General features: G+C 41.0%; 1 protein-coding gene and 1 long non-coding RNA gene across 5 annotated transcripts; one reads left to right on the top strand and one right to left on the bottom strand.

Moving 5' to 3' along the window:
• Positions 1-35,664: 35,664 nt before the first annotated feature.
• Positions 35,665-71,727, bottom strand: PPM1A (protein phosphatase, Mg2+/Mn2+ dependent 1A). Of its 4 annotated transcripts, XM_030038501.2 has the most exons (6): positions 71,366-71,726; positions 55,832-56,683; positions 53,897-54,014; positions 48,718-48,826; positions 46,005-46,062; positions 35,665-43,606 (listed from the first exon to the last, which is right to left on the bottom strand). In XM_030038501.2, exons 2-6 carry the CDS (start codon positions 56,663-56,665, stop codon positions 43,577-43,579), a joined length of 1,149 nt encoding a protein of 382 aa, XP_029894361.1. In that variant the 5' UTR covers positions 56,666-56,683; positions 71,366-71,726; the 3' UTR covers positions 35,665-43,576. The 4 variants fall into 4 exon arrangements, with proteins under 4 accessions (XP_029894361.1, XP_029894370.1, XP_029894342.1 ...); XM_030038510.2 differs by lacking the exon at positions 48,718-48,826 and having other exon boundaries at positions 71,366-71,727; XM_030038482.2 differs by having other exon boundaries at positions 43,543-46,062; positions 55,832-56,684; positions 71,365-71,436.
• Positions 53,300-69,134, top strand: LOC115351613. The gene is made up of 3 exons (XR_003926855.1): positions 53,300-53,405; positions 54,517-54,522; positions 69,124-69,134. It is a non-coding gene; the product is annotated as an uncharacterized LOC115351613 (long non-coding RNA).
• Positions 71,728-72,089: the final 362 nt, after the last annotated feature.

Raw genomic sequence — 72,089 nt, 5'->3', positions numbered from 1 at the left:
GGGAGAAGGGCTGCAGGAGGGGGTAAAACCGGGTGCTGCCCAGTCCCCAGCTTGTGAGGCTGGTTGTAAGTGGGTGGAAGAGAAGAGGGACTGGAGACTGCAGTGAAGACGCAGCGAGGGTTTTCATCACTCCAACACGCTTGAGCCTTGAAAATGAGTTAAAGTAAGACACTGAACCAACAACTCTTCAAATGACTGATAACTGGGGCAAAGAGACGAGTTCTTAACCTATTTCCAACTGGGTTTTTTTCTTCAACAAAATAAAACAGCGGACTCTTTCACAGCTGCCAGAGCTGGAGCCTCAGTAAGAGATTATGAGAGATGCAGCCAGGGACTAAGTTCGGATACAAAAGCATTTCTGATTGGTTTCCCGCAAGATGAAATTCTGTTATAAAACCTGCTACTCATTTTCCATTGAAAGAGTAATTTGGGAAACTGTCTCTCTTTGTGCTCTAACTAGGCAGCAGATGGCTCCAGATAAGTTTTACTTGGTCCTATTGATTTCACTGCAGGGATTTAATTTTATTTCTCAGCAGAGCAGATTAAAATACAGGAGATGCTTTTTAGGCTTCTGAAATGGCAGAAACCTGCCCCAAAGAAGCCACGGCATCAGTCCATCACCAAGAACACCTCTTTCTCTTGTGTTAGCTCAGAGACATCCGCTTCCTCACCACAGTCTCCTGTAGCATCATTCAGGTCCAGGGAATGGTGTTGGCAGAGCCAGTGCAAAACATGGACAACAAGCAGACAAAGGAGAAATGAGTGACTCTGAGCAAAAGACGTGCAATGTGATTTTTTTTTTTAAAGCCCGTTCCCAATGTGTGCTTAATAAATAATTAATTGCTGTTATTTCCAAGCTCAGATCCATTTTCACACAAATGCACTTTCAACTCCAGTGATAAAAAAAAGGGATGCTTTTTTGTTGATTCTTCTTCAGTGCAGCCCTGAAGCGATAAACCAAATTGACTGCTAAATTTAGACAAGAATACAGTCTGGCCGAGTCATCTCGGAGTCCATAAATTTATTAATAAGGGAGATCAAGACGAGTCAGGAAAGAATCCCTGAGATGCAGAGCTGCTTCTCCTTTTAGCGGGTCAAGGATAGTTTGGGGTAAGAAATACATATTGTATTTACCGATTTACATGTCTAAGTCTAGGTTTACTCTCCTAACTATGAAAAAAATTGCACTGAGGAAGAGCAACTGGCTGGCCAGCCCTGAGCAAGACTTCCCCATGCTGAGGGGCTGCTTGTTCCAGCCCGGTGACTCCACACTTCTTCCTCTACTCTTGGGATTCCTCTCTTTTTCAGCAGTGGGTGGGTAACATGCTCTTTTATAAGTAGTATTTCCTATGTGCTACCTAGCAAAGGAGTCCCTGGGAGTCTGTTTGAAGCCCTAGCTGGTGCCTGCATGTTTTTTTTGCAAAGCAGGTGTGATGACTGATCCTCAGTTGTATTCCTCACACAGTACCTAACCTTTTATCTCAGACTTTGTATGGAGGCGGCTGGGTATTTCACAATTTTTTCCAGTAAGAAAACAAATCCATAGCAAGAGAAAGCGATCTGCCTCCAGTGCTGCACAAATGAGGATACAGCCAAGTAGAAGATCCATTGCATGGCAAGGTAGGAAAAGAAAGAGGTGGGATATGAATCGGGAATTGGTTCCCTTCACTGGAGGAAGGGACTGAATCTCATCTTTCCCAGGGGGGCGAGCAGGAAAGCAGGTGTCACCTCAGAGTAGTTAATGGCATAGTCTGTCTTACTGCCCTTCTTCATGTCCTTGTACTTCACAGGCATGGCATGGCGTGGCAAGAACTTCTCTCCTGAAGAAGCCTGGAAGCTTCTTCAGGCACTAGGCACTAGACCTGGCCTTGGGAGACACGTCTCCCATTTCTCTCATGATCTTCCTGCCCCGTACAATGCACTACTCCTTCAAGGGCAACACAGGTACAGCCAGTAGGGTCATAGATTTTATCATAGTTTTATGTGTAACACTTGGGAAAACAGCCCATATGGGGTAGACCTTGTGTCCAGACACTGGTCAGTGTTGGATGAGGGACCAAGGCATTTGCTTAGAGGTACCTCTGTCAATCAGCTTCTCCTGTCCAAGCTGTCTCCTTCTCTCCCACCATCTCCTTTCATCTTCCCTTCTCTTCTCCCATTCATGCTTGGGGATCAGTGTCTGCAAAGGGCTCATTCAGCTTTGCAGTGGCAGATTCTAGCAACAGCTGCATCTGCAACAAGGAGTATATTAAAAACTGAAAAAGCTAAGAGGGAGCTTGGAAGCCAAGGGTGTGGGGAAGGGAAGGTGTCAGATAAGAATGGAGGTGATCTGTGCTACCTTTTTTTTGCTGGAGAGCCCTTTTTCCTGCGGTAATACACTTCTGCAGGAGTTGGTGAAGGCAAACATGAATGGGTTGTGTGATGTTGCAGTTGCTTTCTCTGGGGTTAGAGCTTGCACTCAGGAAAAGTACAGCCTTTTAGTTACTTAGCAGGAAGATCCCACTTTTGTTTACTTTGCCATAATACCTGTGTGTCCATCACCCTTACGAGTCAGGGAGAGAAAGATGAAAACTTGCTTCTCTCCCCTCAAGGCTGGGGAACTGCCATGAACTTGACCCTGTCACTAATAGCATATAATTTAATCATCAAGTTTTCAATATCAATCAATGATTATGAAGATTACAACTCAGACTAACTAATGCAACCACTTGAATTCATAGCCAGTCTCCCAAGTAGTAGCATGAACCCAACGCACCTTCTCCAGGTGGCTTCAAAGAGACTATTTATCTGAGTAAAGGGAGCAGAACTTGATCCACAACATCACACAAAAGGATCGGTGTTTGCTCTACTTGGCCAAAATTCATTGCAAAATGTGTCAGCACAAATGTGGGTGACATATCACTGTGAAGAAATTGGGACACGCTGAACATCACTCTAACAAAACGATGTTACCACAATGCACTGTACATGACAGCCTACCATGTATCCCACCCCAGCCTGCCCCAGATTTGTACGCCTGTCCCAGCACACCTGAACCTTGTACAAAGGCTGAAGAGCAAACTCTGGTCTCAGAGCAGCCAGAAGAGCATAAGGCAAAACTGCTTTATTCAACACTGGTGCTGGCTTCCTTGTGCACAAAAAAGGGATGAAATTGCTGCAGTTCAATTCCAGACTTCTGCCTTAAGTGGTAAGGTCTTTATCTCCTTTTTCTGGCTCCCAAGAAGCTGATAAGAATGAAACAAAATTTGTACCTTATTTGGCTTGGAAAGCCTCAGCTGAACAGGTTGATCAGTTATGGGTGCTCGGTGCTTCTTGATCAGCCCCTGCTGGTTTTCTCATACCCCATACTTCAGGGCATATTTCACAGCCCCATGCTGGTGTCTTCTCCCTGCTTGCCCTCTCCTGGCCCTCCCTATTACTGCGTGTGCTGCTCCTCCAAACACTAAATTTTTCCTCTCCTCCTCCAGTGTGAAGCTGGGTTTCCCCAGGCAGGATTTTGCCCTTGGCTAAAGGGAAGGAGAAACACGACCACGGTTATGGGTGAAAGTCCCTCCGCTCACGTTCCCAGTGCTACAAACTTGAAGTCAGAGATCAGGGACATTAATAAGATAGTGCTGTTATGCTACCTGCTCCTGGTGACTGAACCTGCCCTCAGTGGACCTGTTTCACAGAAGCTGATAGAGAGTGATATAATTTACATCTTCTGGTGTCAGTAAAGCCTTTTGCACTGGTGGGGAAAGAGTTCCTGCTTAGAAACAGCTACTAACAGTCTGTTTTGGTTTGGGTTTGGTTTTTTTTTTTTTTTTTTTCCCCCTTTAAATGACCCAAGTTCAGCACTCTACTGAGCAAACAAGGGACAGTCCCCTAGAAGCAATGACTGCCACCTATTTTCACCAGCAGCACTTCTTACATCTACTTGGCTATTCTTCTTAAATTGCTGTCTAATTTTCAGTATAAAGAGTGTCTAAGGTACATGTTTTCCATGACTGCAGCTATATTACAAACCTGCAAGAAAAAATAAGAGCTTTCATTGTTGTTTTAATTCCTTTGAACTTCTGAATTCAACGTCCCCAAAACACGTGCACATACAATGCAGAAAAGAGCTCACTATTTTAAAGCGTGCCCAGAATAAAGGTTGGCATGTATTTTCTTGTCATTTTCTAATAAAAACCCAAGCAAATTATCACATTCCCGCAATTAGGACATTTACTAAATACCATGTATATTGGATCCGCTGTTGGAATAAAAACTAACATTAAAATAAATACATTTCCAGAGCGACTGATGGGTATAAGCCAGGGATGCAATTGTTGAAAGCAGATCCATCGTCGGAACAGCACAGAGCTTCACAAATGGTTGATCTGCACATGAAAAATAAGAATAAAAATAAGCAGGGTAAATACCGTTGTTTAATTGACTTCTGCCACTACAAATCTAGGCCAGATGCAGCCCTGGATTTCCAGTCATTGAAGAAAGAGCCTCATACAAAGAAAATCTATTTTGCAAAATACACAAGTGAAAGAGCTTGGAAGGTCACCAAACCTAAACAGTTAAAAGCAATCGCGTTTCAATTAAGTTGAACTGAAACAAACAGGCTTTAGAAAGAACGGTAAACACAGAAATGTTTCACTGAGCATTAAGATGAACAAAGAGCATATATCTTCTGAAATGCCTTTTAAGAGCCATCTCATCCCAGCGCAGACATGAGACATCGCGCTGCGTAAAACTCCCAACTTCTCCCCGCCAAGCGAAGCACAAAAATTAAATAGTTTTTCCTCTCCGTTCGAGATTAAAAAATGGCAAGACAGCCATCTGAAGCAAAAGGGAAAGAAATGGCTGCACGGTATTAAGAGAGTTAATTATAGATGCAGATTAAAAGGCAAGACCGAGTGGTGGAAGAAAAGGGAAGAGTAACCTCCGGCGCAGAGATACTGACATGCAGCAGTTGTCAGTCACCTAGCAACAAGTTTCCTATCCCTGCTGTGCTCTTTAATTCAGCAAATCTGCTCAGGATGTTGGGCTGTTCTCCTGACAAAACGCATTATGTAGTAGACTAAAGGATACAAAAATCCACTGTACACAACACTCTGCTCCCTATTGACCACTGATCCTTTCTCTCAACCCACAAAAGAGGCTTGCATAATGCTCTGAAAAGAGAAAAGTCTCAACAGAGAAAACATTTGCTTGTAATTGAGATTGACTACATAATGAAAATGATGTTCTTTTTTAAATTCAGCTTGTTGAGGCCATGCTTTTTGTCTCCTGGCTCTCAAAACCCATCCCTGCTGGGAAAAGGGGCAAACATTGTACAAACTCAAACCTGTGGGTTTTTTTCCCTTCTTTTCACTGGAAGCACACACACACACGCACACATGCACGCACATGCATTTTGTGGCTAAATGGGCAAGACCGGCTCCTAAAGACTTAAACAAGTTTGAAAAAAGAGAAGACAAATAAGAAAATTGTGGTGTGCTTCTGCGTTGGAGAGAAGCTGTCTTCCTTCTGAAGGGAAGCCCGGGTGCGGAGGGCAGAATACTTTTTATAATTGTTCTGCCTAACTAAGAAGTACCAGTGTCTGAGAAGAGGAGTCCTTTTATTACTGAATCCATGCAAAAGTTATAAGCAAACCCACGTATGACCTGTGCATCCACAGACACCCGCATCCCTACCTCTGCGTTGAAGTCAGGACTGTGCTTTGAGATAATGATTATCTAAATATGAAGAATAAACAAGGGGCTGAGTTTAAAAGACCTAAGTCTTGACACAGTGAGCTCTACTGTGGTCCATGGCAGAAGTTGGGGTGAGTGCTCCTCACAGAGCAGCGTCACTGCTGCCATCACCAGGACAGCTGAGGGTGCTGGACCAGGAGAGCTGGGTGTCTTCCAAAGACTTATCGGTAGGTCTCGTCTTGAGTCCAGAAGCTAGTAGAAGGAGAGAAGAAGGTAATGGGAGAGAAACTACAGCCCCATCCAGCTCACGTGGATGCTCGCAGCAAACTCAGCAGAAGAAAAGAAGCCCTCTGAAGAGGGGTTTGAGCTCAGTTGACACACTCAGCTCTTTGGGATGGAAGTGGGGTTTTTTTGTCCTGTTTGTAGAGCACCTAATGCACTGGAGGATCAGATAACGACAATAACACATGACAAGCTTTCCCGTTGACACCGATCAGTTGACTCTGCAACTATGCAACTCCAGATAAACCAGTGGCAATGCCCCAAATTATCTGGTGTTCCTTGTAGAGTAAGACTAATCAGGCACATCAGTGTGGAGCACATCGTTACGTCCAAAACTGAGACTGCAGAGGAGAGGGGATGGATCCCAATGAGTCCCAGAGTGCAGCACAGGTAGGGAACTTCATGAAAACCCAGCTTCCTTGGATAACAAAACAGGCTCCCAGCTGCACTGGCAGAAGGCCCATCACTTCACTCTCTAAAGCACTGGTGGTGCAGGTAGAACAGCATTTTCCTCCCTGGACATCAGAACTGCCTTCTCTTCATGCTCCACAGCATTAAAAAAAACCAGTCATGTGCCTGTGCACAAGGAAATGCAGCAGTGAGATTTCTCCCCCCAAAAAGCTACACAAAAGACTAAAAAAACACCTTGGTGCCCCAGCTAGAAGATGGGAAAGGTGACAGTATAATTTGTAATCTGATGGTCACAGAATGGCATCACTCAGAGGCTGTAACAGGCCAGTATGAGGCTGACGGGTACAATACTTCATCCCATCACAACAGACCCACTTGGATTTTGCTCAAGCTCAGCTGTTTCCACCCTCTGCTCTCCTAAAGAGGGAGGGGATGAAAGGCAAGGGCCACCGTTTAGCCAGTGGGTATTTCCAGAGGTGAAAAAACACATTCCCCACTTGTATCTATAACCCCCAGATGCCCATTCCTGCCCAAATGCCCCCTCCCCTGTGTGGGGCTGAGCACCAGAAGGCACTCGCTGGGCCTGTTGCCACCACTGTTGCTTGCGAAAGGGGAGAGATTTGGTCACAGCTCGCCTGGTCCTCAACTTTGCTCTGCCCAACCGACCATCCGTTCCCCTCCTGACTTCATCCATAGAGCCCAGCTTGTCACACGGGGCTGCTCCGAGCCGTGTAGCAAGCTGGGGGGGGGGGAATTGCCAATGGGCATATCTCAGCTGATAACTTACACCTAGATCTTGTTTTTTCTGTGCTCAGTGCAGCAGAGCCGGGGCAATTGGTGTGGGCTTTCCTTTGGGATCATCTCACAGAATAAGGATACCAGTGGAATAATGCTTTGCTAGTAAGAGATGGGTAATGCTGAGCTCATTCTCTGGCTTATTGAAACATGTTTAATAATTTTTCTGCCATATCAACGCCTTTGCCAGTCTTTTGCACTGTTTTGTATATTGAATAACAAGTTGGGTTCTTTGTTTCCTTTATTTTAATAGCCATAGCTCTGAAGATAAGGAGAGTTAATGTAAGCAGTGTTCACTTCAATGTGAATATAACACAGCCTGTTCAAAAAATAAAGGATTGGGAAAGGCTGCCACGTGTTGTGCACCCACAACCAAGAAAAAGTAGGCTTTATTTTTAAAGGTTTCTCTCCTAAAAAGGATTGTTCCTTTGAAAACAATCAATTTGTTTTCAAAGTTTTTCTCCCCCTTTTTAAACAAAACCAAAAATTATTTTCAATCAAAAAATAAAAATTGCGAAGATTATTTCAACCGATAAATATGAACTTAAGCTCACGGGAATGATTGGAAGGTAATGCGCAACAGTAGAAAAGTGGGTTATGTGAACCCCCCAAAGAGATGGTAAAAACTTGAAAGAGTAGAAGGTTTAGAGGAATGCAGTGGGGGAAAAAAAAGCAGAACGTGTATAATTGTGGTGCTGGTGAAATACATCTTGCTATCTCCAGAAATAGTGTAGTGTTGTTTACTATAGAATTTGAGACCCTCTGTCACTCAAAGAGTGCCAACAGATTTCATAGGAGTTAGTTACAAAGAAAATTGCCTGGGAAGGAGTTGGATTGATCATAGAATATGCAAGAGTCCAAATTGCTGAAAAAAAAGAAAAAAAAAAAAAAGCCAAGTGGTAACTCCTAGTACTATGGAATGAAAAGAACACATAAAAGTATTTACACCCATTTCTGGAGCTTTGGGGATATTTGTTGAAATCTACCTACAATAACCACCTGTGTAAATCCTGCCCTGGCTTAACTCTGTGTAGCTCCTCTCCTGCTGAGCCAGTGCACACCAGCTGCGGAAGGGACCTTGTCTTCTAAAAACAGAATTTCTGCTAAGCAGGATATTAATTTTCAGGTATAGTTTTTAGAAAAGTTTTATCACAGAAAAGATAAAATTAAAGTGGACACTGGGGTCAACGCGGAATAGTTGGATCACGTCCCACCAAAAATAGGAATCGCGAGGGATTCTCCTGTTGATATTTTAAACTTTTGTTCATGGAAGCTTTAATCAATTAAAATGCATTATCTACCCTCTTAACTTTCTCAGAGAGGATTATCTGACATTTACTATTCACCAGTTTTGCTGAAAAGGTTAATAGTTCACAGGCTGAAGTTAGAAGTAAACAGAATTGATCATTCCTAATGCTTTGGCTGAAATGGAGGGGCTTTGTGTTGACAGGCTAGGAGATGTAATGAGCCTCTAGTACATTCTTAAGGCTTGTTTCATTTGCTCTGTGAATGGGGAAAGTAAAATTATAGTCTATAGGTGTTTTCCATGGTTCTTTCATAAGCAGGCCTCCTGACACCAATTAAAGAGATTATGTCATCAACTGAAAAGAAAGCTATAACCTTGTATGTTAATGCTGTGATTACTTAAGACAGGGTCACTGGACCCCATAGAACAGTGAATGACCTTGGTGAAATTAACTTCGGAGCTCAATTCCTAATTAACTGTTTTCAATGAAAGAATGTGTGATTTCAAGCTATTGGTCAAAATATTCACTTTTTTCTGTACAAGGACTTTGCCACCAGAAGTTAGTCTCCAGCAGCATAAAAAAACGGGAATAAGATTAGGAAATGGCAAACAGCATGTCCAGAACTTTATGAAAGCAGATATTGTGCCTTGGATATTTTGCCTGAAAAACCTTATTCTTTTGAGGCTTCTTTGCCCACAGTGCGAAAATTACAATCCTCAGGAGGAAACAACACATTTGAACACACATCCAGGACACATGAAATTGAAAAAAAAAATCGCACCAAAATACTAACACGTAGCTATGTACAAAATATAAGCATATATTTATAAAAATTATAAATTGACCATTTTTTTTTTAAATGGAATTGAAGCATATACAAAAACCTGGTCGGGGAAGCTGTGTTTTGTAACAGCGGAGGAATGCGCGAAGAAGACAGGGAAGCGTTTTTAAGCAGCTGTCTCCGTTCTCTCTCACAGGTAAGGGTAGTGATGCTCCAAAAGGAGGGTAGACTGCCAGAGTACCCCTTGCCTTCATCTGCCCCGTGTCAGGGACTGATCTCTCTTAGAGATGCACACACTCCGTCCTAGAGCTATAATACTGGTAGGGGCGGTGTAGTCCCCTTGACGCTGTTGCTCGGCACTGAACCTTTCTTGGATCGCTGATCAGCTACGCTAAAGTCACACTCGTACATGCTTCACTTTACCAGGGAGAAATACGCATCGGAAAACACTTTCAACACTAATAACCATCTGATCTGGCTGTAAAAGAAGTCAGTTTAACCTGTCAGTCTTTTTCTACTTTCTTAAATAACTCTTTTTAGGTGTGGTCCAAGTCATATTCGGACTGGGAGTGCAAGTCCTGAGGATGTTGCTAATCCAATACTCCAGCAAATAGCAGATTCCCCTTCAAAACTGTTACAAAGGTAATGGCAACTCGCTTTACGTGTGGAAAGGCTTCGGACCTCAGCTACCCGTATGAACAGGTTCCACTTCCACGGGGCTGAATTTACAGGGTCAGATGTTACGCCCGTGCCAGCTCTGCGTGTGGCAGAGGTTTCTCCCTCTGAAGGCCATGAGCAAGGCAAGCACGGCGGCTACCCGAGGTGTCACACCGTCCCCAACCCGGGACGAGCTGCGGGGCTCTGGGTCTGCTTCTGCTACCGAATCGTGAGATGGAGCCGACTCCTCTCTGTGGCCGCTGCGCTGGGATGAACACCGAAGTAGGTCAAGAAGGGGAAGCGGGAACGTCTCCCATCTGCTCACATCTAATTCGAGAAGAAGAAGCGATGAGATAAAACGTCCCAGAGAAAGCCCAGGGTACCTGGTGCTCAGAGACAGCGGAGGTATCTATGTGCCACGGGCAAAACCCCAAAGGGAGCCTGTAGCAAAGCCAAGGCGTGAGCCAGCTTCCTGAAACTCCATCTCTGTTCCCAAACCACAGCTGTGCCAACCATACAGCCCTTGCTGGTTGACCACCAGGCCAGCTGCTCCTCTCCTCACGTAGAACGAAAATCTGCCTGGGCTTGGACACAGACATTCACTGTTCATGGGAACACTCTGAAATATCAGAGCGCAAAAAAGTCTTTTCCCACGGTCACCAGGTTATAAAGCAGCGTGCTTAAATGGGGATCCAGCTCTAGGGGACAGCTAAAGAGACTGAAGGAGATGCACTGGAAATTAAACTGGTGTGATCTGGATATCGTTGCTGATACCTGCCTGGAGATATGGCATGTGGATGGGAAGGCATTAATTAAACATAAAGACCCGTGAAAGCTGTAATACAGATGACACAAAACATGCAATTCACTTCAAATCTGATGAAATGTGGGTGGCTGTCGTCTCCAAGAACCAAGAAAAAGAAATCTCATGTAGCTTTCTGGCCTTATTTTTATTGCAGGTCAAAAATATACCTCATAGACTGGGCATGAATGTGACCGAGCAAGGCCCGGGGTTGGATATCTCCAACCTCACAGCGAGTTCAGCTTCCCAGAGCACACTTCAGATAACCACCTTTCACACTCCGGCCCCTGGCTAATAAATGGCAGAGGAGCAGTTAGTAAATTTGCTGAAAGGTGCAATTAAAAGCAATAGGGACATTCTGCCAGCTGAAAGCAATGTATTCTTTACTGCTTGTTTGTGGAGGAGGGAAAAGAAAAGGAAAGGAAAAGATTTCTCCCTTCACTGTGGACCACCCATGAAACTTTTTGTCTCCTAATTCTGACACCAGAAAGAAAAGAGATACTTCTTGTTTACAGCGATGCCTTGAACTCTCACATGCATTTCTCCCCATACAGTATGGCTTTGGGAAGCTAATTGCATTAACGTGTTGTCCGAGTGAAAACAGGTGTTGAAACACCTGCATTTTCTGAAGCTGAATTTCATTAAGAATCTGCATTTTCGGAGGGTCAGAGCATGTGGTTTATACAGAGATGATATTTAAGGGGCTGGGGCTGCACAGAACCACTAAATTGGAAAGGTTAATAACTTGTGCTATGAAACCCTGCAAATTATTGACTACGAGAGCTAAACCCTGGACAGTGCCGAGCTCTCTGCAGGAATTCGGCGTGGCAGTGATTTTCAGAGAGTGGCAGCGGAGTCAGTTTGTGCGATTAACCTTTTGGCCCGCGCTTGAGCCTTTACGTGGACCCGATGACAGTGGACAGCCCTTTACAGGATGCAGCTCCTTAGATAAGGCCTCTGAGTCTTTTGCCACCATTTTCATTCAAAAGCCAGGTCAGGCTTTTAGTGAATAAATATTAGGGTTGCAACGAACATGACAGCAGCAACACTAAGGCTGGAAAGCCTGCTGGCATTGGGGATTTTCTAGGAACAGGGAGCAGCTTATGGGCTACAAGGGCTGAAGTGGAAGATCTGCTTACTCACATGAGTAAAGGCTACTAGCAGTAGGAAGGAAGATTAAGCTCTTAAGGAATGAAGTGCTAACGGGTCTGATGGTGAAGTGGCTCTGCAGTTGCTTATACAGTTGAGGATACAGCCTGTGACATAACACACTCAGCCATGCAAGCTTCATGTGCACATGTCCATGTCATAATACCAGCAACTTGCTAAGTGCACATAATCCCTCCCATCAGAGACACGAGAGTTACCTCCTTGTAAAAAGCATGTTAAAATCCTGAGAAGATACACTGCCTTGTGCTAACACTCATTTGTACTTTGAATCATATAAGGGGGGGATACAGCTGGGGTGAGATACCCTTACCTCAGCAAGAGCCCTCTCCACCACTTGTCCGTATTTGCTAGCGTACTAAAGGGTCAGAGCAGCAGGAAGAATTTTGAGAAACTCTATTTAATGCAGAAAGATGATTCCTGCTGTGGAGGCAGCAGAAGGGGGCAGAGCATCCACCTTCCAGGGACAAGTTCTGGTGCTGAGGGTGTGCAGAATAGAGACCTTAATGAGGCAAACCACTGAACAGAGCTGGGTGATAACTAAGATAACTTAGAGAGCTCATTCAAGCACAAGTGGAAATGGGCCTTTCCTCCTCACACAACCAGTCCAGGGTTGAGAACATTCAGAAAGTATTTAAGAACAACATTGCTACGAATGCACTGTGAGCTTTGTGAGGTCCAGCTATGAGTCCTTTTGAGTACTGTGACTATATTTCATGCAGTGCTTCAAATTAATAATTAATACCTAAACCTATTAGGTATTATTATTATTAGCCTCATTACTCACATCCAGCCTGATCATACTCTCATGGTCTATACATGAAGTGCTGCATGGTTTCATTCCAGCTCACTATAGCTTTCAAGCCCTATCAAACCTTTTGCTGAAACTTGCCAGCTGCTAGCAACTGGGCTTTTTTTTTTTTTTCCCCATCCCTCCTGGGTGCATTGAGTTGCCTATCTGGAATGCCACAGGATGCCTCTTGCCCTGGACACACAGGCTAGAAACTCATCACAAGGGAAATAATTTAATTACTAGTACCAAGCAAATTGTTTAGTTCAAATGCTTTATAGCACAGAAAAAGCAGTGGCAGGCTCTAAACGTCTTCCCCAGAAAGCAGATTTGCCTTGTAATGGTTTTGGAATAAAATCTTCCAAAGCGGAAACGAGAGATGAGCGGCAGAAATGACTGACAGCCGTTTCCTTCCTTCTGTTGTGGGCTATTTTCAGATATGACTGACAATGTCTTTCCTACTTCCTTCCTCTGAAGTCCACTTCTTTTCTAGCAAATACGCAGTTCCTTCCTCCTTTATCACTATTAGCAAGCGCACGGATGCTGGAGAGCAGCTACTTTCTGTGCGTACAAAGACGGCAGTGCGTTTGCACAACTATTTTTCACCAGAGCAACCTTCCCAAAGCAGCCTGAGCAAAAGGACCGGCTGCGCACCGCCCCGGAGACTCTGCTGGGGCAGAGCAGGCTCCAGCACGGTCAACTCTTCCCAGAAGATGCTCCAGCAGCAATTTCCACGTGTGCTAACGACAGTAAAACGTTGCTCTTACATAGCATTCTTCTCACCAGCAGATCTCAAAGCACTTTACAACGGCAGCACCTCTCTCTCCTTTTCAGAGGCACAAATGATCAGTCCCCGTGTCATTTAGGGGGTCATCATACAACCAAGAAGAGAGGAAAAGGCACTTGAGCTCCCCAGCCATGGCTCCGGCCCCTAGGCCACACTACTCCTTCTCCCCAGCAAGAACTAGGGAAGGTGGTAAAGCTACTTTTATGCTGTTTGCCGGTGGGAAGTCAAGCCTATATCATAGCAACCTTGCTATTCACATTGAGGATGCCTCTGATTTAAGTCCTTGTTTGACAGGTCTTCTCCTTCACCTTGCAAAGCCCAACCTAGAAAGGCAAGGCCTCGTGAAACCCTCGCAGGGTTTGCAGCTGCGGCACGGCTTGAGGAAAACCTTGCTGCAGCCCAGCTTGTTGAGACAACCTGCCCTCAGATCAGATGGGACGCTACGTCTTCCTGAGGCGACAGCCTGGTGCCAAGGAGCCTCAAATCCACCAGCTCTGGCTCAGAGCTGGCGTCTGGCGGGGCGATGAAGATGGGGCCACGCTGCAGATGGCAAGAGCTGGAGCAGTCGGGTGGAACTTCTCTTGGCCTTTCCCTAATCTGTCGGTGTTTGAGCACAAAGTCTCAGGCTTTCGTTCCTTTTTACAGATACATTCACGCTGTGATTATTCCAGGGTTTTTTTCTGCTTCCATCCCCTGGGGACTGGCGATTCAGGCACGGACAAGCCATCTTCTGCCAGCAGTTACCTGCTGCTCTTTGTCACCTTGCTCCAACACTACACCATGAGCGACCTGCTCCTCTCAGCCTCGCTCTGTGCTCTTTCCATCAGCTGTGAGTTTTTTCCTGACAAAAGGAACTGGAGCCCTCTTGTGTTGAGTTTTGAAGCTTGCAACAATCCTTTTAGAAATCCCTTTAGGTTAAGAGACCCAGCTTCACCGGGATGCTGCTGCGGACGAGCTGCTATTAATAGGAACCCGTCTGCTCTGCTCGGCTTTGCTTTAGTAGCAACATTACACACAGTGACACTCCAAAAGAGATTTCAGCTTCAAAAGCCACAGACTTAATTATAAAAAGATAAATGAAAAAAAAATCTTATGATGTAAAACCAGCCTGCTCTAATCTCAGCCACTGAAAAAGGTGGCTTTTTTAATCACTGGAGTTTAATTAGTAGGGTACAGTATATGCCAACTATGTTAGGAGGCGTATATTAGAAAGAGCAATGATGACTATAGGATTTGCAATTGCATTTGACTTTCAAAGCTGCATGGAATAAGTCAATCTCTGTTCACATCTACTACAGAGCTGTGCAAAATGACTGATTTCCACTGAGGGGAAACTTGGAGTGAGTTTCCCTAAACTTGAGATCTTTCAGTATGTGGCTATGGTAGAACAACACACACACTTTGGAAGAGGCAGCATCTTAATTGCTAAGAATTCCTGGGATTATTTGAAACTGATGTAGATTTGATGTTATTTTTCATTAATTTTATTCATAAATTATGCTTTTCTGACTCTTTTAGTGATATCAGCTTGACAGTGAAAGCTGATGTTGAAACCACCTTCAATACAAGTATCAGTATTTTATTTTGAGAAACTATTATTTATGCAACCACAATCATGATACTTTTTCAAAGTTGGGGAAAACCTAAGATTACATTTGCCTTGGGGTTTTGTGTGCGGAGATATTTTTATTTGTTGTAATACCCTTCTGATAAAAGTTGCTATAAAACAAGCTATTCAAAGCTATTTAAAATTGTTTCTATTGCAGACTCATTTAAGACATCCTAAAAAAATTGTTACCTGTGCTCCTAAGTCCTGTATACAGGATTCCAACAGTCTCTAGACAGGGGTCTTAATTCTATATTGTGCATTTTAAGGCCATTTTATTAGAAGCTATTAGTCCTATTTTATTATTATTTTTATTCTTGTTGTTCTTCTTGTTTCTGTTGTTATTTGCTGCAAATTGCAATGGTATTGTAGAGACTTGCGAGATGACAAGGTCCTTGCCCTGTAACTCTCAAGCCCAGTGACACGTGCTCTATGGAATAACTTCACATATTACATGGCCTTGTAGAGACACACTCCCTATGAAAGTCAGCCTTAAAAGGTCCCACGAAGGAAGCAGTTTCTAAAAGGGGTTTTGAAGGCGGGGAAGAAGAGAGCTCACGTTATTAGCATGAGCTGAGCCCCCTCTGCCACCAGTGCAACACTTGGAAGACTGAGACCCAAGACTTTCCCAGAGGATATACTCACTAGCAAAGAAGTAGATGCAGATGTTGTGCCTTTCACTGCTTTCGTTGCACGCTGCCATCTCCCCTGTCTCCAAATCCAATCCAAGACCATGTGTTTCCCTGTGTGAAAGAGAGAACCCGAGCCGTGGACCAAGATTCTGTGCAGCGACTAGAGCTTTCCAAGCACCTAGCTTGTAAGATAGTACAGGGACGTGGCTTTTTATGAACTGCCGAGACATTCTCTCAAAATTCAGGCCTTTTAAAGAAGCTTCCAGTTGTTCTCTTGAAAAAAAAAAAAAAAAGTATTAATAAAAATGCCCCAAAGCATTAATCACTTTAAAAATCTCTCTACATCTGGTTGGCAATGTAGATATATTCAGTACAGATGAAGGTCATGCTTGATCTTTCTCCATTTTGCTTCCTGGTTCTCACCATATGTCAAAGATCACGATTATAACCTGACACAGAAGTCTCTTCAGCAAGTGATGCATTTCCTCTGCTTGTGGTTAAACACAACACCTACAGACAGAATGATATTTTGTGGTTCAAAACTACAGTAACAATAACTGGAAGAGATAATTTAGAGGTGTTTCAGCTTTTACTGTCTGGATTGCAGAATGCATCACGGATTGAACAACAGCATGCAGTTGCTGACTTTCACCACAGGACAGCTGAAATGGAAATAATTGATGCCGATAGTACCTTTCACTGAGAGAGAGTTCCTAATACCTCATGCAAACAGCAGCTGTGTGTCTGAGAGACACAGCGGTCTAACGAAGCAAAGAAGGAAGACTCTGACAGAAGACATTATGGTAATGTACTGTAATGGGGCTTGCTGATTTGAATAAAGTAGCATGTTAAACACTCCACAGTCTCTTTACTGTGTTCCATGGCCCTATTTACAACTCTATATTTAAGATGTTTGCACTCAATACAATTTGAGACAAGCTAACACGCCCAGATTACAGTATTTTTCCATTTATTTTATTTTTAAAAATTTAAAAAGGATACATAGAAACTTTGTCCCTTGGTGGAAACCTGACAGCTACGAACAAGCTTTGCAGCGGCATTCCCACCATTTGCCTCTTGGATGCATCTTTTGAAATGAAACCTTTGTCCCACGTCCAAGGTCAGCACAAAGTCACCTGTCACTTGTAGAAACACTACTGGTCTCGGAAAATAGCTAACACTTGTTTTTGTAGTCATTAGAGCAATAAACGTGCTTTATTACCCATTCATAATGAGAAAAAAAGCAAACATTAATAAACTTACCTATTAATAGCTGCAGAGCACCATAACCCATGTTGTATGCATGGTATTGTGCCTCACCCCAGGCCCTGGTTGAGCACACGTGTTCCTCCCAACTGAGTCAAGCACATGCTGTAATAAGAACAGATGATGGATGCGATGATAATGTATACCATTAAATGATCACAGTCTACTACTCCCTTGACCTCTGCAGCACTCTGTTCTTCAGCCATCTTTTGCAATCCAGCCTCTCCTTCTACATCCAGATTAGAATGTCCACTGTTCCTTCTGCTGCTGCACACCCTCTCCCAGAATATCTCCCTCTGCCACCTTCACCTTCTCAAACACGGTCGGCTTCATCACCCGTACGGAGTAGCTGATGGGCCAGTAGCTGGACAGGCTGGGTGCCATCGACCGCTGCCACGTGGGAAGCCCCCTGAGCCTCTGGTCTTGGCCAAGGGAAGAATTAGACCCTAAGGGTCCGATCCTCTTCCCATTCCCTCCATCCATTGAGATCGCAGCTTGCATTTATAAAAGGAGTCACGGTTTCTTTAAGCTACACATTTTGTTTGTAGTTTTAATTAAATCTGATGTTTAACTTGAAATGCAAACCTTTGTTTTCTTCAAAGTTCCTTGACATAATTTTTCTTAAAATTAAGGAAACTTAAAATGAAAAATTCTCACAGAAATTTAAATGTTTAATTTCATTAATGGCAAAATGGCTTTTTATGAAGAGCTTAATTAAATCTACGCAATTCACAACTTTCTGAAATAGCTGAACCAGTGATTATTTGTTTATTTAGTTGATATATTTGTCTTGGCTGAGAGATTTTGCAGCTAAATCTTTCTCCCTGTTTTACCTAGGGACTCTGCTGATCTCTGGGGCTCAGAGCTGTGTGTCCTGTGGGTTGTTCTTAAAGCATCTCCTGTATTGTCTCCCTGCTCCTCAGACACTGTTTTGCCTGTGAAGGTGGCATCTGGTCCTTAATTATTTGACTTTGTTTTGCCTGGTACTCTCCATTTAACACATGAGGAGCTCAAGAGTGCCGCTACTGATGGAATGTTTCTGCATACATAATTAACAACTTCCCTATAGGTTCGGCGATTACCTAAAATCCTCCGGTGGAGGCGTGGATTTGGTTGGTCCACAAGAACTTGACGGTTGAGGGTTGTCTCTGGTGCCTGTAAATTGGGAATTCTTGGCTTAACAAGATGGTGCTGAAGAACAGGGTGCTGAAACCTACCGACCACGGCAAACTAAGAGGAGCTTTGCGTGCAATTTTCCCGCCCCCTTTGAGGGGCGAAGATAATCGCGAGCCGACGCCATCCCTCCCAGCGTACCACGCCACGTGATACGACACTGAAGAGGAAGGCCATGCAGCCAAGCGTTGGGCAGGACCGTCAGGACCACACGGGAACCTGCGGTGTGGCAGTCCCCGGCTGCTCATAGCTTTTCTGCCGCGCAAGGAGCCCTCTGCAATGTGCATCGTGGAAAAGGACGGCCAACAGCATCTGGCGGGGGGGGGTGGGAGGCAGCCTTGAAGTCATGGAGAGCTGTGACACTGCACCGCAATGTCATGAGCTGCTACTGCTCGTAGGGCCGGGGAGAATACATGAGAATTGACAGTGAGGTCAGGGAGATAATATGAAGGAGCTAAAGCGGCTGGAAACCTGGAGAGAAAATGACAAGTTCTTTTGCACTTTTTGAAGCTGAACCTTATTTACTTCTGGGGACAGATGATCTGAAGAACTGATGTAAATTAGTGGGTAAGTTAGAAATTCCTGGAAACTAAGAAAAACATGTGGGTAAAGAGTAGCAGAGGAAAAAGAGGCGAGGATAATTTTGGATCTAAAATCCGTCCTGCTAAAATTTTTCATTTTATTTAAGGAAATATGCAGAAGATAACTCACTGTTAAAAAAAAACAAAACAAAACAAACAACAATACCAAAGGTATTCATGTGTGACTAGACCTGAAGTGTAATTTTCTCAATGACATGATGGTCACCCTGTTGGGGTTCTTTTAGCATATATAGGGGAGGAGGGGGACAGCAGTCAGCCAGTAGCTCCCCTGACAAGGCAAATCTTTCATCTTGCATAAACCTAACGTAATTCCCTTCTTCCCACAGGAACTGTGCTGTGGACACTGAATTCCTGGTTCACAACACCCTGTGAGCAGGTGTTAGAGGGCAGAAAGCGCTCAGCACAGGTTAGGTTCAACAGAGAGACAATTTGCCGAGTGTCCCAAGTTTAAGTGCATCATGTTTTAAGAAGTTCTACAAATGCAGGAATGCAAACTGGCCGACAAACTTTTGTGAAATGGACCACGAGTCATGATTAATTTATCAAGCTGTTCTAAATACATCAACTAAAATAATGGAAATATAAACAAAAGTTACATAATTCCTCCTTGCCTGTGCTTGGGCCCTGCTTGTGATGGCGGATATATAAACTGAACTAGAGCGTATAAAAAGATTTCCAAGAAAAAGCCTTTGTTTAATGTTTCCTATGCATCAGATATTCCACTTGCCTCCCAGATGCATATATTCCAAATCATGCTTTTGCTGTCCACAGAAAATTCCTCCATCTATTTATACTTTCAAATCTGTGATCTTATACATTAATAAATAGTAATGAAGTCCTGAAGTAAATACCAACGTTACGGTTTCACTGGAGATCTTGCTGACATTTATAAATATCTGCAGCTTTCATGGTTCAGGACACTGGCAGAGCTCACAGATTCTGTTAAATTTTATCATGGAATTGTACGTATGGTCTCTCTTTTGAAAGTATAATGCATGGGGTTTATGGAATATTTCTGTTAGGCAGGACTGCGTGTGTTTGCTTGCTTTATGAAAAGCCATGTTTCTGCGTGGGTGTATCTTAGCTGACCTACTAAACCCACCATTTTTCATCTCAGCTGACACCGAACACCACACATAGTCTGGACTTTACCAAGCTGTGGAAATGTTCCTAACTTGTGATTACTCGCTAGTCTGAATTAGTCATCCATTTATATCTCTGTCCATTTATACGCTAGGAGATAATCCAACAAGACTAATGGCCATTTCACTTCTCGTGTATGCCTTTGTCTATCAACAGGATTACAGGACTTGATTCCCCATGGAGGAAAGTTTAGCTCAGTGACCCAAGAAATACTTTCCAATTGAACGCTGTCTTTGCCCTGCTCCAAAAGGTGAGAGAGGAATTTCACAACACAGCCTGGAACTGAACCTGGCATGGGACAATCCTGGGGCAGGGATTTTGCTGCTGGGATAAGGCCAAGTTGAAGAGCTGAAGAGCATCAGTAGCAATTAGTTTGAGTCCGGCTTCTCCCAGAAATGTTTAAGTGACCAAGAGCAAAGGACTTGGGATAGAACTTCATTTCAGCCTCAGATTCAGGGGTGGTACAGTGATCTCTGAGCCAGTTTCTAGCTGAAACCTCCTGATCATGAAATACTGCCTAACTGTGCAAAAAGACAAATGCCATAACGTACATTCCTTCAATAGACAGAGTCCTAAGTATCTAGTATCTCACATTTATACAAAAGATGGGGAAGTAGAAGGGAATTCTCCACTCCAGAGAACTATGTCAAAATATAGCTTTGCTTCTTGTACAACAGGGAAGACCACTGCTGCCTCTTGGTCTCCCAAAGGTCCTCCCATCCAAGCAGGAATCAAATCGCTCCAGTCCCTGATGTCTGCTAGGACTGGTAGGAATTTGGTAACTTCCAGGTAAAATAATGGTTAAAGTTCCCTTTTTACATAGTTAAACTTTCACACTCCAAGGGAGTCCCATGCTTAGTCATCCCTCATCTAACATTGGAATTGATGGAGGCCATGGGACAGTCAGAATGAGGGGAACTGTGTGCAGAAGACCTCATGCAGATACAGATGCTCCCAGTAACTCTGCACTGCCTACCTGGGATGATGAAAGGAACTTCTGTCACTTGCTAGATGAATTCTGCCAGCACTTCTGAAGCCCTAACACTACTAGCATTTAAAGGAACTTATAAACATTATGTATTATCTCTTTCGGAAACTTTTTATAGCTGAACCTCTGGGAACAGCCACCTTACTCCCCTGTTCGGTCACTAGACACATGAGAGCTGTGATTGCCACTGCTACTGCTGAGGATGAGACCTTGAAGAGAATGGCCAAGGCAAGTAGGATGGACTATTATTGATCTCAGAAGCAGGTGGGATTTTGCTTGCAGGCTACATGATGGCAGCTCTGAGCACACCGTGTAAAACCAGTTTTTAAGAGAATGCATGAAAGACCTTTAGACTATCTTCTCTCCAGATTTCCGGAGATGTATTTATACTGGCCTAAAATAAATGTAACATAGAGGAAGGGGGAACGGCTTGCTGCATATGCCACAATACAGATCAAGTCAAGCGAAAAAGCCAGTGTTGGTGGCACATGAAAAATTAGCTCCCTGAAGCAAAGTAGGCAACGACTTATTTATGCTGGCTGGAAAAACTGCTTGTTCTATACACTTGTTCTTCTCCTACCTATAGCTCTTCCCAAGTAAGGCTGACTAGCCTGGTCATTTTGCCTGTCAGATCTTTTTATTAGATATAATAATGTCTGTAGATGCTGCCTAATGCAACATGTGTGAGTTAAAGCACTTGGCAGTGAATCATGGGTTAAGACATGTAACTCCATCCCCAATTATCCTCATTCTGATAAAGGGAGGAAAAGCAGTGATGAAATAATTGTGTACTTAAATGAAGGTTGTAAGGTCATGTTCTGATCCATATTTAGCAGTGTTAAATTGCAAAATAGCACAACGATGTCTGCTTACATTCAACAGAAAACTGGAGAAAAGTGTTTGCCCTAATGTCCAACCTCAGAGACCTGAGAAGGGTTGTACAGAAGAAGAGAAACAACTCAGTTCTTGTATCTGTACCAATGCCAGGAGCTGGCCTGGCAGTGAATTGAGACTGAGATTAAAACACTAGAACTGCTTTCAGCACACACAGTGAGTCTGGTAGGACCCCGGCCACTGCCTCTGCTTTGCCTTCTCCGTGGCTGAAGACTTTGTCCAACATGTAGACACGTGCATGACCCCCACCGAATGCTTCATGGCATCGCAGAGTGCAAAGACCCCATTCGAGACCCAAGGGCTGTGCAGAGGCAGGTGCGCTCCTTGCTGGGAAGACCAACTGGTTGGTTTGAAACCTGCAGAAAAGAACCGTAGGGTAACGGGAGCAGGAGGGAAGGGCGAGTGCAGTTGGATGTGCAATCTCTGTGTCCCATTAAGGGAAAGCTAGCTGAATATTGCTAAAAATCACAGCTGGAAAAATGAATTTTAAACATCTTTGTGTGAACTCACCTCATTAGCGCACTGTTTGCCTTATTGGTTGGAACGTCTCACTACTAACCAAATCATTTCTTGAGCTATTTTCTTGCTAACATGTATAATTACTCCCAGTTCAGATAAGCCCAAAGGTAACAAAAACCCATCCTTTCCACATTTTTTTTATTTTGATTCTCCAAAGATGAGGTCTTCTAAAGGTCATATCTTGACAGAATTTCTTTTTTACCCCCCTGTTGTGCTAAAATAGATCAGTATTATTGACCTTGACAACAATGCCTGAAAGGTTTAGTGACAATCTATTCTGTATCAATGAGCACATAAAACTGCTTTTATGGGCTGGGGCACTCTCCGTGCATTTGATAGCAGGCAGATCGGCTTTTCTTGACAAGGCATCGAGTAAAAAGATTTAATGTATCCATCTCAATGTGAATTGGATCGTACCCTCCTGACATGAGATCCCCAGCCCCAGGGAGAACCGTGCTCAGCGCTGTGTTGCTGCATTAGTCATTTGTAATGGCTACACGAAGAAACAGAGCATGACAAGAGCTAAATAATGTTGTGAGTGTGGAAATGTCCAGGCTTCCCCAGCCTCGCTGCTTTCCCAGACTTTTTAAACATGAAAAGCAATAGAATGCTTTTAAAGGGGGCTTATTTTGCTTTTGAAACTAGTCTTTTTTGAAGCAGGCTTTGTAAAGGTAGATGTTGCACGATGAATAAGGCAGCCGCGGGTCCCGTTAAGGATCTGACAAGAACTCTGCGTTGGCTCTTTCAAGTGGCTTCAGATTTGGGGTGGTAAAGCAGCTGATCCACTAACGTTTAACTGCTCTCCTGTTGCTGACTCCGGTTTCGAAGGCGCCAGTCCTCAGCCTGTTGTATACTCTAACACCTGCTCTGGGGCAATAGGTCCCTCTTAATTGAATTTTTCTTTTCTTCCAAATTCTTTTCTTCACTGATGCCCACTCCAAAATAATCAACAAAAATAGAGTTTAATCTCTGTATTTGGTGAAATTATGGCCCAAATGAAGGCAATGCAAATGTGCCAGTGGTGTGAGTGGGGGCAGGATTTCACTTGTTTAGTTAGAAACAGGTTTTGCCAGAATCCTGACTCTTTCCCCTTGAGTTACAGTGATTACTGGGGGAGAGGGGAAGGGGGAAGGGAGAGGGAAAAACTATGATAGACATACACATAAATAAAAAATCACACAGTGGGGAAATGTACAATGACTATTGTTATTCTGGTGTTTTATATTAAAATTTGAAAAACAAGGCACATGAAGAAAAGAAGACAAGGTGGAAATTAAGAGCTTTGTTTCAGAATTTACATTTCTCTGGTTTAAGAGGTTATAAATAATCCTTCCTAATGGGCTGAGTTACCTCTCATCATTAGTCTTATCTCCACAATGCCTGTTCTATCATGTTGTTCATTTCAGGGTCGAAAAATTCACCTGGAAGAGCAGCAACACACAGCAGATTTCCCCGAACCCAAGCAGGGAAACTTGTTAACCAGCCCTTTCACTACTCCACTACTGGGAAGTCAACCAAAGCTTTGTGTATTTGGCTTCAGGGGGTCCTCCCCTCTATTACCGTGTCTAGAAGTGGCATGGAAGCATCATGGCAACTCTCCGTGATCTCTTCTGGAAATGCAGGATTGTTGTCCGAGGATCAACAGCTTCTGTATCACTACAAAGGCAACTGGTATAATTGAAAACATTTGGAGAGGAAAGGTGTAACTCACTGTGGCACAACCCTCAGGACCGGAGAAACACTGAGTACAGGTACACCATTCTTCCCACCTATGTGGGGGCAAGGGATGGAACTGGGATGAATGTTTGCCTGGGTTGCACACACGTTACTGAGCATCAGGGTTTATGCAGAGACCCCTTAAAATCCCATCCTCCTTTCCTTTTCAAAAGAAAGGGTACAGCATTAATCTCCCAAGAAAGGACGTTCCTGTATTTCATATTTGACCCATATAAGCACGTTTGATTTCTGCAGTGGCAGAAGGCACAGAGAATTGCCAAAAAAGAGCTTTGATCGTGGTAAGCTCAGCTGCGTTACACATCTCTGTGCATGTCAAGGACCACCACCACCGCTTACAACATCAGTTGAGTGCAGCACAGTTACTGCAGGTCTAAGAAATCCAGCTCAAATGGCTGGTAAAGCAAAGTCACTGGCATTCAGATTCCTGCTTCAATCATTTAAAGGGCAGTTTGCAGATCAAAGGGGTCTTGGAAAAAACAAAGACACAGGTTATTTGAAATACAATCTTAGTTGGAATAAGCCACCGTGGGGTTCCTTTCCAAAGGCAGCCCCTACCTCCAGGTGTTGCTCTGGGAATGGGAACAAAAGGGGGAGGTAGTGGAGGATGAACAAACCCCCGCAAAAGTCAAGGAAAGAATGAGGAGGAAAAGACAAAAGATTAATCGTTCCATCACCGGCAGACTCCTGAGCAGGTCATTTGTTCTTCCCGCATGAAAAATCCTTCCATTGCCATCCAAAACAATCACCTGGCATTTAGCTTGCCTTCAGCCCTTTTCCCCCATTTCAAGCACGTAATTATTTACACCAGGTGCATTGCTTCAACCCATCTCTTATGACGTCCCCATTCACAAGTAAAGGATTGTAATTTGCCAGCCTTCACTGAAGTTTCTTTGTACAAGTCTCCTACCCTGGGTGTAACGTTACATTGACAAGCGGCACGGCACAATGGAAAGGGAAATAGAATTTACCCGGTGAACAAAGGGCATTAGCGCTCCCTGCCTCTAACCCCAGGTGACTGTACAGAGCTGACCGCAGGGTCTCTGGTGACAGAAGGCTTGGGTCATATAAAAACCGTGAGCGTGGCAGCAGTGCTGGCAGACAGCTACACCTGCGGCAGCCCACGGCTGCACGCAACCACGCTGCTTTGTGCCGTCACTTCGGGTAAATGCTGCCGGTCCTATTTAAAGTTTAAATTAATGAAAGATTTTAGCTGGCAGGGTCCTCGGTGCTGATGGAGGGTATTCAACTCAAGCAGCGTTCACCCCCTCCCTTCCCAGCTGCTGGCAGGAGATTGCCCCATCGCTGCTTGATTCACACTGCGTGGTCTGGCCTTTTGTGCACGGAGTTGCCCTGAACTCTGCTGATGGCTGCATTCAGGATCAGGTGCGGTAATAGAAATGCTGTGAAAACTCAGGTCTCGTGGCACCCGTGACGCTGCCTCTTTGTTTCACTGAAGCTCCCAGAATTTGCCTGTTGCACCCACACGGGGCAGGACCTGTCCCTCTGTGCGCGGCCAGGAACCCTCCCTGGCCAGGGCTGATCCGTGACAGATGCCCCTGGGCTCTGCTGTACAACAAATAAACAGCGACAACAATAATGAGGGAAAAGTGAGAAGTGGGATTATTTTGGTTTGCAGCTCCTGTCCTTTGATTTGGTTTGATGTAGCAAGTCCAGGCATGGATGAACCCAGGGATGAAGGGAGTCTGAGTGCTCCCCACTTCGCCCTGGCTATGTAGCACACATGCCACTGCATGCAAGGCTGCTTGCAAGCACAATCCCTTTTCACCCATCTAAATCAAAGGTGTCTCCCATCTTTCCCTCCCAGAAAAATCCCAAGGTCACGGACCACACACAGATGCAAATTATAATACTGAGACAATGACGCCAGATAAACACTGTCTCTCTCGTCACTTCTCATTGCTTCTTCTCCCTGAAAAGCGTGTGCAATAAGCTAAACAAGTCCTGGGTGCTAGACAGGAGAAATTCCTGCTTGTTCAACTTCAGCCTACATCCCCCAGCCTCTGTGGTCTCATCCAGACTTAGAGTGGAGGCAGTGGGAGCCCCGGTCTCTTCTTTTCAGAAGCAATTCTGGTTCCCAATGAATATGTGGCATACTCTGGCCATGCCTTCTTGTGATCCTGCCCAAATTCGCTCTTTTAAAAACGGCAGTCCACTGCTCCTAGTCTGGCCTCCAACCAGGACGCCGGAGAAAGGTGCACCGGGGAAGGGTCACCACACCGTGACTCACTCGTCGTGCCTGGAAAAGTGGTGTACCCCAGGGGTTGATGGAGGGGCCGATACTGTTTAACCTCTTCATTACTGACCTGGGTGAGAGGAAAGAGTGCTCCCTCAGCAGGTTTGAACATGGTATAAAATTTGGAGGAGTGGTTGATACACCAGAGGGCTGTGCTGCCGTTCAGAGGGACCTTGACAGGACGGAGAAGCAGGTCAACAGCAATCTTATGAAGTTCAACAACTGGGAATGCAAAATCCTGCGGAGGGGAGAAAAAAAACCCGCATGCACCAGCACAGGCTGGGGACCGACTGGCTGGAAAGCAGCCTTGCACAGAAGTACCTGCGGGTCCTGCTGGACACCAGGTTGCCCATGGGCCAGGCATGTGCCCTCATGGCACAGAAGCCCAACAGCCTCCTGGGCTGCCTTAGGCAGAGCGTTGCCAGCAGGTCAAGGGTAGTGCCACCCACGAAAGGCCGGTAGAGTACGGGGAAATCTGTCTCGGACAGGTAGGCTCGCTGGGAGCTTTGTGGCGGTGGTGGCCCTGCCTCAGCAGAGAGCTCTCGGCTCTGCTGCCATACACGCTGCGCAGACGCTTGAAGCTTTCCAGTCCCACCACAAAACCTCAGCCCGGCTGACAGCTGCACGGCCATTAAACCAGAGGTTACAGGCAGCGCTGTAGGAAAGATACCCAGCAGGGGAAGGAAGGGTTGGGTGTGCTTCTGCACATATAAAACCCCATTTTTTATAATTTTTCCATTTCTTTCACTTTCTAATCTCTTGCCAGATGCACAAAGAAAATTCAGGGGAAGGCAGCAGTACAGAAGTCGCTTCCTCTGAACATCCCCAAAGCAGCAGCTTACAACAGACTTGGAGAACAGCATGCTGCTGGCTGCACTGGCAGGCAGCTTTGCCGAAATCAGCACAACCTTCTGCTAAGGCCCCTTCTGCTATCTGACTTACCCTTGCTAGAGCACTGCTCCTTCTGACACGAGCGTGCCCGTTGCTTGCTGTGAAACACGCTACCGAGGCACCTTTCTGCTCTTCCTGCAGATGCTTCTGACTCATGCTGATCTACCAAAGATTAGGGAATCCAGCTTTTGAAGTGCTCCAAGACATGTGCTTTGAAAGAAAGTAATTAATTGAAGCAACATTGGTCCAAGCCCTATCAAGGCAGAAATCAGACAGAGGCAGGAGGAATGTCCTTGAGCCTTTTTTTCGTGGCTTCCTCTGACCCGCAGGCTGGAGGAAGAAGTGGGCAGATGTTTCAAATGGAGACATTACATCACTGGGTTTTTATATCCTCCATCTGTATGAACTGTAAGACATAAGCGGGGCCAAGCATAAGTATTCCTAAAGAAATTAAGGCATGAGCAAGGCACTTGCACAGCCCCAGGGTGTAGCTTGCAATATGGGAGAAATTTGGCTGCCCCCTGGGCCAAATGAAGATCTGTCCCTCCTTCCTATCACTTCTACCTTCTCCCTATAAACCTGCAGTTGCCTGTAGAGCTCCCAGGACATCTGGCCATGCCCAGGACCATCTGTGCCCTCATTGAAATTGGTGTTAGTGAGTTAAAACCAGGAACACTGGAAAATAATTTTCTCGAGGGACACTTCTCTTCTAGGGCATTTGAAATAACAGCCTCAGCCTTGCTGTTTGATGCAGTAGGTATTTCTCCCATGGACAAGTTATTTTAAATTGGAGAGGAATAGCATAAAAAAGTAATAAAACCTGCCTACCTCCAAACTGGACTTGATCCCAAGCACTGCAGAAAATGGGCCCACCAGTGGGATGAGGATCCTATTCAACAAGCAAGCCCTCACCAGGCTTTCGCTTGCCTGTTTCCCCAGGTCACCCCACAACTACCCTTAGAGGTTTTCCTCAGTTGCTGAAAAGAAGAGCACAGAAATGGGTAAGAGGTTGCATTGCAGCATTTTTGGAGTTTTCAGGTTCACTTGGGTCCCAGACATGACAACAGCACGTCTGTGTGTCCCACCCCACCACCTCTCACTGCCTGACTCTCCCAGAAGAGGAAGCGCTGTTTTACAGCTGAAGAGCAGAATTAGAGACATCCTCCTCCTGGAAAGGCTTTGACATCCCTAGGTGAAAGCTTTTGCTCAGTAAGAAGCACTGCAGACCGCAGGCGTAGGTTTACTATATTGCAACATCCTGATTTTTGAAGCACACTGCAAATGCAAGTTTTTTAATCAGAGACTACAGATTTAGCCTGTAGATAAATAGGAGACCACCAGCTTTTGATTTTCTACTAACTTTTTATTAATTCTACTTGATTTTCTATTATCTTGTTATTAATTCTATTTGATTTTCTATTAACTTTCTCTTAATTTTTCTATTTTGATTTTCTATTCCATTTCCTCTGCTATTTTTTCATCATTCTGCATTATAATTAGTTGAGATGAACAGACAGTTCTGGCCTCTTCCCATTCACTACATGGTATTGTTTTGTTTTTCATTAACTTCTTTCTCTCTCTGCTGCTTTTTGTTCTGGAAAGCATACCCTGCCTGCAAAGAGAAAGAGAAGGTGGGTGCAGCATTTTGACCCCCAAATTTTTGTCCAAATTTCTACTGCTGAGATGTCTGGACCTTGACTTCATACCGGCCGCATTTTCTACTGCTCAGTTCTGCAGCAGCCAGACTTAGTGGCAACAGCCCAGATCCAGCATTCACCACTAACCAGGAGAAAGAGGCCATCCTATTCTAGGACATCTCCCTGAGAACAGGCAGACAATTATTTGAAGCACAGGAGGAAAGGGGGTGAGAAAACTTCAGTAGTGACAGCCTATTTTACAAGCATCTACAAGTCTCATTTACAAAAAGGAGATTACTGCAGGAAAATTCAGTGTTCACAGCTGGCTGGAAAAATCCCTCAAATATAGTTTCCTTTGACTCTCCCTTCTGCAACAGTTGGGACTCGGTCTGAAATTCAAATTAACTTTCATACCCAGCCTACAATTCCATTTTGTGCCCCAAAGCAAAATTTCCTGCATAATTGTGTGTATTTAGGTCAGTTCTCCATTGTTCGCTTCTGCAAAGAAAATAGCTGATTTGCTAGTGGAGAAAATTCCTAATACAGTTTTCAAAAGCACTTTTGCAATTAGAGATTGTGCTCCTAAATGAGACTGGAACGTAGGCATGTATTTGCTTGGGTAATGTCTTGAGACTTTTTATGTCTGTTTTTGACAGCAGGGTGACTCCGTTTAAACACAGACCATTTTTGACATTTATACAGGAATAAGCTGGTTTGCCAAACTATATTTTAACTTCTATCAAATATTAACCATAAGTACGTGGTATGTGCAAATATTAATCTAACTAATTAACATTTAATCTAGAGAAATAACACTTACCATCTTTTCCTGTTAAAAGGTTCTTTTCACTGCAGATTTTCCCTACGCGTAATTTGTATGAATTTCTTTTGTTTCTAAATTTCTCCTGTGAGAAGTACTCCGTTAGTATCTTCTGTTTATGTTTGACTGTAAAGCACCAGCCACATGCATGGACAGATCCGTATAAACATTTTAACTCATGCGGGTATCAAACTAAAACAAAATATTCTGAGCTGAATGTAATGACTAAGAAAGCTCTCTTGAATGCTCAGTTAATTGGCTTAGACCAGGGATCTACGCAAAGCGATGCCTTTATCTCTATATCTTGCAACGAAGCAAGGAGCACGACTCAAAATGTGTATTTTCTCTACATCTTAGAGACCCATGGTCTGATTTTGTGGCTTCATAAATACTTTTGTGAACGTGCTGACAGAACAGGTCTGAACAGTTTGAACACATCATGCAAAGGCCCCATCAGGGCTGTAATTCAGGGCAATGACACCAAAGGTCAGGTGGTGGAAAGCCCAAAACTGATGCTATATGTAGATTTCTAGGCATTAATTAAAAAATCAAATCAAATCTCTACCACCCAACCCCCCCAGACACTTGCGAGGGACAACAAAGCGTGGCAGATCTACCTCAGGATGCTGGGAGAGAGGGGAAAAAAGAATCAGGTCAAAGCACACAATATACAAATCCTTGGGATGCCGTAGGGCACAGTATGCAACGACCTCAGACTGTTTTGAAAATCGATTACAGAAGGCCTTCAGCTGAATGGAGTCAATGACCCTATCTATGCATGGCAAAAGGAAAACAGCTACATCTTCTCTGAGCTAATATGCACGAGGGTTCCTGGCCCAAGAACGTGGTGGCTACCAAAAGGAGACCTATGGAAACAGCTCCTCCCAGCTGTTCTTCTTCAGACCAGGAGAGGAAAACATTGGCTTTCTTTTCATAAAGATTTCATTTCCATGAGATCAGAATAGATGAACCCCAGCTTTCCTCCTCCCCTTCGAAAAAAACATCACCAGCTGTGCTAAGGGTCACGATGTAATAGACAAAGAACGTGTGTAATTCAGGAACTGCAACTGCCTAATGAAATATATGTCAAAAGAGACAGCTGGCCTGAAGGCTTGGGCTGCCCACTGTCTTTGTCTTAAGGTTTTCTCTAGCTAGAAGTACAGGAGAATTAGGACTGGTGAAATGGGGTGAGTTTTATCTGGTATATCCAATTGCCAATGTCTCCTTTTTTGCACTTAAGCTTGCACCCTTCAGGATTTGTAACTGCTGTCCAGTTAAAGCTGTTCTGCTTAGCCAGCGTAAGCCATAACCAACACGCGAGAATGAAGGGTTTTGCTGCCGGTGAGCAGAGCATTCAAACACAGGAGAGAACCATTGAGTGTGATTTGGGTAGCAAAGAAGGGGCAACATTAAGACTCGTGATGCTCCAACAGACGTAGAAAAATGAGTCTTATTGTGTTACTACTTGGGAAAGACTCTGCTTCTGATAGCTGTTTCCATCATCCTCATTACTGCAGGAGAACTAGTGAAGTTCTTCATTCGGTGACATGCATTGAGTCTGCACTCTCCATCAGCACTTAAAGTGCAAAAGATATTTATGCTAACCGTATAAAAATACTTTTAAACTGATAAAGATGAAAGAATTGTATCAGAAAAAGCGTGGCCAGCAGGACTAGGGAAGTGATCATCCCCCCCCCCCCGACTCGGCACTGGTGAGACTTCACCTCAAATAGTGTGTTCAGTTTTGGGCCCCTCGCTACAGGAAAGACATTGAGGTGTTGGAGGGTGTCCAAAGAGCAGCGAAGCTGGTGAAGGGGCTAGAGAGGATGGTGAAGGCTCTTATGAGGAGCAGCTGAGGGAACTGGGACTGTTTAGTCTGAGGAAAAGGAGGTTGAGGAGCAGAGACCTTATCGCTCTCGACAACTACCTGAAAGGAGGTTGTGGCGAGTTGGGTGTTGGTTTCTTTTCCCAAGTACCAAGTGATATGACAAGAGGAAATGGCCTCAAGTTGTGCCAGGAGAGGTTTAGATTGGATATTAGGAAAAATTTCTTCACTGAAAGGGTTGTCAAGCATTGGAACAGGCTGCCCAGGAAAGTGGTTGAGTCACCATCCCTGGAGGTATTTAAAAAATGTGTAGACATGGTGCTCAGGGACATGGTTTAGTGATGGAGTTGGCAGGTTCACGGTTGAACTTGATGACCTTAAGGGTCTTTTCCAACCTCAACGATTCTATGATTCTATGAATTGGGAATAAGGTTGGAGACCACTACTTCTAAAAAAGTTGTAAATTGGAGCACAGGGATTACATCGCTTAAAAACATAGACTCTTCAAACATGGAGAACATGATACACCAGCACCAGTTCACTAGACTAAACACATTTTCCAAGCAATGGTGCAAAAACCTTTTGAAGTCAAGCAATACTGAAGTAAAAAAAAAAAAAAAAGGGTCAAAAGTAGCTCCATTAATTTTCTTTGCCTTAGCTAATGTAGACCGTACAATTGTGTCTTCCTTTGTTTCTCTTTCTTCTTTCAGAAAACCCCATAGCAACAGTAGAGGAAATGAATTGTGGGTTCAGTGCCACAAAAACATACGAACGGACTTACTTGTAAGCACGCGAGCAGCTCACTGCCTTCAGCTGGGACTGAATGTTCAGCATATGCTGCAGGGCTCTGCCAATGCGGGACCTACCAAGTGGAATGGACTAAATGTCTACGTGCGGTCAGATAAGCTGAGACAAGGTATTCACACTACAGCATGAATTAGCTGCCTGGAGAGATGGTAGAAAGAATTTAGCTTTTTAGCAGTGCACCGAAAAGCCTCAAACCCTATTAGACCAGGTGGTGTAGAAAGAAAGTGCACGCTATTCCTAATAGGAGAAAATGTAGAAAATGCACACAGAAGGTGCAAGAGGGACTATAACAACACCTAGAGGATTTGCAGACTTTTACAGAATAGTCTGGCAGCTTCAGGCCAAAAAGAGATGCTTAAGGAAGAAAAATCAAAAGGATCGGGCGTATGCGAGAGATGGCAGAAGGAATGCACTTCACTGCATGCAAAGCAAGAACCAACCACAGAACAAGACCCAACTGATTTGTGTACATAGAAAATACAGAAATTAGGCTAAAGGTTACAGTCTACCTAGAAACAAGGTGATAAGGTGAGTACAGCCCCTTATCAAATTTTAATATGAAAGCTTTGCCTTAGCTATCAGATAATAAAAGCTAGGCTGTGGCCTGGAGCAGCTTTCTTCTAGCATTGAACTCATACCCATGCCAAGGTTTTCAGATGCCGGTCAATTGAGACTCTCACCCTCAGCTTAACATCTGAAACTGAGGCAAGGTTTAGCCTATTAGGATGGCCACCTATTAATGCTTCCTAACAGAACAATAAAGTTTTCATATTGAAACTCCTCTAAGTTTTAAGAGAGTAAAAGCATTAAGCTAATATATTTCTGCAAGTAAGTATTTACATTATTTCAATTCATGCTGTACATTTCATTGCTAATATTTTCAGTAAAAGCCTTCTAAAATCAGCCTTCTATTTTTTTCGTTGGTTCCCCTCCCCTGCCCAGAAACTGATTCCTGATATCCTGCCAGTCTCCAGTTCATTACTGGGAGTCCACAACAACCAACTGGAGGGTGACTTCACTTACTTTCCTATTCCGATTGTATATAGTCTTCTAAGATACCTCAAGGTAAGCATTAAAATCCCCCGGATAAACAAAACATTGCAACAACAGCAAAAAAAGGCCAAAACCACTCTGAAGTGTACACTTCAGGATACTTATAATATGAAGTAAAACATATTAGGATTAAGACTGGTTTAGGTTGATTGTATCACAGACTCCCACTACATACATGCCACGGGTGAGCACTACAAAAGCAATAAATGACTCTTCTAAAGGAATACTTCAAAAGGCTTCTGGCCTTTTGGAAAAAGTAATTTGGGTAAGTAGGAAATGCAATAATAAAAAAAAAGCACAGCTACAAAAGACCTGGAGGCTAGCTATGTCCAAATATCCTATTTCTACTGTCTAGATCTTAGCCTAGGGACTCCACAGGTTATTTTAAAAGCAGACCAGAAAAGCTTGTTTCCTTAAATGCCTCTTTTTTTTTCCCTGCATGCTTGTAACATACTTTGAATTATTTTGTTGAAGTAAATTATACATAGCTGTTTTATCCTGTACCTTCTTACAGTTTATGGGACAGGATTCAAGTTTCAGAGAAAGGTGACTGTTCTCACCAAGTTATACTTGGTATTCACAAATGAGCAGCAAACTCTGACATACTATGTCAGAGTAAAGGGCAAGAGGCATGATGCAGCTTCGGCAAGATGGTGCTTCCTAAAGAGAAGCAGCAGGACACTGGACAGTGTCACAGACACTTCTACTACTAAGGAGTAGAGGTAAAGACAAGAAAACACATATAGCTAATTGTATTTACTTCATATCTGCTCTACTGTACAAATAAACTCACCGGTTTAAATGTCTATTCAGCAAACGTTTCATTCAAGACAAGCCTAAGTGGTAGGTCACAGCAAAGTTTTCAGTCCTGTTTAATAGGATTAAAAACCTGGCTAGCAAATATTTTCTTAGAGGATGAACACCAGAAGAAGTTGCTAATTGGGAAAAGAAAATAAATCTCTCACAGCTGTCACTCATAAGTAGGATCTTTGAAAGGTTGCAGCTAATTTTAAGCTCTCCCACTTTCTGTAAAAACATTGGAAAGCTTGCACTAAAATTGGTAAATACAAATTAATTTAATCAATATATGAATTCTCATTATACTGATGAACTTCCAGTCCTGCAAGCTCACAAATGAGAGCCATACACCAAGTTCACTCAATTCCCACAGACTCTCATGTATGCATATTTGCAGGGATAGTTGTCTTAGTTACTTCTACCAGTAACTGTGAACAATTCTTCTTGCTACTCTTTGCCAAATTCACCTTCATTCCTTCAGAACATGACATTAGAATAAACTCTTATATTCTGAAAAATTGCTGAAACCTAAAATTGAAATAGTTAAATGATTTAACTGGGCTTCAGAGTTCTACCTCTTTTAAATTAGCCCACGTAAATGTTGCCTGATCCAATTCAGCCACAATGGACACCTTAAGTTAGCTTAACCCTCCGATCTAAACAGCTCTGATGACATTCAGATTTATTATTACACATCAAGATTAAAAAAAAAAAATTAAATTAACCAATAATGCTATTCAGAGGTATAGTATTCTTTGGCTTTGAGAAAAAATACACTAAAATGTAAATTTCCAATTAGACAGGATAAAACATTCTTTTTATAAACTTTGAGCTGGAAAACAAAAGGGATATACTTCGTATCCCATGTTTGCTCCATTAATGTGAACCAAGGCTAACAGTCAATCATATCATAGCAATTTCAGTTTTTTAATCCACAGAAAAGATTCCCTTATTTTGCTAGACCATGCAGTAGTTCTGATTTTTTATCCTTAAAGGGACGGGGCTGAATCTTTAGAAAAGACAAGTTTGCTCCAGGTCCCAGGTGACAGCAGAACACCCTCCTGCCCGCTCCCCTGGTTTAATTTGTATATTCCATGTCAGAATCCTACCAGCTCTCTGTCTATAAAGATTTCCAGGGAACCAATAACATACAGGCTCATTTTCCCTCCAAATCATACAGGCTAAAACCAGTGTCAAGATTTATTTTAGCCTTTAGCATCCTTAAATGCTTAGAAATTATATTACAAAAGTCTATCCTGTATTTTACAGTACTGAATCGGGGCAAAAGATACAAATATATTTTGCTCCTGTGTGACTTGGTTTTCCAAAAGTTGGGCATCCTAATCAATTCCCAGCTCTCTTGAAAACCCCAGACCAGGTGGCCTCTGGGGAACACCGTGGCTGGAGCCAAGCGCACACTGCTTTATCTTGGAATTTCAACATGTAAGGGGGAAAACAGCAAAAAGGGGGGTTTTTATTACTGTAACTAAAAATGATCAAAATCAGCACTCAGTATTCCATTTTAATATAACTAGCTTGAATCAGAAAACTGAAGGAGGCCTGGTAAGTTTGTATAGTGACAATAAAACAGATACGAAAACACTTTATAGCATACCACTCAAATACACACACACGATGTAATTGCCTGTTTTATTTAGTGGAATCACTTTTGTAGATCAGAAATATTTCCAATTCCCATTTACTCCAATGCAAGCCTCCACCATTGACAGGCATAATGCAGTTTGTTCAACTGATTCCAAAATAAAAAAAAAAAAAAAAAAAAAGAAAAAAAAAAAGTACAATCTCAAAAGTTAAGTTAGAAACTAAGTTCACACATTTTCTTTGGGACCAGGAATCTGTACATAGTACAAAATATACATTTATTGAACTTTCTGTAAACACACAGTTTGAATTGTGTAAAACTGTAAATAGTGGGTGAACTACGTGGAGAATAATTTATTATATATCGTTATACATTCTACTTAAGGAAAATAGTTATGCTCTTGTATATTACTCTGTTAAATTTATAAATTCCATAATGAAGCTGTGTAATCTGCAAACATGCTTTTCAAGCTTAAATCTCTCCATTCGTAACACACATTTATACAGGTCATCAATGAAAAAAGTTACACTTTCCACAAAATAGATATAAAGAGGTCATGAATTTTCTAAAAAGACAGGCACAGCATGTCACTACAAACGAGAGTCTTATGATACGATGTGGAGTCAATTCTGTGAGAAGACAGGTGAAAACTCTCTAATTCAGCATGTTTGTACGTGGTCTTAGTAACAAGACAGATGCTAGAAACCAAAATCTCTGCTTTGAAAGATTTATAAAGCAGCCAGTTCTGGAAATCAAATCTCACACTTTTCAAATATCCAGCATTCCCTGGTTAGGAGAATCTAGGCTTTTGTCTCGTATTAACCCTTTGTCACTAGTAGTTTAGTTTTCCGAGTGGTGAACTACCCGGCATGATTTGCCAAGAACATTTGCATAATTCAGCACTTATTCCAAAAACTAGATTCCTGGCACCAAAGAGTTAGATCTGGTTAATAAATGCAACTTAACTCTTGGTACTCAAGGTCATCGTGAATCACACCATCAGCAATAAAACGAATGCTAGGAAATCCCAACTTCCAGCATCAAATGGTTGCACGGCATTAAGCCGCAGAACACGTATTGGCAGGTACTGCAGCACCTCACGTACTGGGGACTCTGTTGTATAATGCCCAGTTTCCAATTTAAGAGTCTGGAAATTTCAAATTGTAGCAGACTTGCCAATCTAACATCAAACACTCAGCAAGAATAAAAAGCTCCCGTGAAACCACCAAAAAAGATCCTTTCAGTAGGTCTACCACTGGACACAGAAATAATGCTATGGAAATTCAGCACATTTATTCCTAGATTTTTAGGGTCTCATTGTTTTTCCATCCTGGGTAACTCATTTTGGGTTTCATCCTTTCGTTTATTCTTTACAGCTAAAAGCACTGCATCAAAGGCCAAACTTCTTAAACTGTGTCCTTCTGATGTTTTAAAAGAAAAAAATGCCGACTTACATGTTTAAAGAACTATGATAGTTATCTCCAATTAGTCTACCATTTTGCTTTAACATTACCACTTTCTTCCCTTTGGCTTTGAAGAGCTTTTTCCAAACCAAAACTGAATAAAGGTTACATTTCTTTTTCAATCCAAGAAAAGTGGGACAGTTAAGGCTCCAACAATACACGTGCAAACTTCATATATTGGGAGTGAAGCTCCATCAACATCAGCAGGATGTAAAGTTAAATACGTGCCTGATTTTCCCAAGACTATCTTAATTTAATTTTCCCCTGTAGTTTGAACAAAAATACTGTGCTTCAGCCTGAAAATCCAACAGTGAAAATGAAATCGGCTACTCAGCATTGCCATTGCTCAGGCTGAGTTGAATTCAGTAATGCAAGTGAAATTAAACTCTGGACCTCAGTCTGTAGGCATTGACAGAAGTAAAAGCATGTAATGTTTTATGACCTGCCAGTCTGTTTTCTCATTTTTCTTCTCAAAGATATTTCTCAAAAGAAACAACAATGGTACCTCCTTCAACTCCGGAGGCTTGCTCACAATACGTATGGAGAGCCCTGTCTACTTCAGCTGTAAAAAAACCATGCTCCCACCAGCTCTTCAGAGCCATACAGTTAATGGAAGCAAAAATGAATTTCAGTTTTAGCTCAATGTTACTGAGTGAGCTGAGAAGTGCAGATGTAGTGCTCTTAAAGGAGAATGTTACTATCTGACACAGCACTCAACCTTCCAAATAAATGGCTGGTTACATAGTAGTAAGGACCATTGGTTTTATTTCTCTTTTTTAGGGGGGAAAAAAAAAAAAGTAGATGTCTAGCGATATTTTAAAAAGCATTTGGGGAGGAATCAGTACAAGTTAAGCGTAAAAATCCAGCTAGGCATAAAACAATGCATAGTCTACAGATCTGACCTGTCATTCCACCTCTACGGAAAGTTTTGACACTTTCAGTATAGAACCATTTCATTAATTCTATAAAAGGCATTTTTAAAGTTAAGCCCACTTCCCCAAATTTTGTGGTTGCAAAGGTCAGGGGTTTTGCTGTTGTTGCTGCATTTAAAGCAAGCCTCCCTCACAACCCTTTCCTAAGAGACCGTTATCACTCCTGTTCTCTTAGCTTGGAAGCAAAGACTTTAGAAGAGCGACTACAGGAGGGGGGGAGGATCTCGTTTACTGCTACTCAAAAAGAACATCAAATAAAAACATAGATAAAGCAAGGAATATGCATAGAGCCTAGGTCACTATAGGTCAGCAAATCCAACACAATCAGGAGATTAAAGCTCCAGACATTTTTTTCACATAGTAAGTAAACAGTAGAAACATTTGTAGTTTTTTCTGGAAACAAGTTTTCAGTGGGAGATAACGTAAACTCAACTTTTAGCATGTTTTATATTCTTTTTTTTCTACTTAAAAGCATTTAGTGGTCTGTGAGAATAAAGATAAGCTTTAGTTTTCCTACAGCTTCCTGAACTTCTGTGAACAAATGCCACGACCCAGGTGACTGCTCCCTCATTTACAAAGCCACATTATTAAGCAAAATAAGGCTACAGAGTGCTTCAGAAGGTGCACACCTGGGTCCGCAGAGACCTGCAGACTGTGCAAGCACTCCAGATAGCTTAGCAAGAGCTCACCAAAAGATGGGATTCTCTGACAGAGAGCCTCTTCACAGACAGGTCAGCCAAAAAAAGTACTTAGCCCCAGCTTGTTACTTTTAAATTTTGTTCCATTTTTACAACTTATAGCAGGAATCCCATTCAGATTATGCACTACAGCATCCTAGAAATCCACATGTGGAGCCTCTTTTTACCACTTAAAGAGTTAAAAAAACCCTATCCAGCCAAGCAGAGACTTTACACCCTGTATTGGTATATGAAGACTCAGGTTATGACCATCTCAGACACACGCAGCGGTAGGAACAAGGAGCTATACTAGTTATCTAGGAGACATTATTTTCACACCTCATAAAGCTTGGCACAGAGTAACAATTCTATTTTCTACAGAAAAATGTCAGGTACAGCTCTATAGCTCTACACAGTTTTGCCGTTTCTGAACCTAGGCAAGGTACATCAGGTTTGTATTAAAATATAGTATTTGCCAAATGATGAGGAAAAGGGTAACATTTTACTAAAGGTTAGCCCGCTTCAGATATGGCCAAGTTTAAATATCAAGAAATTTAAATATACAAAGTCATTTGCACATAAAAGCAATTCAAGAAGATGCAGGTAGAGATGAAGGCGAACATCTCAGCATGAAATCCTGATGTACATTGAAATAAGGTAAACTGTAACAACCGTATCATTAACTTAATTGTGGCAGCCATGCTGTCTATCCCGCAGCACAGAGCTACGTATGTCCAGAGAAAGCGAAAATATGTTTGTCAGCATGTAACTCATACACAAGATGACATTAAAACCAAAGTCTCACGATTCCAGTTTTAAGAAGAATGTTTACCAAAATGTTTGTCTTAATTATAGAGTGGAGAAAGATCTGCAAAGGCTTCGATACTCCCTACAGAGGTCAATCATTTATCTGTTTGGGGTGTAGTTTCCCAAACTGTTGCAGAAGGGGTGGTGCAACCATTCCCTTGCTCTCAGTCCTGTCTCCCCCGTCTGCATCTTGCCCTAGTACCAGCATCCCATAGCTGGATTATCAACTTACCCAGATGAAGCGTACAGATTTTTTTCCTTTCTCCTAACTGCACGGCCACGTAAGCATGAGTGCTGGCACAAAAAGGGCAGCAGGGGCAAACTTATAGCAATAGTTTAGTCTTGATATTTGATCATGAAAGCATATCCTTAGTTCATAAATTACTAAAAAATGAAATGCAATAGGAAGTCTATCCTATCCCAGTGTATCAAATTAAGATGGGATTCTTACCAGGGAATCAACTGAAGTGAAATTTTGTTAAATCACCTTTTTAAGTTTCCAATTCTTGAACTGAGCAAAATGGCTCAGAGTTTAACCTATATAGCTGAGACAGTACCAGCTTTGCAGTAATTTAATGGACGCTGAAGTCAGTTTATCCTAAGTACATGTTAAAATGATTACCTTTGGCACCTGCAGGAACTATCAAGGTAAGTGCTACCATTACTCATCTGCTGCTTAATATTCATCAGGCACCTTGCTAGTATGACACAACCTAGGATTACTGCAATTCAGCGTAGTTTAATGAGAAGCAGATGAAATTTCTCTCTCCAATTCTGACTTTTGCTGGAAGATTAAAATGAATGATGGCCACCCATCAAGGTCTTCGTGGGGCTGCTTCCTGGCTAGGTAAGAGCAAGCCAGCTGAAAGGCCCTGGCTTCACAACTTGCACAGGACCCCCAGATTTCTGCCCTACCACGTGTACCGGGGACTCTATTGATACAACGGGTTTAGAAAGCCTTGCAAATCTAGGACCCTACTTAATGTAATTGCATTTAGTTAATCCAACATTGGTTTTAAAACACATTTTAGAAGCCTCTGTCTTGAACATATTTCAATGCTGAATTAGTGAGAATTATTTGAAACACTTGTCTATAAAGCAGTACAGGTATTCTCCCAGAATGATCAGTGAAACATTTAATCTGACTATAACAAAACTCACAGAAACTGAAGCCAGTGAAGCTGTCAAATGTAGAAGGAAAACAAAGTCGCATGGCATACGAAGCAAAGTAGCTTTACAAATGTAATTTCCTTTTAAAAACAAGCAAATTGGGACCATCCTATTTGAACATGTATTTAAAAATACATCTTTTAACATCACACAATTTTCATTTTTGTCACACAGGAATCTTTTTCCAAGAGGGAAATAAATAGCACACAATACTTAAAAAAAAAATAAAAAAATTGCTGCCTTGCCCCTGAGGTGCTAATGTTTTTTTAGCATTTAAAAAAAAAGTTTCTGGTGCAAGAAGGAGATGCACAAAGGTGCAAAAGTGCCTTTTCCTTTTCAGAGCAGTGAAAAGTACAGCTTGCCTCTTTTCTAGGATGCTTTATATACTTAGTTCGCATATTTTGTAATCAAAATCTGTATCTAAAATGGCAGTGTTTATGCATACATAATAGTTTCAGTGCTCTGACCTCATCAAAACGCTGAACATAGGCGGGAGAGAGAAAGGCCTGAAACGGGCTTTCTTCCGCTACCCTCAAACCTAGTTACATCGCCTGTAGCAATAGCAGAATTATTTTCTTTCTAACCTTTAGGAGACCTCGTAAGAAGAGGCTTCAAATATATCATTTGTCACTGAGACAGTTTAAGTGATTATGGTTTGAAGTATGGCTTTTCACACCACAGTTTTGCTTCCGATTTTTAAAGTTTAAAAACTCAAAGGTTCCACAGTCCAGTTCAACGTTTTGCAGTTTCCAAAACTAAACTTTAGTCTCTATGAAAAAGGACAGAACTTTATCTGCCTAGTCCTAAATTAAGTTTAGCTTTTTGCACTAATACGCCATGTATTATTAAATATGCTTGTTAATTAGGTGCCTGTGAAGCTATAACTTAACATTATTATAGTTTTGCACTCTACAACAAAATTAGACATTTTAAGCATTTATTCGTAGGTAGGTAAGGAACTGGTTCTTAAAGCAAAAATTGCTATAAATTTATAAATACAAATAGTGCTTATGTTTTCTTCATTCATGCTTGAACAGATTACAAACTGAATACAATGAAGTTACGTTTAAGCACCCCACATAGACAAGAGGGATAAAAGAAAAGTTTGCTGGTATATACTATACTTAGTTCCAAGACACTATAAGTTACTTTTTCACTGTTCAGTGTTCCCTAACTCTGCATTAGTTTTAAGGCTATATATACAAATATGTATATTTCAAAGTTAGGGAAAGACAAATATAGCAAAATGCATTGTACTACATTTTCCTATCAAAAAGTAATTATACACCAAGTTTTGATTCTGTTTAACTGCAGTAAATATTACAATCTACTTGTTTTACTGATTTTCCTTTTGGGGAATCTGCCTACTAAATGAGTAAACTACATATTAAATACAATATTCTCAACCAAAAAGACAATACAAGGTGCACAAAACAGCAGTTTTGCAAACACGACTGACTTGAACTTAATTTTTGTATGCTCAATGGGAGAAAGCTAAGCTTAAATCAAATTAGTTTATTATCTTATAAAATTTTAAATTAGAATTTTAAACAACGAACAGTTAAATATTGTCAACATGCTATATCTCAAATCACAAGTACTGTTTAACCACTAGTCTCTCATTCTAAGTAAGTGGGTCAATTAAAAACACACACCATAAAATGTTAAAGATTGTCAGGCTTTGACAAATGTATTTTTATCAAACAGTAGGCAAATTCAAACCAATGCACATCTTCAGTGGGGAGAAAAAAAACCACAACACCAAAAAGCCTGAAAAAACCCACACTTGTAAAAAATAGGGTAACAGATTAATCCCACATCATCCTCTAGCATATGGCTATGTCTTGGGCAATAATCAAAATCCTTCCCATTTTAAAAATGGGCTACCAATTAATAAAAATATTCTTCCACAAGTAAAATATCATTTACAATGGCACCAACATTTTAAAAGGCAGGAAAAAAGGAATTACACATTTATGGATAAATTTCTTGTTTGTTAAATCAAGCTTTATTGATAAAATGGAATTCAAAGTGTTTTACTTGGAACAGCAGCAGACCCAGCCAATCAGGATTGTAAAAATGCTGCAGACTCCTACTGTATGTAGAAAGCTGCCTGTTCGTGCTCAGTGATTAGTAGTTTCAGGTAAGGGTTAATGAAAAAAGAGGTGCAAAGAATCAAGGCATTCTAATCCCAAGGTTCATACGTGTATGAACACGATACTATTAATAGGGCATGATTTAACTCCCACTGAAGTCAAAATCAGAACTCCCTTTAACTCAATGTGAGAGCAGGAGTGTGTCCAAGAAAACAATATACATTTGTTGAAGAATGTGCACTACTCTTAGTTATTTTTCCATTGCCAAGCAAATTCACACACTGTAATTTCTGGTAAGTTGCCCACAAGTTCAGCTTTCATATAAAACAAAAAGTTATCTTTACAGTTTTGTGCACCTCTTGAGCACCTAGCTGGCTAGGCTGCTGCTCCTTGCAATCCAAAACCACAACATGAATTTAAAGGGATATATATTGTTGCATCACACAAGCCAAACATTTCTTCTAACCTTTATAGTGATTTAAAGCAGTTCATAATTAAATATGAGCATTTTGTACAAAGACAATTGCACTTTACAAAAACAAAATCATACAACATAAATTGCTGGAGTCTGATTTACAACATGAATTATGGTTTGAAATCACGTTTACAGAAGTCTGTTTTACAAAAAAGATCAGTTCCTGGGCTAGATGTCGTACTGCTGTAGTCAGTCTCACCAACACATCATATTCCCTTCTTTAATTAAGGATGAGGATGGATGTTAAGAAGGGTCACTGAGGTTGGGCTGCACTTTCATTTGAAGGATGAAACGTGAACTCCACAGCTAGATGAGCAGTTTTACCACATATCATCAGTTGAGGCAGAATCCTTAAAGAAAAAAGAAGGAACCCTTTAAAGTCTGGAGTGCCCACAGTTACAGCAGTTTCTGGATAATCCAGACTGAAAAGGGTAAAGACTTATATCATTTTAGGAGTCTGTTTTCTCTCCCCTTTCAGAAATAGCATTTAAGAAGTATCTAAAATCCACATATGCTTAATTAATGAAGTATTAGTACCAAGACATTTCAAAATCTGACCAAGTGTTTTATAATAGCCTTATCAATCCTCAAAATAATATCCTAGGAACATTATTCAAAACCATTCTCAGAGTAGTCAGAAGAAATACAAAATGGATACATTTACTACACAGGTGCATTAAAAGAGCAGGATGTGCCTCATGCCATTTGTTACTATCATTACCATCTTTTGTGATTTCAGCCCTCCCTCACTGCATAGGAAGATAGTCATCAACTGACACCCTGTTATAATTCAGATCAATTTTAACACTTGTAATTTAAGGTTAGAAAAGTGTAGTCTGGGCAACTGCAGGAAACCCTAATTTAGGATGGTAATAAAACCGCAAGGAGAAAAAAAAAATGTATGTAAGAAAAAAATTGGAAGCAGAGACATGCCATGCTCTAAATCATAACCATATGGCCACACAACATGGCATTAAACCATGCACCCAATACCTGAGCATCCCTAAAATTTGGTCCATTTAGGCCCACAGGCAACAGTGGATTTTGTGTAACTACCACACCCCTGAATAATGTTTAACTGATTCCTGCTATCAGGTAAAAAAACATCCTAGTACAAGTCGAATATTTAATTCTAGTACGTGTTTTTAACTCATTTGCCTTTGTGTCATGTCTGTTTCCATTTCCCTTGCTTAGATTGTTCTATATTCAGCTTTCTCTAACTCCTCATCAGTTGGGTACATAGGTTAACACCACGACTAAGAAGTGGGACCACAGCTCAGTAGCTGAAGCAACAGCTAAATCAGTAGCACAGGCATCAGAGCAAACTGCTTCTGTACAGCAATCTTTGGTAGTTTCAGCATCACCTGCTACCTCCCCCTAAGTAATTAAGGGCCATGATGGGCTTTAGCAACAGTTTATGCTGGTGCTTCCACAGCTACACTTCTCTATCATTACTAGGACTGCAGGAGGCAGAAGTATTACTGCTCCTTAAAAGCACTGCCTTACTGATTCCTTCGAGAGAAAAGAGGCTAAGTCTCCAGCAATGCCACATACGACAATTTCTTAGCACTAAAGTTCTGCACCCTTCATTCAAACTTGCACACAGAATTCATTACAAACCATAAAGAAGAACAGTTGGCACGGAGGTGTAGTAAAAAAAAAAAAAACCAAAACGCAAATCACTAAAATTACCCTTTGCAAAAGTACCACCTCCAGTTTTTTCTTCAAGACCAGAAGTAGCAAAGGAGAGCAATTATATGAAAGACCAAAACGGTTGTGTTTGTTTCAAGTGCAAGGATGAAGAATAAAAGCAGTAGTGAGTAAAATAGTGAGCTGCGTGCCAACTATTCAGTATGCAGATTTCTGTATCCAAGTTGCCAACATCATCGCAAAACAAAGAAGTTTGTGTACTGTACATTTGTAGAACAGTAACGTACTATAGAATGTATTTTGAAGGTAAAGCACCCTCTTTCAGCCACTGTTTAGGAATTTTTACGCTAAAGATATGAGAACTGTCAAATAAACTAGCACCCAGTTGTGAAGCCAATACACAATTCTTTAAGTCTGGATGCGTTTCACTTATGTCACATCTAAGCATGTAAGTAATTTTTGCTGATAGGTAAAGGACCAATTTAACTACTTTATGAAGTACAGCACTTCTGGTGACAGAACATTGTTTCCAGTGATCTAACTGCAACTGGGATCAGTGTTCGTATTTTAGAGTTTTCTGGTGGTTTTCTCTGCTGACAGTGGCTTCATGTCACTGAGCAGTGACATATAAGAACCTAAACTGTATGCTTGCTGTAAGATGCTCTACGCTTAAGAATAAAAGTGCTTATGCAGTCCATTTGTAAAGTTAATATATCCTTACAGCTGACAGTTACAAATCTGTTTATCCTACAAGTATAGCCTTCTTGATATTTGGGGAAAAATGTCTCCCGTAAAAGGGAAAAAAAAAATATACATGACTCCACTGCACCACTGGGCAGGAAAGAATTTGGAAAACCAGGCAGGATTCAAATAATGAAATTCCACGGGACAAATGAATCAACCATACTGGAGTTTTGAGACTATGATCAGCAGAAGGCAGCAGAAAACAATTACAAAACATAGTCCAAAGAGCTCAACATTGCTATTGCTTCTTTGGGGGAAACTGTCTTTTAACAAGAACTAGCAATATGTTTCTTTACAAAACAGCTAAAATAATTGGGGTGGGGGGAAAGATAATGTAAGAGAAAGGATACTTACAGTATCATCATTCCTGTAGGGGTTCAGTCTGTTATAAACAGCTTCAATCACACTCCGTCTAGAGCAAAAAAAAAAAACCCACAAGACTTTAAGGTTGTGTCTTTTTTCTTTTTTTTTTTAAGTCAAATTCCCTAAGCATAATTTTAATTTAAAATGCAAACTTTAAAAGGTTTTAAATTCACAGAACCAAGTTTACTGCAAGTTAGCACTAAGTGTCATTAAACATTGAACACAGCTACTGTATCCTTTAAAACCTTTAAGTTCAAGATTAACAAAGCTGAATACCACTCAGAGTTCAGCAGGTGAAGAGCACAATCTGACAGATGAGGCTGCAATGCTGCTTGGTGCTACGTCTCCTGACTTTGAAAAAGGGTGTCAGAAAACTTGATGGACATTGAATGCCCTGGTTATTTGTGTGTCTTATGAACACTGCAGTAGTACTTCATGTATTATGGCACTTGCATAAGGGAATAGAGTATTTTTTATTTTCTGGATGCACAAAAATTGCATTCTGAAGTACATTTTTGTTCGTGTTATATTCTGAAATGTACTTTCCATGTGCAAACCTGGAAAAATTATTTCTGAAGCAATACCCTTTTACAATAATATATGTCCAATACTCTCCTGCAACTTTTCTCAAAAAAATTTAAACTGCAAATAGCAGTCCTACGTATCCTATCTTTAGGCTGAGAAGAATTTTGTCTGGTAAAAAAATATTAAAAAACTAATTCAAGCATCTTTAGAGTTTCCTCCTTTAAAAAAATGTGCTTAGCATATTTAAGATAGCTTATAATTAACTTTTGTCTCTGGGATTCTCTGCTTTTCTAATATCAATAGGAAACAATAGAAAAATTGTAAACAATATGTAAACGAGCAACATGGGGGGGGTTGTGGTTTTGTGTTGGTTTTTTTTGTTGTTGTTGGTTTTTTTGTTTGGTTTTCTGTTTGTTTGTTGGTTTTGGGGGGGGTGTTTTTTTTTTTTTTTTTTTTTTTTTTTTTTTTTTTTTTTTACACAGGGTGGAATGGTTTTCTTGAAAACTGATACTCAAACCAATGTGAGCCTGAAGGAAGAGGAAGCCTTTGCCTTACCCAGCATATAAGGAAAGAACTTTGGAGGGGGAGCAGGAAGGAAAGAGGGGAGTAAAAGACAGGAATTATAGATTGGACTTTAAAAGCAACTTTCTTCCAGATCCCCTTCTGCAGAACCAAGTATAACAAAGTAGCAGACCACAACTGCGATACAAAACAAACTTCAAAGAACAACCTTTTAACTGCTCATGAATGCATGCAGAGCAATCACAAAGGAGTGCATTAGAAGAAAAAAAGCAGATGATAGGCTTCATAATCATCCCATAACACTGAAAAGTCAGGAACTAACATGCAGCAGTATAAACATCATAGTGAACTAGTTAATGATTATAGGGCATGGAAGAGGCTGAATTTAAAGCAATAAAAACAAGCAATTACACACAAAGTACATTGCACATATGAACTGGAAAATTTCCCTGATCCTTCAAGAAATAGGTATCTTTAATTCTAAATAAACGCAGGTTTCTTGAAAAGCATTATTCTCCTTCCAAACTGGCAGTAGTGCTTTGAGTTACACTAACATCCAATTAAATCCATACTTCTATCAACCCCTATTCAAACTAGCATCACTAAGACACGAAATCCCACATAAGTCAGTCACTTCAGCATTTCCTCATAACCATGATGCTACTGCTAGCCAAAGGAGATTGAGAAAAATCAGTTTGTGTGCCATATTTCATGAGTAACTGACTCACTGATACTTCAAGACTACAGCAACACGTCCTAAATAGATGCTGCTATTACATATAAAATGGGCATCTCTTCTTTTCCTAGTCAAACAGTTCATGTAAGAACAATTTTGTTTTGTAGAAGTCATCTACATTCATTTACATACCTAGAGTCTTCATGTTTTGGTGTAACAATACAAAAATCATACTCTGAAGGGTTAAAAATATAGTCTGCACCATATGCGCCCAATCCATTTTAACACAGCGCAGGTTCACGAACAATCTTTTGAACCAAAAAGCACGTGGTTTGCTGTGCAAATGAGCTAAGCACATTGCTTCCTTTAAGACTGAACATCAATTTGAGAAGCCACAGAGCATCAACACTGAACTCTTGAAGGACAAAGCCAGACTATATAAAGCTGTACATTTAACTTTCAGCTTTTGTTTTTTGATAGACTTCTATCTAGTTTTCAGATTTGTCACAAGCAGACAGATAGAGAAGCAAACTTTGAAGCAATTACAACATTGCTTTAGCTACAGACAAGAAGAGAAAGCTGCCAAGCAAAACATCATGTACATATCACTTCTTGTCAAAGAGCAGAACTACATATCCAAGTAACTAACTACTAAACTCAGGCCATTATTTTGGCATCTTCAAATGTAACCTCCCACCCAGAAAACCCAGTTAATTACAAAAACACAGACACTCAGGCCACCCTTAAAAACCCTCAGTCCTTCCCAAAACTACAGTTTGACATTTAATTTTAGTAGTGATTCAATTAACTCTGTTCTTATGCTTTTCCTTTTCATTCAGAACAACTGAGTAATAAAAATCAGAAAACAGATCACCACCTTTTGTCCTGTACCCCTCTTCCCTCCCCCCCACTTTTAAGAGTGGCCTTACAGTTAAGTTTTGATTTAAATCAAAAACCACATTTACACTGATGAGAACTCACTTGCTTGCCAATTCACCCCCTGGCGGGAGGTTTGGGATGCTCTCAGTTGCTAACGTACGCATCACGTGGACTAAGTCTGGGACTCCTTCACCCTGCTTCTTTATGATCTCTGGGAATCAGAAGTACTTTTTTTGTAAGTGCAGTCCAAATTTAACTTAAAAAGATTGAAACACTCAGTTTTATAAAAAGGTAGCTTAACTTCTCTTAATATATATATATTAAAAAAAAAGAAAAGATGACAGACCATATTCAACACGGTAAATGTTAACTTTGGTTCCATAAGAAAAAGAACCTGTAACAGATTTGACAAAGACATACTGCTCACTGTTAACATGCACACTGGTTTTAGAAATACACAGCTACCTAATAAAAGTGGGAAAAAATTCTTTAATGGCTTTCCTGCTATACATTAGATATAATAGAAGATGTAATATCTTCCCAACAAAAATCCCTGGGCATGAGACATATTATCATCAGCTTTATCGCTGCAACAGAAGATAAAAGATTATCGCCATCATAGAAAGCATAATATTTTCAAGAAACAAAAGGTTAGACATATTAAAAATAACTCCCATGGCTGTATGTATATTAGCCAATACTTGTACCTTACTGCATTACAGCAACATGCAAAGTTTAAGAACTATTACATACAGATTAAAAGCCAGGGACATTACATCTAAAAGACAGTTCCACCCTCAACTCACTTAAGGGATATGTGGATATTGGGCAGTTACTTAAAGTTGATCCACTCCAACTTCTGGGTGAAAAGAATCTGTACTGTAGTCACAGTCACATTTGCTAAGAAATTCATTCTTTAACTTTACTCTTAGGCCAGGGTTTTTTTTATTTTATTTATGTTTGTTTGTTTTTTCCAAGTCATAAGCACACAATTTTATTTGAACTCAAGAGATTTCAGACCATACCACCCCTGAAGAGTCACTCTTTAAATAGGGATTTTATGAAATTTCAGGAACAAGCACATTTTTTAAAATGCATCTCATCGACTTCTCTGTAAACATGAGCTCTTAGAAATTGTAAGAGATAAGAATTATTAAGACCTGGCGCTGTTGATCTTCAAGTGAATACTGCAGCACACATACAATAACGTGTACATATGTGCATACATATACATATACATCCACATATGTACATGTACACTATTCTTCATGTAATAAAGCATTTACACAGCTTGAAGAGTAGCTGGAATTCATCAGTACCACTTTTGAAAAATACTCTAGCATTCAGTTTTTGCCCTAAATGATAATTCCAGAAAAGCATACCAAGTTTCCATTTTATAATTGCATTAGCGAGACAAGGCACGTTAAAACCTTTTAAAGCCAACATGGATCCAGTCCTTTCTAGTTAAAAAATTAAAACCAACAATTGTAAATTACTTTTTGTGCATGTAATAGTTTTTCAGGGCTGTGTGTGTTTACAAAAAGCATCAGCTCTATTTTGCAGTCAGGCCATGTAAATTATTTGCAAGGTACAGTGGAAGCACTGTCTAGCCCTTAACCAATGTCAAACTCTGCAACACAAAGCTTTAAGCTGTTTACTTCAAAGCCTACATTTTAAATACATGACACCACACACCATAGACACCTCAAAAACTTGCCATTTCCTCAAAATCTATAGCCAAAATTCATTTTACCATCTAGTATTTAGTAAATAAATAATCTAACACTCTTAAATCTGAATAAGAAGCAAAGATCTCAGATTTGGTTTGCCAAGTTCCTTTATTGTGCAATTTTGAACATCTAGTATATTCTACATTGTGCTAGTGCTAAAGTTCTGCTGTACAAAAATAAGGAATTTATAGTTTACCTATACTACACAGTTTCACAACCTGTAACTGCAGTACATTTAACATACAGTCTCCACTAAATGAATACATTTATATTTTGATAAAACTATAGATACAGACTGAATGAACACTGAAGACACAACAAATGGAGTCGGCCTGCTAGCTGTGTTTAATTTATTGGAATTACCTTCTTTCAATACATCTTACAACCCTGCCCCCAATCTTTAATTTACTTTTAAACCTTCTACACATTTTCATGGCATCAAGTACTGGAAAAATGTACTTACAACCCTAAAATAAAGGATTCAAAACATATCTGCTTTTTCATATTCTGAAAGGGAATTCCACACAAAGTTTAAAAAAAAGCCAGAGCTTTGATTTTGTGAAAATATGGGAAGGAACATGTAACAGCTAACTTAAAATTATTTATCTCTATCTAGGTATAAATATTGCAAGGTTTATCTATTACGGAATGTTTTTATGTAAAAAACTGAGAACAGAAAAAAAGCTTAGACAAGTTTCTTTTTAGAGTCAACACATCAATAACACATATTAGTGCAAATAACAGCAACACATTTTGGAATGACCGATTACTTCTATCATGAAGTTCACATGACATTTTAGGAGTAACACTGATTTATTGCAAGTAATGGCCCAGAGATGCTTCTCCACACTTGCTTCTTCTTCCATTATTACTTACTGTAGCTATGAATCTGGACCACAAACACATCAAAATTAGTAAAAGGTGTGTCCTACGTGGCATGGTAAGTAGAAAACTTTCTACATTTTTAAAAATCTGAATCGTCTCTCCTTATTCAAGATGACCATAAGTACTATGCCCTAGTCAGTCTTAAAGTTTGCACTTCTTAACTACTTCTTAATATATCTTAAGGTATATTCTGGGCTGAGGGAATAAATGTACAACCAGAAAAAAATGCACATTAGTAAGCATTAAATCTTATTACTTGTTGGACTACAATGAGTACGGAAGTGCATAAAAATACATAATATGCATTTTCACCAAGTTCCCATTTTAATGAATTTTAACTTTAAATTGATACTACAGATTAGTAAGATCATTCTAAAAGTACTCTTTATAAAAATTTTCTAGTTACTTCAGCTGAAGATTAGGCTTTTAAAGTTAAGCACTACCATTCTTAAAGTATCCTAGGATAACAGCAAGATTATTCACTGTAGTGTTGAAAGTTTCAGATGCTGTAGCAGTCCTACCTTACAAGCCAGTACTGCATTATCCATTTACACCAGGAGACAATTTAACTGCCTAAGAATTATGAAGTTAAATGTAACAAAGTTAATCAACTTCTGTTCTTGAAGTTCTCCTTCAGTTCAGCCTCTCAATGTCCCTCATGAGTAAGGCCAAATTCTGCACACAGCTGATACAAATCACTGCTGGGTTGAATAGTGTTTACTACATATTCATTAATTTAGATAATATCTTTGTGCAACAATAGACAAAAGATTGAAGACAACTCTAAAAAAGAAGCAAAGACCCTTGAGGGGAAGTACAATGTATTTCCTCAAGTTGTTCAGACATCATCCCATTAAATTAGTATTAAAGTGCTTTATAACTACATACAGAACCCTTCTGTCTCTATGCAAGTATGACACTTAGCTCATTCCTGAAATTTTGTATTTGTATAAATGCAAAGTACTGGCAGCCAAATTCATTGTATGTACCATAATAACATGCAGTTCCAGTGTTTAGGTTCTTCATTTATAAAATGAAGTGTCTGTACAAAAATGTCACCTTTCCTCATTGTAATATTCCTGGGGTACAATGAGGCCAGCCTTAACTTGAACATATTTTCATATTCTAGGTCATGGGTTTGTCTGAACTCAGACAAAGTATCTAAGATACAAAGGTAATACTTGCCCAAATTAGGAGAGTTAGCATGCTGTAAATTAATGTGTGAATTTACAGCATACTTGTTCTTCACCAGTTCTGTGAGTGGGCATACACAGTAAGCTCTTCAAAAGCCTGGTGCAAAACCGCTCACTGCTTTGAAATGCAGAAAGCCATCTGACACTTAACTCATGCAGTGTTACCATGCACTTGGATATTCCTGCTACACTGTCAAAAAGATTCACACTATTGCTTACTGTGTACCAACTTCTCCTATTAGGCAAGTGTTAGATTAAAACACGGAAATGTCTGTCTGGACGTTTGTTCAGGGGCAGAACAGATGTAGTTTGCCAAGACCTTGCGAATGAGGCCTTTCAAAAAGCTGCTACTTTCTGAAGGAGCACCTACACGGGTAGTAAGTGCTTTAAAATTGCACATTAATTTGTCTGAACTCAGAATTCCCATGTAGGCAAGTTCTCTCTGAAATTTCTGAAGCTGCACTGTGTTATCTTCATGCAAGTTAAGGAGGAAAAAAAGTGCACAATATATTCCTCTAACTTACTAATCACTGATACCACAGTTGTGAATAACTCTTGTGTATCGTGCCCTGTGTGCTATTAAGGATTCTTGGGAGTATATACACATAACTAGACTTGTAACATATAGGTCTAGAGAAGCCCACTTCAAAAATAGACTTAACCTATGCAAACAATGCATACAGCATGTCTTATGTTTCATAAACAAACTCCAAGCTGTGGTTGTTTTTAAATACCAAAAGGCACTATAAATCCAGTTTTAATGATAAATCTTTTAAAGCAAATTGATTTCAAATATCATTTTTAGTTAGGTGACCCAAAATGCCTAAGACTTGCAGTTTCAGTCTAAAGTTAAAGAACTCCCAAAATACAAATTTAAAGCAAAATTTTGACACAGTAAGATGAGCTCCCAGCTTTTGTTCATCATGAATGCTTAAAGATTAGCTTTGACAAATTTCTGATGTACTTTCAAATAAGTAAATACGTTAGCAACTGCCTTAAAGATGGCAGTAATCAAGCTGTAACCCTACCATAATTGGATAACAAAATATTATGGCTAAGTAATTCGTACATAACTACATAGAAAAATGGCACTCAAATTACCATCTTCACAGACATTTTGCAAGATATTCTGATTATTTCATTTAACTCCATATAACAGGAACCAGGATTTACTGGTCCGAAGTTTGCACCGTCAGCAGACTCATGAAGAACACTGAGCACAAATGAATTATTTCTCTGCCACCTGAATAATTTTCAGGGCTATAGGCTGCTGCACTTTCACAGCCGAATTTTTTCAGGACATACATCAGGACTATATGAGTGCCTTTTTCAGAGATGTACACTAGATGGCCAAGGGCACTTGAAGGTCTATTAAAAAGCCTGTATGTGTTAAGAGTTTAGTTGTTGGAAGGGGAAGGGGGCCAGGGGGTCTGTTTAGAAACAAAGTTACTTATTTTTTTTTAAATGATCCACCTTCTACTCTGCTTTCCAGGTACTTGTCCAACTCTGCCTCTCTTTTCACCGCCTCTGGTGATACCTTTGGTGCATTCGGAAAACAGATCAATATCACACTCATGTTGTCTCGACTTCCCTGGTGGAAAAGAAAAAATTATTTGAGAATGTATACACACCAGGCTAAATACACATCAAAGCATTTTACACACAAAAATTCACAAATCATATGGTATTAGAATACAACTTCTACTACTATGGATTAATATTATCATTAGCCTTAACTTCCCCCCACACCCTTAGAGAATTCCAGAAGTCTGCCCATTCATTCAGTACAACTTTTAAGTCACTTTGTTCTTCCCTCTTTCATGGTCTAAAGACTATATGGAGCCAATTACAGACAGCCCATTGTCTCTTAAAAACTGACATTACTAACAAGCAATGTGTAATTACAAAGTTGTGTTCCATCTTGTTTTAAGTACTATCTAATAATTTTGGGAAAACAGCTGAATATTAGATGGGTAAACAAAACCATTACTGCTTAAAAGCACTAAGTAGGGAGGTGCTGAATTCAGACAGTGCTTCTGCCTAAAATCATAGCTATTAGGGGTTTTTTTCCCCCCTTTTTTTTAAAAGAAAAGTTGCAAGTGAGAGAATGTGTTACAAGACCAGCTGGAAGGGGCCCAGGCCTTTACAAAAGCATTCTTTGAAATGGAAACATTTAAAAACTCCAACTAAACAGAACCCTAATACTTGAATACCTTAAAATACAAACACATTCTGCTTATGAAAAGTAACTGTTTGGTTTACTTTCAATACCCTTGTGCTCTGGTCTACAAACATGCATCCACATGCTTAACTTTTAACACCAATTAAATCCACTGAAGTAAGCTAGATCAAGAACAAGCCAGTGTTTAAAACAAGAGTATATGGGCATATGGGGAGGTGCTGACAGTGGGCTACTGCAAAGCTTACAGCATCCACAAGCCACTGTTCCTTCCCTGGTATTTGTTTTCAGGACTACCAGACAAAAATTGTAAGCAAAAATATATGCATTATCAATCTGCCAAAGTGTTGGAAAGCAATTACATTTTTCCAATAGGGAAACAATGACCTTGTTAGTCATGTGGCAAGACTGGAGATGCTGTCTTGTGTCTTTAGTATCAAAAATGTTGGCTTTTTTACATTATGACTTACAGCTTGCCTTTGGAAAATTAAGTGTCAAGCTATGAAACTCAATAGTTCAAATCTCTTCCGTAACTGTACCATCCTACAACTTACTAATACAAAGTAGAAGTTATTGTAGACAAAATTACACAGATTTGTTAAAAAAACCAGTCCCATCTTCTTCTACTTGAGCTAGTTTCAGAGCTGTATCACACAACATTGAATAAAAAATATAGTAATTAAACCAGAATAAAAACTAACTTAGGAAGTCAGATCTTTGTATAGTCAAGAAGAAATTTTAAACTGCAAAATATGAAGTCAAGGTTCATTCATTCTGCATTTATCTTGGTATAATTATGACAGTTATGTTACTACTATTTGCCCAAGAAAGCATAGGAAGATCAGGAAGGGAAAGAATATTCTCTAGCTTGATTTAAGTCTTAAGAGTTAAGGTTTTGTAAAGTATGTTGTGAAACAGAAAAGGGCAGTTACTGTCCTTAGCTTGCCCATAAATTCCCATCAGCTTCTAGTTTCCCAATGATCACAACGTATCTGTACATGATTTTAAACTCTTCATTAACCGAAACCACCCACAAAGTCATACTGTTTCTGTTGTGTGTTTGATCCCTCTCTATCACCATTTTTGTGGGAATCATGGTAATGACTGTCAAAGTCATGTTAACATAAACCATCGGATACTTATAGACTGGAATCAAAACTTATTCTTAACTTGTTCATAAACTTCTAATAGTGAAAACACAGTAAACTTCTTCTCTCAAGTCTGGCTACCTTGTACAAGCAGGTGTCAACTATCTCATTGCAAACTTTCTCAAGGTCATCAGTGACTTCAAGTCTGGATCTTACAAAGTCACACAGCTCTTCATTTCCCATAACATCCCAGATACCGTCGCAGGCCAGTATGATGAACTGATCATCATCTTCTGATCTCTCAATTTCATAAACTTCAGGCTCAGGTGAGACTAGCTGTTCTGTAGGACCTTTCCCATGGACACATTTGTAATCAAAGTCCCCAAGTGCCCTTGAAACAGCAAGAGAGCCATTCACACGCTGAATCATTACAGAGCCACCTGCATTCTGTATACGCTCTTTCTCCAGTGGATTACTTGGTTTGTGATCCTGTGTGAAGAAGTGAACCTTCCTGTTTCTACAAAGTAAACCTCTCGAGTCTCCACAGTTGATGAAGTATGTATGTTGGGGAGAAATCATGACACCCACAGCTGTTGACCCACTTCTGTCTGCGCCATGTTTCTTCTCAGAGATGACTCTCATGTGTTCATCAATTTGCAGAAAACCTGTTCTGATGCCGCTCTTTACACTTTCCACAGATGGTGGCCCATCTGGCCCTTTAAAATCCTGGTTGCTCGTGATGTGATCTAATAAATGCTCACAGCAGTACTTGGCAACCTGTGATCCAGCGTGCCCATCATATACAGCAAAAAATGACCACCCATCAAGTCCATTTGGCAAACCAATCACAGCCGTATGTGCATCCTCCATTTCAACTCGCCAGCCTTGCATACTACTCAGACCATAACGAAGCCCGTTCCCTTGCCCCTGGGCATTATGCTTCTCCATCTTTGGCTTGTCTAAAAATGCTCCCATGATGACACTCCTTCAGTTCTAAAAAGAAAAAAAAATATTATTAAGATATTTCTTAAACATCTCTTGTTTAAACATCCTATTGGAAACTATTAAATAATAGCCCAAATAATGTTAAGATGACAAAAATACACAGATATAAAGCTGACTTTTCTGTGTCTCAAGCCAAATTTGCATTGCTTTCATCTAATTTAAACAAGGACACTGCTACTAGCTGAACTGCACTTTTCATATTTTTGTTAGTATCTTCAGCTGTTTTACTTGAAGAACTTATATTCCACTATCATTCATGGTTCTGAGAAAAGCCTCTAGTATATGTATGAAATCAGTTTGAAACATGACTTGTTAACTGGCACACATCTGAATAGCTATGTTCCCTGCGATTACTGAGCCAACGAAACAGTTCAATGTTTGCAGGACAGTGGCATTCCCTAGATCCCTACCTGCTGGCCACAAAGTCCTGCTCATACTCTGCTTTTCCAATGGCGATGGGGAAACGAAAGCAAACTGATTAGGTTTTCTTTTGGGGTAAGAGGTTCGGGGTTTTTTCTTCAGTTGGTGGTGTTTTGTTTTGTTTTTTTAAACAGATAAAGTGATCTGAATGATCAAGATGATGCCACAGTCTGCATAAAAGAAGAGGCAACACTGGATAACTAGGAGCAGGACTCAGAAGGAACAGAGCAGCTGTCCCTTTAGGCATCAGCAAGCCATTAGTTTGGCTCAGCCATCTTGTGAAAGCTCATCCTTAGATTTTTCAGTTAAATTACGCAGCAAGCTTCTCAGATGTCTGTGCTGCAGATTTACTTAAAACCTTAATGTATTCATGCTTCACTGAAAGACAACTGCCCCTGACAAGTCTAAGGAAATCTGTTTGGAAATAAAATCACACATATTGTAAATTCATGCTTCCTTATTCAAGTCAGACCGATATACTGCACACCCTATCCTCCTCCACCTCCCATCACTGGGATGTGATGCATGCTTAAGAGTAAGAATTATATTTGCAGCCAGCGTAAACTGACTGGTTTATCTTCATGGCTTTCACACCCTAACCATCCAACCCGCCCTGCTAATCCACATCAGTTTATTTGTGCATTCATTATTTAAAAAAATCATACAAAATAGGTCACACATTTTACATATTTGCAAATTCTGCCCTGGGAAGCATCAAAGAGTGTGCAAATCACTGTTATACAATACAAGGTAATGGAACAAGACTACGAGCTTTTCTATTTGAAGGCAGTGGACAAAAATTAACTGAGTCTCTGAAACAGATTTTACGTGAGGGAACTGCACTAAGCAGCTGCACTAGCAGAAAAGTTAGTACAATAGGGATTTTAGAAGGTTTTAACTTGTGGAATACATTTGATCAGTTTTCTAAGTGATAACATCACTTTTTGATAACATGCTTTTATTAAAATACAGCTCCAGCTATAAGTGACACTATAAATCCAACAAAGCTTTTCACATTGTCTCTTCCAGCCACTATCAACCTTTGTAAAACATCTGTACTTGTTAGAATAAACTGTCAAGAAATATTTATATTTGATCTCACCACAACAGTGATTCAAATGTGAGGCACAGGGACTGGATATACACTCTTTGGCTCACATGCTTTGTTAACAAAAACAAAAAAGCCACACATACTTCAGCTGTATGGAGACAGATGTCAGCAGCAGTACACCTCTGCTTCCTCTCACCCCAACCCCTGCTCTTAAGTTCTGTCTCTTCTCAAGTGAACACAAAATATGCCCACGCAAACTGTAACTAGCCAACAAAATATATAGCGTACACTGACTGGTCTTGTATCCTAAGCACATGCACGAGGTTCACATTACTGCAGTTGCTAGGAAAAAAATATGACTTAAGACTTTTTTATCTTCACATGCAACTCTAGTGAAGTCAGAGTGATCAAAATAATTACAGAATGCTGCCATAAATCAAATGGGGAGTTATTTTGTAGAATAATACTTTTTATTCATTCCATGATAGCAGCAGAGTTTAAACTAACACATAACACTTTCTTATTGTCAAAGAGATCATAAAATAGAATGCAGATATTCAATTATTTCACCTTAATTTAGAGCTCAAAAAGCAGAAACTGCCCTAGCAAATGCCACATTTTTGTCAAGTATTTTACATTATTACTGTGTTTAAAACAGAAAAGCATTAAGAACAGGATACAGTTAAACTGACCATAAGCACTGTCAGATTTGGACTAAAAAAGGCAGTTTTCCTTCTAATCTCTCACATTACTAGGTACACAATATTCAGAGATGTGCTTTGTAAGCTGTTTGTCCCTCTCAGTAGTTTGTCATGTAAACCACAATTAAAAATACATACAGACAGGTCGTATGCAGTTCTAGCAACTCATAAAGAACTGGTATAACACTTCAAAAATTAACAAATCCACTCTCCGTTTAAAACCAAGTTGCCTTATCCCTCCCTAGAAGGTAAACTGAAAGCTGTTGCTATTCTAAATTAAGCCTTGTAGGTGAGATGTTGACACATGATTCTTCAAGGGTGCGAGCTACCCACCATAGAGGCAAATGCAACCAGACAGAAGGATAACCACAACGTGGTCACATAACAAGTTCTTAGGAAATTATTCACAGCCCATAGCATAAAGTAATCACCTTCCGAAAACTGCAATAACAAACTGCAGTTGCCTTCCTTGCAACACTCTAGCTAATCATACTTTCACCAGAATGCCAGTCTAAACCTGTAGGAGAATAGGCCAAGTTTTCAAAATCCTCACTGTATCTGAAGGGAAAGCATAGTTTACTTGTGGATAGGATGAATATGCCAAGCCTTTAGTTTTCTCAGGGTTTCAATTCTTGTTCAGAAAAATTTGCGTTTAATATGACCGATCTGTGAATTCTTATGAATCGGAGGCTACCTGCTACTTCTGCCCCCACACCCTTATGCATGGCTAAAACCTGAAGAATTTAAAGAGTCTTAGTTATAAGAAAAAAATATCTTATTTTTAAAAGGGACACACACACAAAAAGACTAACATATGTGCCTCCTTCCTACTAAAAATACCTTTTAGACCTGTTTTTGAGTCCACGTCTACGGAAACATCTTTCACACATCAGTGTCTACCTAAATGACGAGTACATTCTTCATTCTTTCATGAGGTGGTTTGAGCACTATACTGATTAAGTTAGAATGACACCTTTAGTTAAGCATATAACTCTGCATGCAAATCAGATTAACCTATAGCAGTGCAAGCGCCCAAGTTACAGCACGACTTTGTTATGTAATAACACCAAAGAGAGAAGTCAGACCCAGAACAGTCTGCATGTATGATGTGCAATAAAACAATAGATCCTGAACATGGTTTAACTTAGCCCTCTCTTGTATTTCTTTAGTCATCTTCCTGAACAGGAGTCCTCATCTTATGACCCTTATTCTCCAAATAATTTTACTACCCTTCCCCTTGCCCTTCTTAACCCAGCCACACATTTCTGCAATCATGTTAGAAAACTGCAGTCTCATATCGGGAGGCAGAACCAGTCCTCTACTCTGGAAGCCTCAATTTTTCAGGACACTTGAATGATGCACATGGGTGCTAAAGGAGACCGACATTCTTCCTATTCCCATTAAAACCAGAGTAAGAGAAAATGCACTTTAATCATGAAGTTCAGTGGCAAATGTACACCACAGTTTTTTTTTCTTAGAGAAGAACAATTCTGAACAGTACTATAGTAGCAGTGCCCTGTAAAAAGATCAGAGGTGCAACATTTTCTTCAGAAATGCTAAGTCTAAAACATCATCTGGCACTGCAACTGCCACAAAGATTAGTCCAGCAAACTTCAGTTTTAAGCTAAGATGATTCTTGGTTCACCATGTCCGTATCGGTGACTTCCATTAGTTTCTCCTAAAAGAGAAGAGCTTTCTGCAGTCAAAGTTCCTGGGTTTTGGCTCTGAAGAATAGAGAAGGTTCTGAACAAAACTAAAAGTGAAAATGGACCCCTATGCATAAAAACAAATATGCAGGGGACGTATCTATGCATCTGCGAGTGCATCTAAACCATGAATTCTGAAATGCTGATTTTGTGGAGGTCAAACTGAAGGACAGCCTCTACAGCAAGTGCACAAAAAACCTCAAAAAACCCCAAACCTCTCAAGTTGCAGTTTGCAGACAGAAAAGCAAGAGCACTGTACAGGGCCTAGAAAAATCAACACAAGTAACAAGATCTTGGATAAAACACAAGAGTGCCAAAATTCAAAGGACTGCAGCATTAGAAACAAAACTGAAATAATGAATGGAGCATGCTGAAGAGTCAGTAGCTAAACTCCTTGAAAATAGATGCAAATGGAGAACAGAGTGGCAAAGAAAAGGAGGGTAATTAGTATACCGGACCATGGACAACCATGGACAACCACAGATACATCACTGGAATGCATGAAATCTCTTTGCCCCTTCATTTGTCCCTCAAATTGTGCTATCCAGACAGCACAACTGTAACGCCTTCTGATACACATGAAAATACATTTTACTGTTTTGCTATTTGCTTATTCATTTGCTTGAAGGTTCAAATGAAGATAAGTCTTAAATTGTTCACAAAGGACAGTTAATGTAACTCCATGTACCCCTGTAAAAAGACCATTTCTTTTTCCAAGGAATTCAGACAAGGATTTGATCACCTTGTCCAAGAAAACCAACCACCGCCATCTGAAACTTGTACTTTAACAGTATGTAATTTAATAATCCTTTTTAAACAACGTTCAAGTTGTATTCCTTCCACTAGGATAAGCTGCTTACATGAACCACACTGAAGTCATAGGCACTTGTTCAAACTAAGCTGAGAAACGACTCCATACTCCAATCTCCTGGAACAATTCTCTAAATGACATTCCGCCCTGTGTGTTGTAATGAACACCATAAAGAAAGATTACAACCTTTACTTGAACTACGGGACACAGAGCAAGTCACCAAATTATACAGACTGCTGCTGAATAGAAAAAGGGCATCTGATCACTTCAAGTCCAATCTGATCTGTGGTACTTTGCCCCCTGCCTTAAGCAGGCTGGATGCAGTAACGAGTCAACATGTAATTGTGCAAATGTGGAAATATTTTCAGAAGTTAGTGCCTGTTGAATGAAAAACTGACAGTACATACTGGATGCCCCAAATCAATTAATGTTAACAAACAAAATGTCAGAGATCATCCCAGGGATCGGAAGAATGACTAAAATAAAACAGAACACGCAGATGAGGAGACATAATTACACCACAGTCATGGGCTGAATGAAGTCATGAAAAAGCTTCTTGCCAATGAAACTATTTAAAAACTATTGGAGGCTATATGACTGAGTTTTGGCACTCACGGTTCAACAACATCAATAAAGTACTGAAAATTACAGCTGATGTTTCTGAATGTGTACTTTCAGATGCAGGCATACGTGGCCAACTAGGAGACATGAATTGTCTACGAAAAATAAGAAATAAAATACAGAAATGGAGCTATTTTAATAAACATGGACTAACACACAATTTCCCCACCAGAATACTTGCTTCTTGGAGATACAGCTGTAGTCTGCGTTATATTTCAGTAGGATAATTGCAAATAGAAGAACATAAGAAGAAATTACCCACAGGGGTAAGAAAGTTTGTAATAATAATACCAATTTTTTATTTTAGGACAGATGTAGGAGCTATGGCATGTGGCAGACAAAGGGAACAGGAAAAAGTAGACAGCTGGAAACATTAGTTTAAAGAAAGTAATAAGAAATATCAAAGCTCTCAGAAACAGACCTTCAGACAGGCAAGAACGTCTATACATGGATGCAAGTGAGAGACAGGGCAAAAAAAACCCCAAACATAAGCAAATTAATGACTCTGTGTATACAAGGGAAAGTATGAACTGTTTCAACCTTTCCCCACTTACCCTCCCTCTCTCCCTGTAATTAATATGCAACAGTGATTACAATTACAACTTTGTACCACAGCAGAAAATCACTAAATCACTGCACCTCTGATACCCATACCTATGAGCTCTGACCTCTTGATAGCTGGTCCACAGGCACTGCCTTTTGCTGAGCTACGTTGTTTTGTGAGTTTTGGTTTTTAAACGTAACTTCTCTTCTGCTTAAAATCCTTTCTCCCTGCTAGGAGCTGACAGCCTTTCTGAATGCCTCCCCATACTAAGCAGCAAAGTATTTTAGCCCACTTGTTTTCCTATGTCAATTTATTTTTTGTGTGTGTGTGTACGGCAGGGTAGGTAGGATTTTGGACAGGATTGCTAGAGCCTCCAAAAGTCTTCTGGAACACAGAAGGTAACCATTTCTAAGTTAACACCCTCCCTCCAGCAACATGTTCCAGCTTTTTCTTAAAACACCTTTTTCTGCTCCTACCTACCAACCTTTCCTGCAGACAACTAAACCTGTTCCAAGGTTAAACTAGGAGCTGCTATTCTTGATATGAATGTACTTTGGCTGAGGTTCAAACTCTCTCCAAAGGAGATGCATGTAATCTGATTTTTGAAAAAGAAAGCCCTGGACATTGAAAAAGATAATTCATCTCTCTAACAAATTCTTCCTGCAGAAATCTGAAAGATGGTGATGTAGTTTCAAGATTTCTTTATGGAGTTGTTTTCCTTTTGCTCTGTGGTCAGTTACTGAAGAAAATAACTTCCTTCCAGAATCACTAGGACCACTGCTGGGAATAGAGAAATCACTACATTGATTTTGAGAGGAGATAGAACTTGCATCCACAAGTACCAGTCACTCATCAGGATCCCACCATGACTGGCACCCTCAGAACACAATTAAGGTAATACTTCTTAGCCCAGACAGAATGCTTGTTTCTTTCTAAATATTTGTACTACAAATCACAGGTGGGAAAGCATAAGAAAAAAACCACTAGGCAGCAGTATCAAAGTACAAGCAGCCCAATCACTATGAAAAACTGCCGACAACCAAAATAGCATTAAGAAGTACTATGAAAATCAATGAGGTAGCTCTGCATAAATTCATATGCTGCTGTCTGAACAGTAAGAGACTGAAAAAGCCAAGGTCCTTGCTTGAAAGCAGTAATAAGCAGAAAACATGTCCATGCTGGTGTTCAGTTCAGCACCCTTCTGGTTCTACTTCATTTTCCAAAGATTCCTTACTTAAAAGTGTTGGAAGATTAAAAAAAAAGACACCCATTTTAGACACAGAGATTAGACAACTGCTTTGTTAATAGCACACAAACTCCTGCAGACTCCAGCCAAAATTCAAAGCCCCATTGAAGCAAGCACTGTAAAAAGGAACTGGAAGATCCAAGGAAGCTGCTGTCTATGTAGACAGAAGTCAGGAGAAAGAAAGGCCTTGCTTCATTTTATATTTCAATGAGATTCAAAAAAATTGAATCTTAATGTAAGAGCAAGGCAAACAAGTGAAAATAAGAATTCCAACCAAACTGCTCATATCAAAATGAGTATACAGTGCTATGCAGCTATTCCAACAGAACTATGCACAGCAATAGTTTCACCAGAAAGAAAATATGGGTGAAAAGGAAACAGAAAAAGACAACACAGAAGAATGGAGTTATAGTAAGCCATAAAAGCTGAATTACCATTTTTTTTCCCCAGTATTTGTAATACCAAGGGTGCTCTGCCCACTGTCATCTACCATCATAACAGAATATTACCCCACTTCTGGACATCATGGGCCTAACTGACAATTCTTACTTGAGTACAAGCCACTGAAAGTCCAAGAATTGAACAGATCTGAACATATGAAATGCTTCAAGTAATAGCTAAAAAACCCCCTGTTCTTTAAATTTCATTTTTTGGATCTCTCATTTACAACTTGAAGCCTCAGCAACTTCATTCACTGCTAGTATTATCAATCAAACAATACCTGCCATTAAAAAAACAAAAAAGTTGAAGATTCATAGAGGAATGCTTTCTTTAGTGGACGAATCACACTATTCCACTGCTATTTCTGTGTCAGAAAGAAAAAAAAACCCAACCAACCAACCAAAAAACATTTGCTTTTTTATCAAGTTCAGCTAAACCTATTCAGAAAAAACAAGACAGAACTGGAGTCCTAGCCCATCCTGCCACTACCCAAAAAAGAAAGTGAAGTTACTGGGTAAAGAGCCTCTAGACCAGACTGACTTATTAGAATGTCCAGGACTGTTCAGGTTGTTCAAAAGCCACTGGAGTGAAGTCAAGCTACCGTCAATTTGTCTTTGTCAGTGTTTTAGCTGAAGTGTTAAAATAAACTAGGAAAAAGATGCTACATGGAAAAAGGTCGCAATGGGATTATTCACTGAGACTCCAAAAACAAAGGGATGCTTGAACTACAGTAATTTAAAAAAATCAACAGAACACCAGGTGCATTAATTGAACCATTCCTGAAATACAGCAAAAAAATTACACTCACACACACTCTCATCTGTGGTTGATGAAGTTCAGGAAACTGCCACTTTTTTACAGTTAACTTAACTTGGTATTGTTGCCTGTGGTAATATGTATGAATTCTTATAAAATCCCACCATCCTTCTGTCATACTGCTTCACCGATAATCTCCCCACAAACATCTTAAAATCTAAGTTAATACAGTCCTATATACCTTAAAGAAAATTGAACACATGGAATCATCACACTACCTCCTCTTTAATTTTTAGACTTTGTGTCTCCAGTTGCTCACCAGGGCCACTCGTCTTCTTTTAAAATAATTATTTAAAGCTTTAAAACTTCAGATCTTCCTAACTTCAACAATAAGCATCAGCCACCTATTTCTGATTTGTCTTACGAGTAATTTATTTACCAATATAGAAAAATAAAAGACAAGTGAAAATAAAGTTTATACAGATAGTGCTTGGGAGTAAAATAAACTATTTAGAGAAAACGCAACCAGTATGCATGCGCCCAATGATGAGAAAAACATGTTTGCATGAAGGCCCCAAAATTTCCTGTTTAGCCAAGTACTCAATATTATGAAATAATTCAAAGAAACATACATAAGCAACTTCCCAGTCCCTTCATTTTACGTGAAAATATTTGTGGGGTTCTAATCTCAGGAACATGACCACTATTCTGGTGAGGATATAGGAAAAGCAGCATAGAGGAGACTTAAAACCTGATGACTAGACATGAGAATAAAATGGGAATAAAATAGGAAATGTTCTGAAGTGTACAGCTGTAACCTGGCTTTGCTTGCAAGGAAATGACATCAAAACTATGCCAGAAGCACATTAAGACCTGGAAGTCAAATCCTCAAAGCTTAGGAAAAGCCAGAGTTTGTTCATTTGTACACACACAGAGCTTTTATTTACAAATCTATTTTGCCCTCACATCCCCAGCATTCCTATCTCATTAAAAGAACAAGGATAGAGCATGACTGCTGCAATAAAGTAGATTTTTTCCCCCAAGACTACATAAAAAAATAAAAAAAGAAACCAAGGGAAAAACCCTATTGTTTTAGCCTTTTATGCAGACAATAACTTTCAGGACAGAAGGCTTTCCTCTGAGAGTCACACTGATTACCAAGTTTACTTCTGTCACTATCAGTGCAGAGCTGACAGATTAGCTTATGATGAACAAGGCAGTAAGGTGCTCTGAGTCCAAACTTGAGTTCATTGCAGCTTTAAATAATCTGGTCACTGAATGAGGGCATTGTCGAATTCACCTGTTCTTCAAAATATAAGCTACGAATGCCAGCGTTTCCTGAGCTTACAGGGCCTCATTCTGCAGCCTCAGAATGGTTCTTTACAGAGGGAAGCAGTACTAGATTTTTAAGAAGGGTCTGTCCAAATACTTACTCTCAGTGTTTGGGGGAACCAGAAAAGTATTTACTGACAGAAACTGATTCTTTCTTCACGAAAAGTTCCTATAATTTAATACTAACCACTTACCTGCCCGCATTTTTCTACATTCTGCACCCCTTTCCAAAGATTGAGTTTTACTTAACTTAGTGGACAGCTGGAGAATTCCTTAAACTCATCCCCAAACACAAAGAGCTTAGGCACAGTTTACACAGTTCTCGCGGCTATTGCATTTTAGGGTATTGCGCAAGTAAAAAATACAACGGAATTTTATGCACAAATAGCTGTGATATATGGTCAAGAAGAATACAGACTACCATTCAAATTCCAGATCGAAAGTACAGTTGGCAGTTAAAGTGAATTGTATGCACAGATACAGAAAATCCTTAAAAGTTACAGCTGAGACCCAAACATGGAAGCACATTTCATCCTCTAGGTCACAATCCAGCAAGGCATTTAAGCATGAGAGCAACATCATACATCTGATTAGTCCCACATAATTCAGTTGCATGTGGAGCATCATCGCAAGCACATTTTAAGTGCTTTATTTAAACTGCAGCTATCAGAATACAAGTAATATTACACTTGAGTTTCTTGGGTTTGTAAACTATTATCTTAGAAGACTTTAGACACCTTTTTATCTATTAAAATATTCTTACCTGAACTGAGAACTAAGATGTTAGCAATAAAGTGGCTAACGTACTTTTTCCTCTATGTGTAAACTGCTAGCATTTCTCTACATTTCAAAATTGAAACCTGATGAGACAGTTTTGTTTTTTCCTTGGTATCACTCTTAGATGCTCTTTTGCTAGTATACTGCTATAAAGTTTACACTCTAAACAGTAGAAGTGTACTTCATTGGAACTATCTGTAGATGAAGGAAGTTTTTATTCTGTTTAGTAACACATAAACACCTTTTTAGAAGAGCTGTTAAAAAAATCTGAGCAACTGTTTCACATATTTATAAACACACACTGTTTTGTAGACTTCAGTAGCAAGCTGAAATATCCATTAGTTAATTTTACCAGTATGTGAAAACAAAAAAATGAAAATGAACACCCAGTAAGACAAAGGCTTGTTCAGGTTAAACAAAAATTTTCTTTAAAAAAAAAAAAAAGATAGAGACTTGACAGACATCTGTAATTTAGTATGTGGTTTAACACAGAGCAGAGTTTAGCAGATAGAAATGTAGAAAAGCAGACCTTATAGCATTGGTTTAACACCAGAAACGCTCAGCTGGATACTACTGCTATCTAGGAACAAAAATCAGTCTACTCACTCCCATGGTATCACACTTGCTTTCTTCTCCTGCCCCGATTACAATTTCCTTGGTCTAAACATCCTTCCTAGTCTTCAGATTTAAATGATTTACTCTAGCAATTTTAAATCTTAATAAATCCTAAATTGTTCCTTCACAGACAGAGAGCAACAGGAGCAACATAAAGAAGCTACAAGGAGATACTGCTATCACTGTGATCCTCACCACATCATGGCTCAAATACAGGCATCCTTCTTAAACAACATTTTTATGCACTGGTTAACCAAATGTACATAAAATGCCATAAAAATCACATTTTATGTACACTCCCTGGATCTTCTAAATATCCTAAGAACACTGGCATTTTTTCAGGGATTACATATTTTTTTTACACGGACTTTACACTTTGCAATTTGCCATTCCTTCAATACAGAGCATTGTAGTTAAGCACATTTAAAATTTAAAGAAGTTTATTTCTTATCCTAGTACTTCTAACTGAAATTTGGATCATGTGACTAAAACTACAGAAATCAGTAAGAATTTAGCAACAAAGCAGTATCCAAAAAGAGCTTAATTTTCTAAAGAACAAATGAGACTACAGGTTGCATCATTTAAAAACAGTTACTGATGATACACTAATGTTTCAAAAAAATGTAAAAGTGAGGTACGATGAGAAAAAGAGGAGCAAAAATTACGAAGGGCCACACGCAATAGTAAGAATAAATGTTGTTTGGCTCAGGTGTAGCTATGCCGAGCCACTATTGTCTTGACTTCAAACACTTACTATTCAAGTCTTTAAAATGAGTTGCAGGTTTGCAGAGATAAAATTCATACAATTATTTTACAGTACTTCCCATTCCAAAAATTGCTTATTTAATAGTACTACCTGCATTATTCAATCACATAATTGCAATGCAGTTCTGCTTAGCCAATTACATAAAAAAGTATTTTTATATCAGAATAGACTGGAACATGTAAAAATTAAGTCAATAGTAACGTCAGTATTTTAGTAAGAAATATGTTATTGTTAAGTGACTTATATTTAGGTCATCTTGTGGAATCAGCTGCTTTATATTCCCTAGTTCCACTAAAAAGGAAAAGTGCAATAAGATCTCTTATTGACAGCTGCATTCAAAAACATACCAGTTACATAAGTTTGCAAATTATACTGTGCCAGAGTTAAATATCTAAGCATTTTAACGACAGTTCTTAAAATGCTATCTCAGCAAGAATGACTCAACTTCACTGCATAAGCTGCACTCCAGATAAGAAGCAAAGAGCTTGATTTTATAGAAAAAAAACTTTTTTGTATGCTTTAATTCCAATTGCACTAAGTGAGTTCTGCTTGTTTAGACCTGCAAGCTTCACCAGTCATTTGGCATTTCCATCTCTCCTTCTCGGTTTCAACAAAAGTATCTCAAGCTTACCTATAGACAGTTAAGTAAATACTTGGAAAACAGGTAGAGTTTTCTACTATACCTCAAGGGGAGAGATTTACCAGACAACCACCAGCCAAGGGACTAAACCTATAAACCAGAGCTGGGCCTTGTCCATATACGAGAAAAAACATGGCTATGACAGAAGAGTGTGAGAGTACTGACCAGCTCTTTCCAGTACAAACTACATTTATCAGAGAGTTTTATCAGATCTATGTCTGTGAGGAAAATATTAATAACTGACATGATGCATCAGCAAGTCTTTCACTCTTAGCCCAGTCTCACATACAAAAGGTAGACCCAGAAAGGCCTGGAAGAGAAAACTTCAGGAGCAGCTGTCCCTACCCCAGGGAAAAATGCTGGTACACTCACCGAAAGTGCTTTCCTTCAACACCTTTCCTTTGATTGCTACTTTGACTGGATAGGTAAAATGTAAAACTTCCCTGACCCATGTTTCCCCCCATCCCCTGTCTCTGATGTTATTCATAGAAAAACTATTAATAGTAACAGAAGGGAAGCTACAGAGAAGAAATGCGGGTAGAACTTTCACAATTTTGGTCATTTGGCAATTCACACAGGGTCCTGAGTAACAGCGGCTGCCTTGCTTTAATTTCACTAGTGCTTCACGAATCCTGCTTCAGCCACCTAACCACTGAAACAGTACATGTACAGGCTCAGGAAAGTGCCACACAGGCTCATATTTAGAAAGTAATTTCCTAGAATCACAAGAGTTAGAACTTCTACTTTATAGAATGATTCTAGTTATTCTGATGTTAAACATCACAACATACAGAAAACGTATCACCTACCTTCAAACCTACTACTTTCAGGTTCTAAAACTGCCTTCTGCTTAAAAAAATAAAAATAAAAATTTCCATTGTATGACATACAGGGCCTTAAACCTTAAGGTTACCACACAGGCCATCCGAATGACCAGCACTTTCTCATTTGACAAAAGGTACAACTCAAAAAAACCCCCAGTTCCTCACAAGTACTACTGTAAACTTCAACGTTGGTTTTGCAACAACAAAATTTTGCCATACACATGGCAACACTGAAATACTTTAATTGTACTAAATAAATACAAATACATATTGAACAGACGTCGACAAAATCAATTCTTCTGAAACCATTAACCTGCAGCCAGTCTTAAAGCTGTATGATATCTACTATAATACAAGCTATGTAATGAAAAGGTTAGACGTATGCTGAGAACCTCTGGCATTTAACACACAAGCCCAATTACCCAGTACATCACTGGACAACTTTTTAATCGAGGACAGCATTTTCTTCTATCTGCTTTTAACATGCACGCTATGACAGATCACAGAAGATCAGCATAACCTCTGCTCACGACATTGTTTTCAAAGGCAGCGAAATCTCTCTCAAACTTTAAATGCCTGAAAGGCGTTGGCAAAGGAAAACCGCCCGCTGCATAATAATGTCACTATTTGGGGAGTGCTTGATGCTCCGACCCTCGCTAGGGTGGAGTGCTTTATAAATAGATGCGTTCGGGTTTTTTTGTTTTGGTTTTTTTTTTTTTTTTTCCCAGTGCCGTGCCCCAAGCGTTTGGGTGGCGATGGGAGAGGAGGCTGTTTATAGCCACTATTAAATGAACTCTGAATCGGCCAAGAAAAGGCGGGGGGGGGGGGGGGGGGGGGGTGTGAGAGGGAAAAGGAAAGCTGCTGCTGCTACCTGAGCCAGGCCCAAACCCCTCCGCTCACCCTCCTCCTCCCTTTCTTTCCCCATGCCCAGCCCCAAGGGGGCTGCCGTGCCACCCCCCACCCTTTTGCAAAGGCGCCTGCAATGCAGGGGCTGCGCAGCGGAGCCCCACGGCCCGGCCACCTTCAGCCCTGGGGTGGAGGGGAGAGGGATGGTGGCGGTGGGGGGGGGGGGGGGTGAAGCTCCTGGCAGCAGCATCCCAAGCAGACTCGCACCCGCGCCGCCCCCCTTCCCATTTCCCTCCCTCTCACCGAGCCGGTACCAGCTGCTGCCGCCGGGGATGGCGCCTCGCTCCTCACCCGGGCTGCGGGAGGAACGACCCCCCCACACACACACACCCCCCCCCCCCCACCACCGGCCCTCCCCTCTCCCACAGAGCCGAGAGGGAGAGCGGCCCCCCGCGCAGGCCACCCCCAGGCTTGTTTACAGGCCCCGCGGCCCAGGCGGCGGCCGCGGCCCTCCCCGCCGCCACCCCCTCAGCCCGGCCCGCCGAAGGCCCCGCACTGCGCAGCGCCACTTACCCCCCCGGCCGCGGCGGACGGCGCCGGTTGTGGCGGGCAGGGCCGCGTTCCCGAAGGTGCGTGGGGGCAGGGAGGCCGGGGGCAGGCGGGGACGTCCGCGGTGGGGCCGGCGGGCGGGCGGGCCGGGGGAGAAGGGGAAGGAGGGGGAGAAGGAGGAGGAGGAGGGGGGGGGCACCCGGCTGGCGGCCTCGCCTCAGTTCATTCACAGGCGGCGGCTGCGGAGGGCGGCTCTCTGCCCAGGGGGAGCCCAGCGCTCATCTCGCCTCCGCTCCTCTCCCCCCTCCTCGCTCGCCGCTGCTCGGCGGCGGCGGCCGCCGCCGCTCGGCCGGCCGCCCCCCCCCCCCTTCCCCGGCCCCCCCCCCCTTCCCCGGCCCCCTCCCCCTTCCCGGCCCCCTCCCTCCCTCCCTCCCGCCCGCCTGAGCTCCGCGCCCACTCGCGCAGCGCCGCGGAGCGTCGTCCACCCCCCCCACGCCGCCGCCGCCGCCGCCGCCTCTCTCGCGCAGACACACACACGCACTGCGCCGCCGCCGCCTCCTCCTCCTCCTCCTCCGCCTGCTCCGCGCAGGCGCGCCGCCGCGCGCCTACCCTGCCGCCGCTCCCCTCCCCCGCCGCGGCCGCGCGCCGCAGGGGGAAAGGGAAGGGGGGGGGGGGGGGGGGACGGGCGGGCGGGGCGCGCGCCCCCCCCGCGCCTTCTCCCCTCCTCGCCGCGGGGCGCGTGCGCACG

Source organism: Aquila chrysaetos, chromosome 2 (assembly GCF_900496995.4).
Source record: "Aquila chrysaetos chrysaetos chromosome 2, bAquChr1.4, whole genome shotgun sequence".
In the NCBI taxonomy this organism is placed as follows: Eukaryota; Metazoa; Chordata; class Aves; order Accipitriformes; family Accipitridae; genus Aquila; species Aquila chrysaetos.
The sequence above is the reverse complement of the archived record's forward strand: the minus strand, read 5'-3'. Positions and strand labels throughout refer to the sequence as shown.

Excerpts from the sequence above, each read along its gene's own strand:
- PPM1A (XM_030038482.2), bottom strand. The coding sequence starts at position 56,665 with ATGGGAGCATTTTTAGACAAGCCAAAGATGGAGAAGCATAATGCCCAG. Across the intron at positions 54,015-55,831 it reads TTGACACCTGCTTGTACAAG|GGAAGTCGAGACAACATGAG; the intron begins GTAGCCAGACTT and ends CTTTTCCACCAG. Across the intron at positions 46,063-48,717 it reads GGGGGTGAATTGGCAAGCAA|ACGGAGTGTGATTGAAGCTG; the intron begins GTGAGTTCTCAT and ends TTTTTGCTCTAG.